This window comes from Rattus norvegicus, chromosome 8, assembly GCF_036323735.1.
Source record: "Rattus norvegicus strain BN/NHsdMcwi chromosome 8, GRCr8, whole genome shotgun sequence".
NCBI lineage: Eukaryota > Metazoa > Chordata > Mammalia > Rodentia > Muridae > Rattus > Rattus norvegicus.
In genome coordinates, this window is record NC_086026.1 from 28,141,646 (window position 1) to 28,211,762 (window position 70,117).

The window sequence follows — 70,117 nt, forward strand, 5'->3', positions numbered from 1 at the left end:
GCTGGACCTAGCTTTACACATACTAGCTCAAACGCTGTACCACAGAGCCTCGCCCTCTTCCCTTCCTCTATTTTAAGAATTTTCAATTTTAACTGTTTCCTTTACTTTTGTGGGGGAAGGGAGACAGGATCTCTCTGTGTACCATGGCTGTCCCGGAACTCACTCTGTAGATCAGACTGGGCTCCAACTCAGAGATCCACTTGTCCTGCCTCCTGAGTGCTGGGGTAAAGGCACCACAACTGCCCAGCTCCTTTCCATTTTTTAAAGAAATTTGTGTGTGCCAGCACCTGTGTGTGTGTGTGTGTGTGTGTGTGTGTATTGGTCAGATGACAGCTGGCAGGAGTTTGAGCTTTTCTTTCACCCTGTGGGTCCTGGAGATGGAATTCAAGTTGTCATACTTAATGTGGTAAGTGCCTTTGCCTGCTGAGAAATCTTGCTAGTGCCCACTCTGCACTCTTAAATGACATGTGCATTAAGAAGAAGCAGAACCCCGACCCACACAATGAAACACAGTTTGGTTTCCTGCCACCTGGGTGCCCCATGAAAAGGCAGCTGGTGATCTCGCTTCCGTTGAACATTAACCATTCTTTATTTTCTCGAGATTTATTACATAAATATCTCATTATAGGTGGTTGTGGTTGCTGGGAATTGAACTCAAGACCTCTGGAAGAGAGCACCTGGAAGGCAGCACCCAGTGCTCTTATCCTCTGAGCCATCTCTCCAGCACTAACTACTTCTCATTCTAGAACTTATTTTAGATCATGTCTGTCAATATTTCAAACCTTCCACTGACTAAAGAAAACTTTTGTTTATTGAGACAGGGTCTCAAGTACCACAGGCTGGCCTCAAACTCCTGTGTAGCTGAGGCTAGCCTTGAACTGCTTCTCCTCCTCCATCTCCCAAGTGCTCGGATGATAGTGTGTGTTACTACACCTGTGTGGTGGTTTGAGCGTGTTCGGCCCATGGGAAGTGGCACTATTAGGGCTCCTGGCCTTGTCTGAATAGATGTGGCCTTGTTGGAGGAAGTTGTCACTGTGTAAGAGGGCTTTAAGACCTCCTATGGTCAGGCTTTGCCCAGTGCGGTAGATAGTCCTCTCCTGGCTGCCTTTGGTCAGGATGTAGAACTCTAGGCTCCTTCAACACCGCATGCCATCTTACCACCATGATGATAATGGACTGAACATCTGAACTGTAAGCCAGCCTTAATTAAATGTCGTCCTTTATAAAAGTTGCCTTGTCATGGTGTCTTTTCATGGCAATGGAAACCCTAAGGCAACCTGGCTACACTTTTTTTTTAATTGGGCCTCACAGCTGGACAGTGGTGGCACATGCCTTTAATTCCAGCACTCTTGATCACAGCCTTCTCAAGTCAGAGATAGGCAGATCTCCGAGTCCAAGGCTAGCCTGGTTCAGGATAGCTAGAGCCACAGGGAGAAACCCTATCTCAAAAAGCAAAACAACAAAACAAAACAAAAAGCCTCACTAGCTCATGCTTCCTGGAAATTACTCTTCTTGTCTCAGATCACAGTCTATTTAGTTTGAATATGTGAATTGTTTCGTATCTCCCAAGGGACTTCTCTGTCACTAATTGTTCCCATGAGTGTGTGTGTGTGTGTGTGTGTGTGTGTGTAGAGAAGCTGGAGGGCAGCCTAAAGAAGCTTCTTGTATTGCTTTCCAGCCCCTCCCCCACCCCACCCCCCACCCCCGGGGCCAAGTACTCTACCACTGAGCTAAATCCCCAACCCTGCTTTCTAGCTTTTTTTTTTTTTTTTTTTTTTTTTTTTCTATTCTTTTTTCCGGAGCTGGGGATCGAACCCAGGGTGCTTTCCAGCTTTTTAAGGTTTGGTTTTAGTTTTTTTTTCAAGATTTATTTATTATGTATATGTACACTATAGCTGTCTTCAGACACCAGAAGAGGGCATCGGATCCCATTATAGATGGTTGTGAGCCACCATGTGGTTGCTGGAAATTGAACTCAGGACCTCTGGAAGAGCAGTCAGTGATCTTAACCACTGAGCCGTCTCTCCAGCCCCTGGTTTTAGATTTTTAAGTTTATTTTTACATATGTGAGTGGTTTTTTGTTTACCTTTGTGATTGTATGTCTGGTGCTCAGGAAGGTAAAGAGAGCACGTCAGAATCCCCTGGAACTGGAGATATGGGTGGTTGTGAGCAGCCGTGTAGCTGCCATGAACCGAATTTGGGTCCTCTGCAAGAGCAGCCAGTGTTCTTGACAGCTGAGCAACTTCCAGCCCCTCCACTTCAGCTTCTGAGACAAGGTTTCCCAGTGAACCTGGAGCTCTTCAGTCAGATAGACTGGCCGGTGAGCTCCAGGGACCCAGACCTGTATTTACAGGTGGATGGTGGGACAGTGGACCTGACCACCCCCCCATGTCCTTTTTGTCTTCTTTTTCCTTCTTTTCTTTTCTTTTCTTTTTCTTCTTTCTTTCTTTCTTTCTTTCTTTCTTTCTTTCTTTCTTTCTTTCTTTCTTTCTTTCTTTGATATTTTAAGGCAGAGTCTCTCTACATAGCTATGGCTGTCCTGGAACTCACTATACAAAATAGGCTAGCTTTGAACTCAGACAGAGCATCCTGCCTTTGCCTCCCAAGCGTACAACCACAACTAGCTTTTAAGGCTGAGGCAGCCTGTTGCCCATGCTGGCTTCAGACCCACACTCTTCAATCACCCACCCCCCTCACCCACCCCCCTTACCCACCCCCCTCATCTACCCCTCTCACCCACCCCTCTCAGGATAGGTGTTTTCTGCACTTGCAGCTTTTCTCTTTCTTTCTTTCCCCAAAGATTTATTTATTTGTTTTATGTATACGAGTACACTGTGGCTATGTTCAGACACATAAGAAGGGGGCATCGAATCGCATTGCAGATGGTTGTGAGCCACCTCGTGGTTGCTGAGAATTGAACTCGGGACCCGTGGAAGAGCAGCCGTCTCTCCTGTGCCCTCACAGCTATTTTCAAAACTTCCTTTTCAGGGTGGACATGGTGGCATACACCTTTAAACCCAGCACTCGGTAGAGGAAGGGATATCTCTCCCAGTCCGGTCTACATAGCAACATTCAGGACAGCTAGGACCCCAGGGAGGCTCAGTCTCTAATATAATAATAATAATAATGGGGGTTGGGGATTTAGCTCAGTGGTAGAGCGCTTGCCTAGGAAGCGCAAGGCCCTGGGTTCGGTCCCCAGCTCTGAAAAAAAGAACCAAAAAAAAAAAAAATGGTGATGATGAAGATGATGATGATGATGATGATGATGATGGGTGGTGGTGGTGCAGTCCTTTAATCCCAGCTCTCAGAGGCACATGCAGGGATATCTCTTTGAGCTTCAGGACAGCCAAAGCTACATAGAGAAACTCTGCCTTGAAAAAACAAAACAAAACAAAAACATCTAACCCAATAACAACCACCACAATAAAAAAACTTTAAAAAATGATTTATTTTGTATTGGAGAGTGAGTGTACTGGCTGGTTTTATGACTGGACACAAGCTAGAGTTATCAGAGAGGAGAGAATCTCAACTTAGAAAATGTCTCCACGGGGCTGGGGATTTAGCTCAGTGGTAGAGCGCTTACCTAGGAAGCGCAAGGCCCTGGGTTCGGTCCCCAGCTCCGGAAAAAAAAAAAAAAAAAAAAAAAGAAAATGTCTCCACAAGATGGGCTGGAGGCAAGCCTGTAGGGTAGCTTTTTAGTGATTGATGTGGAAGGGCTGAGCAAGCCATGGCGCACAAGCCAGCACCTCTCCATGGCCTCTGCATCAGCTCCTGCCCCCAGGTTCCCACCCTCACTGCCGTTGGTGAACCGTTACATGGAACCTTGAGTGAACTAAACCCTTTCTTTCCTCCTCTGGTTGCCTTTGGTGTTTCCTTATAACAAGAGTAAACCTGTCTAAGACAGAGAGGTAGCTCACCAATTAAACACATTGGCTGTTTTTGTAGAGGCCCTGAGTTCAAGTCCCAGCATCCATACGATGGTCCACAATTGCTAGTAACTTTAATTCCAGGGGATCCATCGCTCTTCTGGCCTCTGAGGGCACTGTATGAACATGGAGTACAAACATACATGTAGCCAAACACACATACCCATAAAATAAAAGCAATACAATGAAAAGGCAACCTTCAAGGGTAACTCATTGGGGGCTGGAGAGATGGATCAGTGGTTAAGAGCTCCAACTGCTCTTCCAGAGGTCCTGAGTTCAATTCCCAGCAACCACATGGCAGCTCACAACCATCTGTAATGGGATCCAAAACCTTCTTCTGGTGTGTCTGAAGACAGCTACAGTGCACTCACATACATAAAATAAGTAAAAATCTTTAAAAAGAGAAGAGTAATTCATTTATTTTTTGTTTGTGTGTCTGTGCTTGCCTGTGGTTTTTTTTAATGATTATTATATAAGACTTTACTTCCCATGGCTTCTCCAGGATCAAGGCAGGTGAGAACATTCTGGGATGAGCATGGCTGGGTTTTTATCTTTATGCCACTTGACTGCTCGCTTTTTTTGTTTTTCTCTATCTGTGTGTATGTGGGTGCACCCAGGCACACGTTGAGTGGAGGTAAGAAGAGGGCATCAGATTCCCTGGAGCTGGAGTTACAGGTGGTATGTATGTTCCTGCTGTGGTTGCTGGGAACTGAACTCAAGTCCTGAGGAAAAACAGCCAGTGCTTTTAGCCAAGAAACCATTTCTCTCCAGCCCTGCCTTCCTTTTCTTTTCTTTTTTCTCTTTTTTCTTCTCTCTCTCTCTCTCTCTCTCTCTCTCTCTCTCTCTCTCTTTCTTCCTTTCTTTCTTTTCTTTTCTTCTTTCTTTCTTTCTTTCTTTCTTTCTTTCCTTTCTTTTTTTTGAGACAAGGTCTCACTATGTAGCCCTACCTGGTTGGCAGAGAACTAAAGGAGATCCTCCAGCTTCTGCCTCCCCAGTGCTGGCTGCCAAGGAACATTCCGCTCCTCCTATTTTATTCCCTCCCAATTTGTGTTCAAACTCTCAAATTCTTGCCAATCGAATGAATGAACAGAAGACAACTTTTTCTTCATCTACTAGTTCACGGTCAGTGCTCAGAACCCGGACAAAAATTGACTGGCCGGTGATGGTGGAGCTCACCTTTAATCCCAGCACTAGGGAGACAGAGGTAGACGGATCTCTGAGTTGGAGGCCCAGGGCTGCACAGAGAAACCCTGTCTCAAAAAAAACAAAAACACCAAAACAAAACAAAACAAAACAACAACAACAACAACAACAAAAATGACTGGCAAGCAGATGCAACACACTAATTGTTCACAGAGAGGAGTCCACAGAGACAGACAACTGGAAACAAGAAGGTGGCTGCCCCCAACGCCCCTCCCTGGCCACGCCCCTTGTGGCGCGGGACTGCCATAGGCGGCGCGCTGGGGGCGGGGTCAGGCGGGGCAGGGCGGGGCCTGAGGCGCGGTGTCTCCCCGCCCGCTTGGGTTGGGGTCGCTCTGGCTTCGGACTCAGCTCCCCTCGGTTGCGGCCATGGAGGACGATCGGAAGGACGCAGTGTATGGTAGGAGTAGCCTCCGGCCTGTAGGTCGCCTGTGCGGACTTGGAAAGGAGGGGGTTTTGAGGAAGGGCGACATCTGAGAGCCTTAAAACAAAACGCTCGTGGCTGCAGGCAGGACGAAGGCCCTTCTGTCCGCGTCCCCAGGCCTCTGCATCCCGCGCTGGCTCAGCCGGAGCGCTTGGCCCTAGCCCACGTTGTCCCCTTTTCCCCCTGTGTTTCTTTTCGGGATCTTCAAGCTTACCCCCTTCCTGAGCGATGGGCCGGGACTTATGGCGCATGCTCCTCCCCTGGAGGTCCCGTTATCTAGGAGGATTAGATGATGGGCGGGGGAGGGGATGCACGGAGATCTTAGCTTGGGGTGTGGGCTCGCTTCATGTCCCATCTCCTTAAGACTCCAACGTCCCCCACGTCTTCGCAATTTACATCCAGAAGTAGTGACGCCAAGCTTTAAGACTAGATGGGGAAACTGAGGCAAGGCTTGATAGTCCCGAATAACTGGAATTAGGTGCCCAACGCGAGGGTGCCTTTGATAAGGGAGCAGTGCCTTTGATAAAGGAGCAGGCGGGGAGCAATGTAGAAACTTTACCTGCCTATTCTGATTGTCGCAGGTGCCTGTAATTTTAAGGTCCAGGAGACCCGGACCTAAGTAAGGCCTGAGGGTGGCCTCTGTCACTTGGAGCTGGAGCTGGGGGTGGGGCCAAGATGCGGCTTTCTCACCCCACCCGACTCCGGGTTCCCACGGACGGGGTGTTGAACTCTGAGCCTCCTTCCTCTTATCTATTTTGGGTTCCCTGGGCCTAAATCTGCCACAAGCCTTAAGAGGCATGGCTGAGACTATGGCGGAGGGGCTCTATTCCTCCCCCGAAATACCACTTAGTGTGATGGGAACTTCCTGGAAACTGCTAGACTCTAGAGTCTTGGGGAGGGGGCCGGAAACGGTTCAAAAATAACTAGAAGAGCTAAGTAGGCTCTCTCTGAGCTTTCCTCCTCTTTCCTGGGACTGTGCCCTCAGGGGAGAAAAAAAAAAGAATAGACAGATCCCAGACACTCCCTTCCTGGCCTAAAGGAAGGTAGAAGGACCTAGCCTTTAAGGGATCTCCCAGCTTGAAGTTGACAGCCTCAGACCTCCAGAAGGTCTTCCGGTCTGAAGCCTCAGGCAGTGGGGGTTGCTGTGCAACTCTTGAGTGCCGCTGGCTGTCTCTGGTGTGGGAGGCTTAGTCTGGGAACCTGGGTATGCTTGGGTGGCAAACCTAAGAGAATCTTTGGTCTTCTTGAGGTCTGTTTGGAATAAGAGTGGGGCAGACTGAGCAAGGATATGATTTCCCAGGCTTCAATTTGGCCAAGGGGTGGAACTGTTTTTTGTGGGGAGAGGCAGAGGGGAGCTGTACGTTGTGCTGAGAAGGAAACTGGGGACTCTCTGGGCATGGTCAGTAAGCAGTGGAGTTGAAAAGCTAGGACCCTGGCTCGTGTTTAGCAAGAACTGGACTCAAAATGGTTTCACTCATGCTCAGAAAGCACTGGTGCTTATGTGTGGGTGGGGATGGAACCCAGGGCTTCTTGTGAGCTCTGCAAGCGCTGAGACTGAAACTTAAGGCAAAAAAACGCTTGCTCAGCAGGCGGCAGGGACTGGAAGCCAAGGCCTCAGCCATGTTCAGCAAGTGGTTGAACCTAGATCCCACTCTGCTGCTCAGCAAACCCCGCCTCCCTCCAATTTCAGGCCCCCTAGAATTTAATGAATCTTTTACAGGCAAAGGTCTGACTGGGAACGCAGCAGTCCACCCAGCAGAGGAAGGCTTAGACCGCAAGAGGAGGAGTGAACATGTAATTGTAGGTTGTTAAGGTTGTAGAGCGATGGACATGGTGCTATGTGTGGAAGAGCCACTAGGGTCTATTTTAAGAAGTAAAGGTTGGTGTGTGCTGGTCAGGTGAGATGACGTGAAACAAGTGTGTTTCAGGAAACACATCCAGGTGGACCACCCTGACTGCTTGCAAATGGATTTTTTTTTTTTTTTTGGTTCTTTTTTGGAGCTGGGGACCGAACCCAGGGCCTTGGGCTTGCTAGGCAAGCGCTCTACCACTGAGCTAAATCCCCAACCCTGCAAATGGAATTTTTTTGTTCTCTTTTTTTTCTTTTCTTTTCCTTCCTCTCTTCCTTTTTCTCTCCTTCTCTCCTTCCCTCCCCCTTCCCTTCCTCCCTTTCTTTATGGATACTGAGGCTTGAACCTAGGCCTTGAGCATGCAAATTTGTGAGGTAGGTTCTCTCTCGAAGGGAAACTCAGACAGCCTTGACCTTGGTCATCCCATCTTTGTACCTCAAGCCCTTACAAGACTGGGATTGTAGGCTACCAGGCCTTACTATGGGAAGGACCTTGTTTTGCCTGAAACTTAGTCCACCTCACCAAAATGAAAAAACCTGGACTGCACACGCATCCCCAGAACATTTCTGCAAAATAGTTTAAGCTTCCTCTCTAAATTCACTATGTAGCTGCATGACTGCTCCTCTTGCCCCGCCCTCTAAATTCTGGGGTGATAGTTGTACACCACCGGGCCTAGTTGATGCAGCAGTGGGGGAAAAATATCCAAGGTTTCCTATATGTGTAAGCACTCTATAGCCCAATGTCAGCTTTCTCATGGGCATAATGGCTAATCCTGTGGTAAGTGACTTCCCATTCTTCACTGTGACCAATGGGAATGGCTTCAGGAGATTGTTACAGGATAGCTTTAGACAGATCCAGCTTCAAATCAAGGTTCTGATCTTTTTGGTTTTTGAGACATGGTTTCAGGATTTTACTCTCTGTCTGTCCTAGAACTCGATTTGTAGACCAGACTGGCCCTGAACTCAGAGATTGCCTGTCTCTCTGTCCCTCTGCCCCTCTCTGCCCCTGCCCCTTCTGGGATGAAGGCACAACCATGCCTGGTTAAGGTTCTGATCTTTACATGCTGTGAGACTGGGTGAGCGGGTGGCCTCTCTGAGACTGCACAATTATGCATAGGACTAGCGGTTGCTAGGTTTTTGACACAGGATCACATGTAGTGCAGGCTGGACTTGAACTCACTACCTAGCCCAGGATGACCCTCAATTTATTATCCTGCTCCACCTCCTATGTGCAAGGGTGACAGGCATGTGCCTGCATGCTTGGCTGGACTCACATTGTCAGTGATATGTGGGAAGGCCTTGTGTGCTCAGATATCCCTGGGGCTGGTGGCATGGGGGGTGGAGTTTTTTTATGAACTAATGGATGGGCAAACCTATGTCGGTAAATAGTGAGGCATGACCCAGCAGGGCGGGGCAGGAAGCACCTTTCCTGGTAGATTACATGAATCTGGAAGAAGATGGCAGCTTCACAGGAAAGGGAAATGGCTCAGGGCCTAGCCGGCATCCTTAATGGCCTTCCTCCCAGCCCAGCCTTGGCATGAGCAGGCAAAGGTTCTAGGATCCAAAGCAGAGTAACACACAGTGAAGCCTGGCTAATAAGCAGACATCTTTGCTGGGGATTGTTACCACTGGCACAGTGCTTGCCAGGGATGTATGGATCCCCAGGCTCTGCCCCCAGCACCTCATGGACCGGGTGTGGTCGTGCGTACCAGTTCTCGGGGGGGGGGGGGTAGGAAGGTTAGAATTCATCGGTGGATAAAGTAAGGCTAGGAGGCTCAGTATTTGAGAGAGTTTCCTGTTCTAATAGGGGACTGGTTTCCAGTGCCCAAACTCAGAACACAACCGCTAGTAACTCCAACTCTGTAGGATCTCGCAAGGATCCTCTGTAGGATCCTCCAAGGGCATGGTGCACATAAACGCAGGCACACATACCTCACACATGCACATACACACTGGGTGTGGTGTGTGCATCTTTAGTTCCAGCACTGGTAGACAGAGGCAGGCAGATCTCTGAGAGTTTTAGGCCAGCGTGGTCTACCTAGTGATTTCTAGAGGGTCAGGGCCCAGAAACTGTTCTTAACTACTGAGCCTTCTGCTCAGCCCCGTTATGATTATTTTTATAGCACACTGGATGTACTTGAATCATAGTCACCCCTCACCCCCTATCACCGCTCCCGGGTCGATCTTTCTAACAGATCTTCCCCCACTACCCTCCCCATCCCCCTGTGATTTTGTAACAGTGGAACTTACTCTGTAAACCAGGCTGGCCTTGAACTCACAGAGATCTGCCTGCCTCTGCCTCCTGAGTACTGGGATTAAAGGTGTGTGGCACCACTGCCAGATGCACAAACCCCCTTTTCCTTTCCTATCTTTTAATGTGTGATCCAGCGAGTGGTGGGGTCACTTACACAGTGTGTGTGAGGGGCTCAGGGCTGTTAGCTTCTCACCAATGGTCACGGCACTGAGGAAATGTCTCTCCCTCCCCAGCAGCCATATCCTCCCATATGGATATATGGGTGTGTGTGTGCGTGTGTGTGTGTGTAGGGAGGGTCCGAGTTCTGCCTCACCACTGAGGTGTTTGAATGCTGCTCGGGCAGACAAAATGGAGAGGTACTAGGCTACATTCCATTCTTGGGGTGCCAGGCTCATGGAACGCAGCCTAAGATGGGGGCCCCAGTCCAGGTGAGAAACAGTGCAGGCCAAGGCTCAGGCTGGTTCCCAAACTCCTGGGCATCCAGATGCCGCTGCGAATTGAGAGGTCCTTAGAGGTGGGTGTTCGGTGCTTGGAAGGGCCGTCTGTGGAGCCTTAGGCAGCTTGGCTATGTAGTGAAGGTTTCCTCCCACCGAGGTTCTTGATGAGAAAGACAGTTCTTGGATACCCAAACCGTTTACTCATCGTGGAAACTCGGGGTTTACCAGATTAAATACCTGGAAGGAATGTCCAAGAAGGGAAGCGTGTTGGCTAAACCCTCAGGTCCCATCTACATACCTCATTAACGTGGAGGACCCTGGGCTCTATGCTACACAACCAGTCGCCGTGGTCCTCATGTACAGTGTCATGGTCACATGCCCCAAGGCAGGAACCGGGTTGGGAACAAATTCAAATACCTACCGTTCTCAAGATGCGAATTGCTGGGGTTTTTGTCTGGTGACACAGTTCCACATGCCCCACATGTGCGGTCATGTGTACATATGTGGAGACCACAAGCTGACACCTGGTGTAAAGTTTCCACTTCTTTAAAATTTATTATTTATGAGTACACTGTCGCTGTCTTCAGACACCAGAAGAGGGCATCACATCCCATTACAGATGGTTGTGAGCCACCATGTGGTTGCTGGGATTTGAACTCAGAACCTCTGGAAGAGCAGTCAGTGCTCCTAACCACTGAGCCATCTCTCCAGCCTAAGTTTCCACTTTTATAAGGTTTTCACTTTTATAAAGTTGGGGTTTTGTTTGTTTGTTTGTTTTGTTTTTTGTTTTATTTTTGTTTTTTTCCTGAGACAGGGTTTCTCTCTCTGTGTAGCCCTGGCTGTCTTAGTACTTGCTCTGTAGACCAGGCTGGCCTTGATCTCACAAAGATTTACCTGTCTCTGCTTTCCTAGTGCTGGGCATGGCCATGGCTACCACTGCCCTGCCACTTTCGTTAAGTTTTTAAGAATATATTTACTGTGTTTGTGTGAGACGATGTGTGTGTGTGTGTGTGTGAGAGAGAGAGAGAGAGAGAGAGAGAGAGAGAGAGAGAGAGAGAGAGAGAGAGCGGTTCCCTTCAACAGTGTGAATCGAGGATGGTGCAGAGGGCATCTGGCTTGGCATTGAGTTTGCTTGTTGTCTCTAACTTATGTTCTGAGACAGTGTCTGTGCCTAAGCATGTTACAGTTTTTACCCCAACTTTTATGTGGATGCTGGGGTCTGGAAAACCAAGGTTTTTGCCCACTAAGCCTATTTCCCCAGGACTCCTCCTTATCTGTATCTTTTTAGACTTATGATTTTAGTCTTATATGTATGGGTGTTTTGCCTGCATGTCTGCGTAGGTGCAGAGGTCAGAAGGTGTTGGGTCCCCTAGAACTGGAGTTACTCGTGGTTGTGAGCCACCATGTGGTGCTGGGAAAGGGTCCTCTGTAAAAGATGTGCTCAGTGAAATACTGGAGTGAGGGATGGCTCAGTGGTTAGGAACACTAGCTGTTCGTTCCCAGAACCCAGGTGGTGGCTCACAACCATCATTAACTTTAGTCCCAGGGGACCTGGTTCTCTCTTCTAACCTCTGCAGGCATCAGGCGTGCCCATTGTGCACAGAGATAACATGCAGGCAAGACACTCCGGTAAAATAAAAAGAATAGGTCTAATTTAAACAAGCTTTAAATAGGTTACTTTGTAGCCTTATCCAAGAAGGAGGTTAGACTTGCTGGAGAGAAATAATATGTAGTTCTGTTACCCTGTGAATTAGCCAGGAGGGAATAGTGTGGGCAGTGAGATTCCAGGTGTGGGTGAGACTCAAAGACAGTAAACGTTCCTGTGGTTCATCCTAGCACCAAACACATGGAGCTTAGGAGACAGTGGGTTACAGATGTGTTCGGTTTGTGGCCTGCAGACAGCATCTGGAGAGAAAGGGGGAAATACTCAGAACTTGCCTGGGGGAGGAAGTGAGGGTAAAAGTGGCTCCTTCCTCTCTGTCTTTTGACTGTTGTTTTTTTAAGATCTATATTGAAGTGTCTGTATGTGCTATGTGTCTGTGTCTGTATGTGACAGGGTCTTTAGTAGCCCAGGCTGCCCTCACACTCAGATTCAGACTCAGTTGAAAGCACAGGACTTGCTTTGAACTCCTGACTTGCCTCCCTTCACCATCTGAAGGCTGGGGTGACAGACATGCACCATGCCGCTCAGTCGATGCGATGGTGGGAAAGAGCCCAGCTTTCTCAGGATTCACCAAAGCCAGTGCTCTAATTTATGAACACAAAGCCAGGGCTCCACCAGTGATACCTGTGAGCCTTTATTATATTTATTTATTCATTCATTCATTTTCTGAGCCAGGGTCTCTCTACTTAACTCTGGGTGTCCCGGTACTCAATATAGAACAAGGCTGGCCTCAAATTCATAGAGATCTTCCTGCCTTTGCTGGGACTAAAGATGTGTGCCTCGGGGTTGGGGATTTAGCTCAGCGGTAGAGCGCTTGCCTAGCTAGCGCAAGGCCCTGGGTTCGGTCCCCAGCTCCAAAAAAAAAAAAAGATGTGTGCCTCTATGCCCAGTTTTTTTGTTTTTGTTTTTTTTTTGGGGGGGGTTCTTTTTTTCGGAGCTGGGGACCGAACCCAGGGCCTTGCGCTTCCTAGGTAAGCGCTCTACCACTGAGCTAAATCCCCAGCCCCGCCCAGTTTTTAACTAATTAATTTATAAATTGTTTAGTTTACTTCATTATTTTATTTTTAGAGGTAAACTCAGGCTGCTCTAGAATTCACTCAGCAGCCTCAACTGGTCTCAATTTTACCATCCTCCTGACTTAGTTACCCGAGTGCTGGAATTTCAGGCATCAGCTACCAGACCCAACTCTGTCCCTTCACTGCATGGGCACTGCCCCCAAAGCCTTGTCAGAAGAACTTGTCTGAGGAGCCAAAATCTCTCTGGGCCAGGCCCAGACTTCTGGGAAGGCAGTATCTGTGTAGGCGAAGCCTTGGACACTGGAGCCCTTGACTTAGACAGTGTTTGGAAGTTGTGGGGGCAGGGTGCCACTTGATGTCCCGGCAAAAGCATCATGGCAAACTGCCTATGTCAGTTCCCTTATCTCCCACCCTGACTGTGCTTGGGTAGATGAGCCCTCATGCCCAGCTTGGCTGGACCTCCCTCCACTGACTTCACAGTCTAGCTGCTGCTGCCCTCTCCCCAGCCCCCACTGCCTCTTCCTGGATCTGGGTCTGGTTGGTTTTGCTCTTAACTCCATGCTGTAGACCATAGACCATGTAAGTTATACAAAACGAGAGTTAGCTCCGAGTTTGATCCAAGGTCACAGGATTTTATGTGGTGGTGATTTTCTTGCTGGAAGAAATCTGAGGCAGGTGACCCCCCCCCCCCCGTGTGTGTGTGTGTGTGTGTGTGTGTGTGTGTGTGTGTGTGTATGAGAGAGAGAGAGAGAGAGAGAGAGAGAGAGAGAGAGAGAGAGAGTTTCTCCATGATGCTAGGGATAGAACTGAGGGCCACTGACATGGGGGGCAAATGCTCTTCCCTAGAGCCATGCCTTCGGCCCCTCACTGGCGGATTCTAGGGAGTTCTACCACTGATCCACACCCCTATGCCTCACTGGGGATTGTCTTAGTTAGGGTTACCATTGCCTTAATGAAACACCATGACCCAAAGCAACTTGGGGAGTAAAGAGTTTTATTTGGCTTATATATCCAGAATCACAGCCCACCAAAGAAAGGCAAGTCAGGAACTTAAACTAGGGAGGAACCTAGAGAAAGGAGCTGAAGCAGAGGCCATGGAGGGGTGCTGCTCACTGGTTTGCTCTCCTGTGGCTTGCTCAGCCTGTTTTCTTATAGAACCCAGGTCCACTAGCTCAGAGGTGGCATCACCCACAATGGACTGGGCCCTTCCCCATCACTCACTAATTAAGAAAATACCCTTCTAGTACTAAGAAGTAGTGAATTTCTGTGAGTTCGAGACAAGCCAGGGCTACATAGACACCCTGTCTTGGGGCAGGGGACAGGCTACAGCCAGATTTTATGGAGGCTGTATTAATCAGGATTTTCTAGAGTCTAGAGTAACAGACCTTACAGAAAGAATCTGTCTGTCTGTCTGTCTGTCTGTCTATCTATCTATCTATCTATCTATCTATCTATCTATCTATCTAAGTATTGCCTTAATTAGGGTTCCCATTGCTGTGAGGAGACACCATGACCAAGGCAACTCTTATAAAGGACAACATTTAATTGGGGCTGGCTTACAGGTCAGAGGGTCAGTCCACCATCATCAAGGTGGAAGCATGGCAGCATCCAGGCAGGCATGGTGCAGGAGGAAATGAAAGTTCAACATTTTGATCCCAAAGCAGGCGGAAGGAAGAGGGTCTCAAGGCCCATGCCCACAGTGACACACTTCCTCCAACAAGGCCACACCTCCTAATAGTGCCGCTCCCTGAGCCCAGCACAGTCAAGCCTCCACAGGTTTATTAGAATGATCTACAGGCTGCAGTCCAGCTAATCCAACAATGGCTGGCTGTGAATGGAAATCCGGGAATCTAGTAGTTGCTCAGTCCTCCAGGCGGGACGTCTTAGCTGGTCTTCTGTATATGCTGGAATCCTGAAATCCAGAAATAGGCTTTAATGCTGGTGAAGAAATGAACTTGCCAGCAAGGGCAGGGTCAGCAGGCCAAGTACAGATGGCTCAGTGGTTAAGAGCACTGACTGGGGGTTGGGGATTTAGCTCAGTGTAGACAGCTTGCCTAGCAAGCGCAAGGCCCTGGGTTCGGTCCCCAGCTCCGAAAAAAAAAAAAAAAAAAAAAAAAAAAAAGCACTGACTGCTCTTCCAGAGGTCCTGAGTTCAAATCCCAGCAACCACATGGTGGTTCACAACCATCTGTAATGGGATCTGGTGCCCTCTTCTGGTGTGTCTGAAGACAGCTACAGTATATTTAATAAATAAATCTTTTATTTTAAAGCTTCCTTCTTCCATGTCCTTTATAGCCTTCCTGCAGAAGGCATGGCCCAGCTTAGCTCTGAATAAAAGATCTGGATTAAAGGTGTCTTCCTACATCAAAGATCTGGAGTAGAAGTGGATCTTCCTACTTCAAATTATGCAGAAATTCTTCACAGGTGTGCCCTCCAGTTTTGGAGTTTTAGTTCCATATGTAGTCAAGTTGACAACCAAGAAGAGCCAACCTGGAGGCATTTTCTCAATTATGGTTTACTCTTAGATGACCCCAGCTTGTGCCAAGTTGGCATAAAGTCAGCTATGACAGGGATGCCAGGCAAGTGCTGTACCACTGAGCCACGCCCCTAGCCCCTCAATAGTGGATTCTCTCCACAAGGATTCTACGGCTAGTCACGTTCAAAAGCTGACCTTTTGGGGGGCGGGAGTATAAAGAGAAATGGTTTATTTGTCACACTTGGAGGTACAGTCATGTGGGGAGGGTAAGACGACAGGAGCTTAAGGCAGTGGGAAGAGAATGACCGCGTTAGGGTGGTTTTGCGCCCCTTCTGTGTTTGAATTTGTTATACTCTGGCCTCAGCCTCCTCAGTGGGGAGGATGACAGGCTGGTGCCACAGACCCAGCTCTATTAGAAAGCCACCAGGGCTCAACCACGAGGCAAAAAAAAAAAAAAAAAAAAATCCCTAATCATCTCCCAAAGGCCCCACTGTGTACAGCTAGTCTTTGTCTTATACCTCCCAGTGAGGATTGTAGCTGGGGAGGGCACAGACTGCATTCCAATCCTACACGCAGGAGCTCCCAGAGAAACAGCCAGATTAGACGCTGGAGGGCTTGGTTGTCATCTAAACTGTGGTGCTATGTTGGTCACCAGCTATGTGGATTAGCCAGAGGCCTCAGTTTAACTGTCAAGCAAGATCCCACTTAAGTTAGCTTTTGCTTTTCTATTTTCATCTTTCCTCTCCACCTCTGTGTGTGTGTGTGTGTGTGTGTGTCTGTCTGTCTGTCTGTCTGTGTGTATGTCTGTGTCTCTGTGTGTGTCTCTGTCTCTGTGTGTGTATGTCTGTGTGTGTCTCTGTCTCTGTGTCTGTGTGTGTGTCTCTGTGTGTCTCTGTGTCTCTGTGTATGTGTCTCTGTGTGTGTGTATGTCTGTGTCTCTGTGTGTCTCTGGGTGTGTGCCTGTGTGTGTCTCTGTGTGTATGTCTGTGTGTGTGTGTGTGTGTGTGTGTGTGGGTGTATTGTGACAAGGTCTCATGTAGCTCAAGCAGATTTTGAAAAAAAATGTTTGTGCCAGGCATGGTGGGGCAGGCCTTTAATCCCAGCACTCACAAGGCAGAGACAGGAGGATCTCTGTGAGTTGAGTTCGAGGTTAGCCTGATCTACAGAGTGAGTTTCAGGACAGCCAGGGCTATGGAGAGATATTTTTTTCAAAACAAACAAAACAGCAGCACAAAAAGATTTATTTATTGTATGTGCATGTTTGTGCCTTGAGTTTCAAATGTAAGGCAGAGTACAGCCTGCTGAGACTGCTTCTCTGGCATCTCACTAGACCAAAGCGACACTCGCCATCTTCTTTGTGTGTGGTATGAGCACTTGAGAGTAGAGAACTGAGGTAACCTTGTCTTCTTCGGCTACTCTCTGCCTTTTGTTTGAGGTTTTTTGTTTGTTTTGTTTTGAGACAGGGTTTCTCTGTGTAACTTTGGCTGTCCTGGAACTCACTTTGTAGACCAGGCTGGCCTCAGACTCAGAGATGTGCCTGCCTCTGTCAATTGGTGAGATTAGGGCGTGAGGCGCCGCCGGCTTTTTTTATTTTTCTTTCTTCAGGGTCTTTCTATGCAGTACTGACTGACCTGGAACTGACTGAGATTAAATGTGTGTGCCACCATGTCTGGTTTATGCCATTGTTTGACAACATTTCCTGAGGAAAGGAAACACACTTGTCTACTCACCCCAGATAGGGAACTCACAGCAGACCAAAGTGGGGCAGATACCAGCTTGGTGAACAATGAGTTTTACCAGGGGTTACTTACAGGAATAATGGATGTGGAGTTACAGGAGAAGTAAATCAAAAACTGCTACATCACCAAAGCCCACCCCAGCATGGGTGACAACTCCCAAAGCAGGGAATCTGGAGCACATTTGCACAGCTCGCAGGCAGCTCAATAGGTTGGAGGGTGACCTTTCTGGGAGCCTCAGTTGGTCTAAACCTCTTCCAGGCAGTTCTTTTTGTGTGGGTGTCTTTGCAGTTTTTTCCTCCTCTCCTTTGCCTCTTAGCTTCATCTCCTCTGAGAGGGACTCTCAGCTTTTATTCTTTACTCTGACAAAGAGGGTCTAGTGAATCTACTCAATTTTAGGGAGTTCTTGAAGCCACTTTGTTGTTCTTTGCCCCCCTGCAGGATAGAATGTTTTTAGTCTTGGAGGCTGCTACACACATAGTAAGACCTCTGTTGTTGTTTTTCTTCATCCCCCACCCCAGGGTTTCTCTGTGTAGCCCTGGCTGTCCTGGAATGCTGTAAGACCAGGGTAGCTTTGAATTTACACAGATCTGCCTGCCCCTACCTCTCAAGTGCTGGGACTAAAGGCATGGCCACTATGCCCAGCTGAGTGACTCCTTTAATGGATTCTTGGAATTCACACTTGGGCCCTCATGCTTATAGATCAAATGCTCTTACCCATTTAGCTGTAGTCCCAGTCAGTGACCTCAAACTTCCCATTCTCCTACCTCTTTTTCCCAAGGGTTGACATGAAGCGCAGAGCACGTGTGTATTCAGCACTAGGAGTGGAGAAGGACTTCATACCTCCTAAACAGGGGCCTTAGCCACTTCCCCTCCCCACTCTCACACTCAGCTTTCTGTTCACATTGTCTGGTTTTGTGGTTGCAAAGACCCAGGCCTCTCCCATCCTGCAGTGGGTGAACCAGCCTCCATGATCAGAAACTCTTGCAAGCTTCCCCTCCTCTCTCATCCAGCTTCCCTTCCCCAAGCAGCTGAGCTTAATGAGGGTTACTGGAACCCATTAGACTGTGCCAGGAATGTTCTCAATTTTTCCTGAGAGGCCTCGGTACCAGGCTGGAGCCAAGTCCGTCCCGGTGCCTTCTCTACAGTTACGTGAAATTACATCTATCTATTCTGTGTGTGTGGGCCTGCAGGCAGGCATGCTCGTTTATTTCATGGCATCACACGGAGGTCAGAGGTCAGAGGTCAGAGGCTAACTTGCAGGAGTCAGTTCTTTGTCTTCAGCATTCGAGGCCTGGAGATGGAACTCAGGTCATCGGTCTCTGCAGCAAGTACCTGTAACCTCTGAGCCATCCCACCGCTCCCAGTCCCCGCAATCCCAATTCTATCTGAAGGTTAATCTGAGTTCTATCTTTCTGTAACAGAGAGAGCTGTCAGCTGCTAGACTACACAGACGTTTCCTTCCCTCACAGGTTTATGCTACTGCTCAGTCACTCTCAGTGGCTTCCCCCTGCCCATCAAACCTAACTGGGGGTGGACAGTGTAGGAGGCCTGGCAGGGATGGGTTCCCCAGGTAAAGAGGGTGACACAGTACCTGTCTTCATGTGGCTGTCCCTTGGGTCAGGGACCCCAGTTGACAGCAGAATCATCGAATACTCCCTTATCTTGCTCCCCACTCCGTCTGCCGGCCTCCCTGTCAAAGACACAGTTTCTTGCAGTTTCTTCATGCTTCTAATAGTTTGGGTTTTTGTTTTTTTTTTTTTAATATTAGCATGATTAATTCTTGTGGAATTTATTGCCTCTGAGTCAGGGCAAGGTTAAATTTATTGACTTCCACCTACATCCCAGGCCTGCTGACTTAAAGACTTGTTTTATCTGTGGACTGAAAATCTGTAGCTGGGGCTTACCTTCTATGTAGTAGGCCCTCAGTTTACTGTATAGCTGAGGCCAGCTATGCATCTTCCCCAGGGCACCTTCATAATGCTGGGTCACAGGTGTGGGACACGGGGCCAGCTTTAAACTCTTGGTTTAGTTTCTGTTTTGCTTTGGTGTTTTTTTTTTTTTTTTTTTTTTTGTTTTTTGTTTTAAAAACAAAACAAAAAAAAACCCCAAAAAACCAAAAAACCATTGTCTTACTGTGTAGCACTGAGTTAGAACTCCCTATGTAGACTAGGTTGGCCCAGAACTCAGGAGGTCCACTTGCCTCTACCTCCAGAGTGCTGGGATTACAGCTATGGGCTACAGTGACCTGCTCAGGGGTTATAAAATGTTTAAAACACAGCCAGGCAGTGGTGGTGCATGCCTTTAATTCCAGCATCTGGAGGCAGAGCCAAGCAGATCTGAGTTCCAAGATAGCCAGGGCTACGCAAAGAAACTGTGCCTTGAACACCCCACCCCATCCCAATAAATAAATACACACATAGAGTTTTTAAAGCACTTATTTACTTTTTTGTGGTTTATGTGCATGTGTGAGTGCCTGCATGCTTATTCATCATGTTCCTGCATGGTCCCCTTAGAGGTAGGAAGAGGATGGCTTGTCTCCTGGACTCGAGCTACAGGTGAAGCTGCCATGTGGGAGCTGGGAACTAAATTCCCATCCTCTGCAAGGACAGCAAGTGCTCTTAACCACTGAGCCACCTCTCCAGCCCCAAGGGTTTAAATTTTTTTTAAATTCAGGGTTTAGCTATGTAACTCAGGGTGGCCTCAACTCAAGGCATTCCTCCTGTCTCAGCTTCTCAGATGATGGGTGCAGTTGTAGGCCACCAAGCCCAGCATTTAGGGGAAAGAGTTTGCTGAGGACTGGATTGAACCTAAGGCTTTACAGAAATCAAGCTACTAAGCTCTCTATTTCAAAGGAACTGGGTAGGAGACAGACTCACTGGGCTCTGACCTGAGCCCGGCGTGGAAGGAGCAGTCATCACCTTGCTGGTCCTAGCTGAGAGATGGAGGTTTGCATGTGACCTTGACAAGGATAAGGTGAACCTGAGGCCTCTGTGAAGAGTTGTGGGCTCAGGATGAATCCGTGGGAGGGAGCAACTAGAGGGCTGTCATTGAGGATGTGGTGGTGGGGCGACCGCTCACACTGTCTAGCTGGGAACAGAAGCTGCTTGTAGCCTGGGACCGAATCTACTCTGTCCACTGCTAAACCTAGTCGAGGCGTACCTAGCTGTGTGAAGGCTGCTTGGGGCTTTGGGAAACAGCTTCTTTGGGAGTTCTGGTCAACCTCAGTCTGGAAGCTTTTGGCCCTGCCTGTTTGTTGAAGCCTGTGGCTTAGGGGTCACCTAAGGCTTCCTTACAGTGAGCCAGAGGAGGGGAGGTGGCCTTTTTCTAAGGACAACTGAGGAGAGTGCAGGGCCTGGCTGGGTGTGCTGGGCTGGGAGGCGGCTGCTGTAGGTATTCATGGTTTTTGTGTGAGAATGCTCAGTGCTTTCAAATCTTAGGCAGTCGTAAGTCTGGCCACTGAGCCATGCCCCCATCATTGGGGGATTCTACCACTGAACCACCCCCACCCCGTCCTTCACTAGGGAATTCTAGGTAGGGATGTACACCTCTAAGCCATGCGCCAGTGTGGCTTGGTGGTTGGTTTGAGTGTGTGTAGTAGAGTTGAAGGTACAGTGACTCTCACCATGCACACATTACATGTCCTATGGTAATGTACACATCACAATCACACCAATGGCATACCTGTTTCTTCAGTGCACTTCCTGGTGGATTAAATACCCTTATGGAAATGTACAGTATACTTAAATTTGTGTGGATACCTTTATGCCAATTGTATAGCATTACTCCAGCTGTATGCCCCACACTGGCACCTGCTGCTGGCCCCTACGTTGACTGAAGACTGAAGAGAAAAGTTACTAGGATGTGGAAGAAGTGGACCTGTTTAGCAACAGTTCTTTGGGGCAAGCATGATCTTCTTTGGCAGCAGTTCAGTCCTGTAGCAAACATCAAATACGACTCAGCAGTAGCAGACCAGTCCTCTAGGCAGGCAGATACCAGGCACGAACAAGCAGCTACAGTCCAGTCCTTTTAGCAACCAGAAGCAGAAAGCTGTTGCAGGAACCACCCTTTTTGGTGAGTTTCTCTCATTGGGGGCATTAACACAAGTTGAGCTTAACAATGTTATGTAAGGAGAACCAATACTCGAGAGTCGTTAGCAAAGAGTATCAAGGCAGAGTAACCAAACCAAGCTCGTCTCCCGCTGTTGGTGGGGTCATATTTATGCTCCATCAAGCATCCTTTCTTGTGTCTGCTATATCAAAACATCCTTTCACCTGTGTCTGCCTCAGGAAAACATTCTTTCACGTGTTTGCTTTAGCAAGACCTCCTTTCACCTGTGTGCCCCAGCAAACCATCATTTGAGATAACTGACTTTCCAAAGAACTAGACGTTTCCATTTTTGCAGCCCTAGTGCTAGCTGCTTCCCCCCTGGCCTCCTGTGCCCAATCTCTGAGGCCAGGATTGGTGTTTCCTACAGCAGTAGTTGTGGGACTCTGTATCCCAGACTCTTGAACTTGATTTTACATTTGATCTAGCCAGATATTTCTTGTTTTGAGAGATTGGAGAGGCTGACCTCTTAGATTTATGCAAATTAACTAACCAACCCATATACATACATCATACACATAAATAGCAAATTAAAAATTATATATGTATGACAAGTTGGCCTGTGCCTTTTATCCCAGCACTCTGGAGGCCAAAGTGGGTGGCTCCTTGAGAGTTAGAGGCTAGCCAAGGCTACATAGTGAGATTCTGTATCAAAATAAACCAGTTAATAAATAAGGGGGCTGGAGAGGTGGCTCAGTGGTTAAGAGCACTTGCTGCTCTTGTGAAAGACCTGGGTTGGGTTTCCAGTACCCACATGGTGGTGTGGCTCTCAAGAGTCTGTAACTCCAGTTCCAGAGAATCAGATGCCCTCTTCTAACGTCAGCGGGCACCACACATGCACATAGAGAACATGTGTGCACACAGGCAAACACCCATACACATAAAATAAGCTAAATAAATCTAAAAATAAATTAGGAAATCCAAACTTTCAAGGGGTTGGACTTGAGCAGCTAAGTGCTACAATTGTCAGGAGGATAGTGAGTTCCAGGCCAGCCTGGACTACACAGTGAGCTTTTGTTACAAACATCCAATCCAGAGTAAGGGTTAGAGTTGTAACTTGATTCATTAAGTGTTTGCCTGGTAGGTGAGAAGCTCTAGGTTCCATTCCCATCGCCTAATAAACAGCCTAATTTAATCCCAGCACTGGGAAGGTGGAGACACAAGATGAGTAGGTTAAGGTTATGCTTGGTGGAACAGTGAGTTGTACACAAGCCTAAGCTATGACACTCAATAAATAGATAAATAAAGGGCCAATCGACCCCCCCCCCCATTCATCCATTTATTTGAGTTTTAGACCAAATGCCTTCTCTTTGGTGTCTGCTGTTTTCCTTCCTCCCTGTGCCTCAGTTTCCGTCCTGCAGGGTGGAATAGTCTAGGTGATGTTTTAGGGTTTAGAGGTGTCCCTGGATACATTGCCTCTTGGGTAGGTGGAAAGTGGGTGGGTGGAGGACAAAACCAGAGGCACCTCAGGCTCCAGGGTAGGGGCTGGGTAAAGGTGGGGGCAGGGAGGGCTAAATCTGGCCTGCCAATGAGTGGCAGTAGCAGCTGCGGCCCCACCCGGCTCTGCCCCCTGGCACGGTCCCTCCCCTTGGTTCTTTGGCTGAGGCCTGTCCGACCGGTTTGGGCTGTCCTGGAGCAGCTGCAGCGGGTGGCGGCTGTGTCCCGGAGAGCTCCGACAGCCCGGGCGCCGTCAGGGCTGCACCGCAGGAATGGGGAAGGATTCGCAGCATTACTACGGGAAGCACGGTACGCGAGCTTTCCTTAGGCACCCCAGGGGCAGCAGCGGGGACCGCGAACTGGCAAGGAAGGTTGCAAAAGGGAGGTGAAAGGGATTGCACTTGAGTCGCGGTCCCCATGCTAGATTCCATCACCCCAGTGGTCCCCACAGCTGCCACAGACACCCTTCCACTCTTCTCTACGGAGGACCTGGCCGGCACGCTTCCCTAGAACACCAGTGCCTCTCCACAGAGAGCTTTGTGTTGTTTACTCTGGTCATTGTAAGCCCTTTCAGGCACTTTTCTTGGGTGACAGCCGGCTGACGAATCAGACCACGGACAATGGTCTGATGACCTCGGACCTTGGGTGTAGTCCCCTGTTGGAAGGATGCAGATACAATTAAGAGCTCCTGATGGCTTAGGAGCCAGCATCTTCTGATGTCTGTATCATTTTCTCACCCTACTTCATCCTGTTGACTTTCAGGGACGCCTCAGAAATATGACCCCACCTTTAAAGGACCCATTTACAACAGGTAAAAACACTTCCCGGGGTTGGGGATTTAGCTCAGCGGTAGAGCGCTTGCCCAGCGAGGGCAAGGCCCTGGGTTCGGTCCCCAGCTCCGGAAAAAAAAAAAAAAAAAAAAAAAAAAAAAACAAAACACTTCCCTCCTGGGCACGAGGGAAGGAAGGGGAGATGTGTCCCATTGTGTGTACTCTAGCAAAGCAGGATAACCATTGCAATGTTCAGTGATTCAAAACCTAGTTCCCGTAAGGTCCTAGACGACTCCTAGTGGAGCCTGGAATAGAACTGAGCCTCGCACACACTAGGCATGCATTGTGCACATATACACAGATCGTTTTCTTTTTTACATTTATTTATGTGCGCTCCTGCCTGCATGTACGGGTGTGGTGGTCAGAGGACATCTTGTATGAGTTGGTTTTCTTCATTATGTGTCCCAAAGATCCAAAATAGTCCACTCCCATCTCCTGAGCCATCACCATGGCCACCTCCCTCACCCCCACTCCCCTGCCTCAGTACTAAGCCAGGGCTCCACCACTGGGTGCTATTCCCACCCCATCTTTTTGTTTGTTTGTTTAGTTTGGGGTGATTGTTAATTTGTGTTCGAAACAGGGTCTCTCTGTGTAGCCCTAGCCGTCCTGGAACTCTCTATGTAGTCCAGGTTGGCCTTGAACTCGCAGACCCACCTGCCTCTGCGTGAGCCTTGTACACATAGACAAAACTATTTTGAGCTGAATAAGTGCCTTTCAAGTTCTGTGAGTCCAGCTACTTAAGAGGCAAGAGGATCAAAAGTTCAAGGCCTGGGGGAGGGAAGAGGTATTGATACACTCATGATCTATTGTATGGAATTCTCAAATTATTAATAAAAGTATTAATTTAAAAAGAGCACTGGGTTAAAGGTATGTACTGCTACACCCAGCTTCTGCTTAGTATTCCTTCTTAGATTTAATTTTATGTGCATGAACATTTTGTCTGCATCGCACCATATGGAGGATGAGAGAGGGTCTCAGAGCCCCTGGAACTGTAGAGATGTTTTCCTACCTTTATGTCTGTGGTCTGCGCTGTGGCTGGCTGCTATTCAAGGAGGAGAAGAGGGAGTCAGATCCTCTTGGACTGAAGTTACCGAAGGTTGTGGGTCTCCAGGTGAACGGTTGGAATCAAACTTAGTGCTTTTAAACTGAGAACTATCTCTTTTAGTGTGTGTGTGTGTGTGTGTGTATTATAAATATTATATATATATTTGTTTTTTGAGACAGGGCTTCTCTGTGTAGCCTTGGCCATTCTGGAACTTCTTCTTTAACCAGGCTGGCCACCACTCCCTGGCTAGTTATTTAAAAAAAAAAAAAAATAGTTCAAGGCCTTCTTCCTGGGAGATTTGTTTTGTTTTTTTTTACATGTGTGTTTGTGTGCATGTATGTATGTATGTGCATCACATGCATGTGTGCTGCCCACTGAGGTCAGAAGAAGGCATCAGACCCTTTGCTGTCGTTACTGACGGTTAAGAGCCACCATGTAGGGGCTGAGAACTGAGCCCATGCCCTCCAGAAGAGGAGAGCAGCAGGTCCTGGGTTGGTTTGGTCTGCTTTGGTTTTTCAAGACAGGGTTTCCCTGTGTAACAACGCCCTGGCTGTCCTGGATGTGATTTGCTGGCCTCAAACTCACAAAGGTCCAGCTGCTTCTGCTTCAGAGTTGGTGGGGTTGAAGGTGTGAGCCTCCTGTGTGCTTGGGTTGCCTCCTCATCCCGGTTGAGCTTACTCAGTGCGGGAGGGGAACGCAGGGCTTCCTGCATACTGGGTAAACACTGTCAGCTAACCATATCTCCAGTCCTGCGTGAGGTTTGTGGTGGTGGTTTTTGGGGGAGGGGCGGTGGGGTTGTTTGTTTGTTTTTTGTTTTGTTTTGTTTTTGAGACAAAGTTACAAGGTTTCTCTACATGGCCCTGTAACTCCTTATGTAGACTAGGCTGGCTTCCAACTCAGAGATCCACCTGTCTTTGCTGGGATTGAAGAGGTGCATACCACACTCAACCTGCAACAAGTGGTTCTTCACTGAGAGAATTTTGCAGCACCTCGGACTTTGTAAAAATTTTTATTTATTTATTTATTTATTTATTTATTTATTTATTTATTTATTTATTTTTAACGTATGAGTGCTCTGTCTGCCAGCACACCTGCATGCCAGATGAAGGCATCAGAGGAGTCGCCATGTGGGTGCTGGGAATTGAATTTAGGACCTCTGGAGAGCAGGGGTGCTCTTAACCACTGAGTCATCTCTCCAGCCCCAGGTTTTTTGCTTTCTTAAAGCCAGGACTGGAGATATGGTTAGCTGATAGAGTGTTTACCCAGTATGCAGGAAGCCCTGCCTTCTACTCCCGCACTGAGTAAGCTCAACAGGGATGAGGAGGCAACCCAAGCACACAGTGGAGGCAGAACCCTCAGGGCTTCAGGGTGAACTTGGCTACATAGCAACTTTGAGTAGAGCCCTGAGTATGTGGGACCCTGTGTTAAATGAGTAAATAAACAGAAAAGGGTCATAAGGTGGCTCGGCAAGTAAAGGCCTTTGCCAGGAAGCCTGACAACTGCCATTCAGTCCTTGGGACCTGCATAATGGTGAGAGGAAATGAACCCCTCAAAGTTATGAGCATACATTTGCACACACACCCCTGACCCCCATACCACCCCCCCACACACATCCCCACACCACACACACCCCCACACCATACACACACACACCCGACCCCCACACCACCCACATCCCCACACCAAACACCCCCCCCACTAGACCCCCCCATCCCACCACACACACCACACAAGAGAGAGGAGAGAGACAGAGATGGATTTGTTTTTAAGTGTTGTGGATTGAGAAGTATGGCGACATGGAGAGATGGCTCAGTGGTTAAGAGCGCTTGTCCACTCCTATGGCCTGGAGTTTGGATCTTAGCTCCTCCATAGCAAGCCAGGTACCTTCAAAATGCCTGTAACTCCAGGCAGCTCACTCTTCTGGCTTCCGGCTGTGCACAGGCACATAGAAAAGTGTAGGACCAGAGAGATGGCTCAGCCATTAAACATATTTGCTGCAAATCTAGAGGACCAGGATTTGTTCCCAGCACCCATACAGTGCCTTACAACCACCTGCAACTTGAGTTTGTGGCCTTGCTCGAGGCACACATGTGATGCGATTAAACACTCCCACACATAAAAAATAAGCCTTAAGAAAAAAGATTTGGGGGCTGGGGATTTAGCTCAGTGGTAGAGCGCTTACCTAGGAAGCGCAAGGCCCTGGGTTCAGTCCCCAGCTCCGAAAAAAAGAACCAAAAAAAAAAAAAAAGAAAAAAGATTTGAAAAAAAAAAAAACCCAAACAATAAAACTTAAGGCCGGAAGAAATGTTTAGTGGGTAAAAAAAGGAGTCTGTCTCTCTCTCTCTCTCTCTCTCTCTCTCTCTCTCTCTCTCTCTCTCTTTCTCTCTCTCTCTCTCTCTCTCTCTCTCTCTCTCACACACACACACAATTAGGACATTTAGAAGCAGCACAATTCATATGACTTGGGGCTGGTGAGATGGCTGAGGGTTCAGGGGACCTCATGCCCTCCTCTGGAGTCCATGGGCACTAGGCACACACACTGTGAGGTTATGACACCCATACACGTAAGTATAAAAATTAAAAGTTTTTAAAATGAACATAGGCCAGGTGTGGTGGCACACTTCTTCAATCGAAATATTCAGGAGGCAGAGGTAGATGGGTCTCTGAGTTTGAGGCCAGCCTGGTCTACATAGCAGGTCTTGGGCCAGCCAAGGCTACATGGTGAGTCCCGTTTTCAAATAATGGGAAAAAAAAAAAGTGCAGGCATGGCAGCACACACCTTTAATGCCAGCATTCGGAAGGCAGACACAGACAAGATTGCTTCGAGTTCGAGGCCAGCCTGGTCTACAGAGTGAGTGTAAGGCTAGCCAAGGCTATATACAGAGAAACCCTGTCTCAAACAACCAGGGAGGAAAGCACAGGATTCTTGGTCCACATTTCAGATTATTCATAAAAAGGGGGTGTTTAATGTGACATGTACTAATGCTGCTCTGCTCCCCAGGGGATGCACGGATATCATTTGCTGTGTGTTGCTCTTCCTGGCCATCGTAGGCTACGTGGCTGTGGGCATCATAGGTGAGTGCTGGCAGGGCAGGCACAGCCACTGCCATTCAGGGTGGTGCTGTGGCTGAGAAGTGAAGAGCCTATCTATCTCTGGGTCTCTCCACAGCCTGGACCCATGGAGACCCTCGGAAGGTGATCTACCCCACTGATAGCCGGGGCGAGTTCTGTGGGCAAAAGGGAACAAAAAATGCGTGAGTTTATTTATTTGCCTATGCGCATTTAAGAGCAACACCCACATGGAGGTCTTGGCAGACCACAGCAGGCTTAGTGTTAAGCGCCTTAACCCCCTGAATCATCTCTGGGCCCAGTAGTTAAGAACTCTTGACCAACTCTATTCACCCTCCAACCCCAGGGACAAACCATTCTTGTTTTACTTCAACATCGTGAAGTGTGCCAGCCCCCTGGTCCTGCTGGAATTTCACTGTCCCACCCCTCAGGTAACGCGTTCCACCTCTTCCGCCTGATGTTTCCCGTAGCTCCCCTCATAAGCATCACGTGGGGCCTCCGTGTCGGGTCCTGGATGGGGTCTCGTTCCTGATTCCATATCCCTTCCTTGCGCTTCCCCAGATCTGCGTGAAGCAGTGTCCAGACCGCTATCTCACCTTTCTGAGTGCGCGCAACTCTCGCGACTTTGACTACTACAAGCAGTTCTGTGTGCCCGGCTTCAAGAACAATAAAGTGAGCAGAAAGACCCCTTTGGTGCTCGGGTGGTGGACACAGGAAGGGGCCCACCTCAGGGATTCCCTTCTTCCCATTCTCCTTGCAGGGGGTAGCTGAGGTGCTCAGAGATGGGGAGTGCCCAGCGGTTATCATCCCCAGCAAACCCTGTGAGTATTGGGGGTCCCACAAAGATCAGGTGCAGACGGGGGAATGTGCACGGACTCCCTCTGACGGCGCCTTCTGTCCCCCAGTGGCCCAGCGGTGCTTCCCGGCCATCCATGCCAGCAAAGGGGTCCTCATGGTGGGCAATGAGACGACCTATGAGGACGGACACGGCACCAGGAAGAATGTTACAGATCTAGTGGAGGGTGCCAAGTGAGAGGACAGCCCTCTAGTGTGTGGCATCTGGCATCCTGGGGTGGGACTGGAGCTGACCTGCTCTGGGTATGACTTGAGTCTCTTCCAACCCTAGAAAGGCCAACAAGGTTCTAGAGGCCCGGCAGCTCGCCATGCAGATTTTTGAAGATTACACTGTATCCTGGTACTGGATTGTCATGTGAGTTGGAAGGAAGGTGGCTGTCCCTCGGCTACCACATCCCTGAGCCTAAGGACAGTGTCACTCATGCCCCCGTCTCATCCCCAGAGGTCTGGTCATCGCCATGCTGCTGAGCCTCATGTTCATTGTCCTGCTGCGATTCCTGGCAGGCGTCATGGTCTGGGTGATGATCGTCATGGTGATTCTGGTACTTGGCTATGGTGCGTCTCCCCCTCCTCCTCCTCTCCCTGCCTAAGGTCCGCAGAGTACCCAGTGTCTGCTGCCCTGGCGACAGCTTTCAAACGAGTCATCCTAAGCCTTCAGATGCTCTTCACTGTTTACCTGACGTGTTTATGGAGAGGTTCGTGCCACTGCTGTGGATACCTGGGGGCAGCAGAGCCCGTCAAGAGGGGATGGATGAAACCCAGCTTCAGGCATGAAACACAGGCATGTGCCTGTAGCCCTCCAGAGAGGTGCTACGGCTCTGGCTCAGGGGTAGATCCCCTTCTTAGAATCCCCCAGCGGGGGGCTGGGCTTGTGACTCGGTGGCACAATGCAAGCACATGCAAGGCCTTCAGTTCCTTCCCCCTCTACCACAGAAAGAGAAAAGAATAAAAACTTACCTCTCAACTTTGAGACCCAGGGCCCAGTTTGGTATTTCCATCAACAACAAAAGGCATTCTGAAGACCTCTCTTTAGCCCAGCGACTAGGCTTCTCACTGTGGTGCCCAAGGTGCCAGTTCAAATCCCAGCTTTGCTGCTTCCTAGCTCTGTCCTGGGGCACATGGCTAAGCCTCCTGTGTTTAATTACTTCCACCACTCAATGGGAATAGTTGGTATTCTGGGTCGGAAACTCAATGAGAAGGTAGTAACGTAGTATTGTGACGATCACATCAAGAGGACAGCCTGCACAGGGTAGAGGCCTGGCTCACAAACCTGTGTCTCACGTTCTGATTAAGTTTTCTTCTTCTGTGGGTTTTTTTTTTTTTAGCGGGGTGTAGGGGTGAGGGAGTGGTTGAAAGACTTTCTCGATGTAGCCCTGGCTGCCCTGGAACTGACCCTGTAGACCAGGCTGACCTTGAACTCAGTTCCACCCGCTGCTGCCTTCCGAGTGCTGGGACTGAGTGCATTCGGTACCATTGCCTGGCTCTTCTGTATTTTCATATTATGTTCACTTATTATGTGTGTTTGTGTGCATGCACATGTGCATGACTGCATGCATGCATATATAGAGGTCAGAGGACAAATTCCAAAAGCGGTTTCTCTCCTTTTTCTATGTGGGTGCCAGGGATTGGATTCAGGGTTGGCAGCACACGTCTTTCCCCACGGATCCGTTCCTGGCCCTTGTGCTGGTTGTCTTCCTTTTAAACTTCCTGAAAGGAACCTTCATCTTAGGCTCCACATACCAAGACAGACATACTAGCATGGTGGTGCATGTGTGTCGTCTTCTGCCAAGGAGGCAGAGTCGGGGGATCATAATTTGACTATGGATCCTGCTACATAGTAAGACATAGTCTCAAAAACCAATGAGAAAGTTGTTCATGTTAATCATGGCTGGAGCTGTTGTTGGCATTTTAGGTGACGTGATATTATTGGTTTTTTTGAGACAGGGTCTCAGGTATAGCCCTGGCTGGCCTGGAAGTGGCTACATAGAGGTCTGCCTTTTTCTGCCTCCCAAGTGCTGGCATTAAAGGGGTGCGCCTCCGTCCCTGGCTGGCGTCGGCTGTCATTAGACTGGAGGCATCCTAACACCCAATCATTCCTCATCCACTCTTCAAGCACAAGCCTGGGCTATTTATTAAGTTCTAGGCCAGTCAGGGCTCCATAGTACCTGTCTCTACATACTGCCCTGTCTCAAAACACAGTCAAGAAAGTTACCGTTTGCACTTGTGGCTCCATGCAGGCATATTCCACTGCTACGCGGAGTACTCGAGACTCCGTGGAGAGGCAGGCTCCGACGTCTCCCTGGTGGACCTTGGCTTCCAGACGGACCTCCGAGTGTACCTGCACTTGAGGCAGACTTGGATGGCTTTCAGTGAGTTGGGGCACCCCTCCCCCCATGCTTATGGAGGGATGGAAGAGGGACTCCAAAACAGGTTACTCACAGCTCTTAAGAAATCAAAGATTTATTTATTTTATTTATATGTTAGTACACTGTAGTTCTCTTCAGACACTTCAGAAGAGACCATCCCATTACAGATGGCTGTGAGCCACCATGTGGTTACTGGGAATTGAACTCAGGACCTCTGGAAGAGCAGTCAATGCCCTTAACCACTGAGCCATCTCTCCAGCCCTAATTGTGTTTTTTTAAATCAATCTCATTTCTTATTACTTTTAACTTTTAAAAGTTAAATTGTATATTATTCCCTTGTTGAGAGGGGTGGTCTATAACAAGACCCTGCTGTGTGGAGATCAGACAGAGGAAGCTCTCACTAATTCTCTGCTTCTCCCATGGGTTCTTGGGAGTGTAGTGTCTTTACCTGATGAGCCATCCTGATGGCTACCCACCTTCTCCACAGTGATCATTTTAAGCATCCTGGAAGTGGTCATCATCCTGTTACTCATCTTTCTGCGCAAAAGGATCTTGATCGCCATAGCCCTCATCAAAGAAGCCAGCAGGTGGAACCTGGATAGCCAGGGGTGTGCCTGGGGGGCCCAGCCCAGGGCATTTGAGCTTGACATCTTTCTCTTTCTCCCCAGGGCTGTGGGACATGTCATGTGCTCCATGCTCTACCCACTGGTGACTTTCTTCCTCTTGTGTCTCTGCATTGCCTACTGGGCCAGCACTTCTGTGTATCTACCACTTGTTAGTCTGGGGTCCCCAGGGACTGATGTCCCTAAAATGCCCTGCAGTGACGGTGGGGCTGTACCTTCGTGATGGGTGTGTGATCCTTTTCTAAGAGCACCTCCTGCCTGCCTCCGGTGGCTCTTGTTTTACAAACTTTACATTTATGTTGGTTAAGGGGGAAGCAGTACTAAAGGTCTAAAGACACGATGTGGGGGCTGTGCACTCCCCTGCGGGGGGGGGGATTTCTGGGGATCCAACTCAGGTCGTTAGGCCTGGTGGCAAGCACCTTTGTCACTGAGCAGGCCTCCCCACCTCGGCCTCCACAGTCTCAGGATTCCAAGGGTGAGCCAGCACTCCTGAGTTCCCCCCACACCTTGGGTTCTCAGTTCCAGCTTTCGGTTTCCTCAATGAACCTTTCAGCTTCCTGTCTACCTCTAATGTAGCCGTGTACAAGATTGTTGATGACACGCCCTGCCCACTTTTGGGGAAAACCTGCAACCCAGAGGTAGGCGTCCTATCCCTGTGGGGAGGACAGGACTGCCCTGGCAACCTCCCCTTGATGTTTTGCTCTGTGTTTTTGGCGGAGTGGGGTAGGGCTTTCAAGCCCTTACTGGATCTGGTAGTTTTTCAGGCAAAGTCAGGAGCTCATCCAGTGGGCTGTCCCCAGCCCTGCATGTTTTACTTTTTCATCTGATGTCATTTTGTCCCTCTAACTTTTTCTTGATTCTGGAGTGTGTGTGTGTGTGTGTGTGTGTGTGTGTGTGTGTGTGTGTACATATGTGTCTGTGGAGGTGTCCTACTTTACCTTTCTCAGACTTATTCCTTTCAGACAGTACCTCTCACTAAATACGGAGCTAAGCTGGTATCTTAGCTCCCTATGGTACTGGGGCTACAGGCTAGGACATGGCCACACCCACCTATTCATGAGTGGAATGGAGACTTGAACTCAAGTCCTTTTTTTTTTCTTTTCTTTTCTTTTTTTCAGAGCTGGGGACGGAACCCAGGGCCTTGCGCTTGCTAGGCAAGCGCTCTACCACTGAGCTAAATCCCCAACCCCTCAAGTCCTTATTTTTAAGTCCCCTTATCTATTGAGCCATCTCTCCAGGCCTCCAACACCTTTTTCTGAACTTCTTTAATGGGTAGTTTTACGTCTAGGACCAGCCCTTGATCTAACCTCAGTGTACTCTGAACTGACACTGGCTCCTTACCCCTCCCCCAGACCTTCCCATTGAATGAGAGCCGCCAGTGTCCTAATGGCCGCTGTCAGTTTGCCTTCTATGGCGGCGAGTCGACCTACCACCGTGCCCTGCTGGGCCTGCAGATCTTCAATGCATTCATGTTCTTCTGGCTAGCCAACTTCGTGCTAGCCCTGGGCCAGGTGACACTGGCTGGAGCCTTTGCCTCCTATTACTGGGCTATGCGAAAGCCCGATGACATGCCTGCCTTCCCCCTCTTCTCTGCTTTTGGCCGCGCACTCAGGTAAAGAGGAGCGTTGGGGTGGGAAGGGAAGGGATGCAGGAACCTCATCTGTTTGGGCCACTGATCCGCGATTCTGATTCTAGGTACCACACGGGCTCCTTGGCTTTTGGCTCTCTTATCCTAGCCATCGTGCAGATCATCCGAGTGATGCTGGAGTACCTGGATCAGCGCCTGAAAGGTTCTGCCATTCCTGTAGCTTCAATGAGGGACTGGACTTAGCCCCTGATTGGGTCATGCTTGAGGGGTGGGGCCGCTTGTGGAAGGGGTGGGGCTAAGTGGCAGAGGAGCAGGTAGAAGAGCCAATTGAAGGCAGGTATGGTGGCACGGGTCGTTAATCCCAGTACTCCAGAGTCAGGCAGAGCTGTTGTGAGAGTTCGAGGCCAGCCCTGGTCTACAGAGCCAATTCTAGGACTGCCAGAGCAACAAAGTGAACCCCTGAAAAGTCAAGTGAACTGCTTGGAGTCCTGGGTATCTGGAGGCGGGGTGGGTCCAGGGAGAGCAGCTCTGGCTAGCAAGGCTGTTTTGTTTTGTATTATTTTGAGGCAGCTTTTTTCTGGAGAGTCCTAGCAGGCCTCAAACTCTGATATTGAGAGCCACCTGCCTCTGTTTCTGAGGGCTTGGATTAAAGTTATACATCGCCACCCCTGCTTTGTTTTTTTTTTTTTTTTTTTTTTGGTTCTTTTTTTCGGAGCTGGGGACCGAACCCAGGGCCTTGCGCTTCCTAGGAAAGCGCTCTACCACTGAGCTAAATCCCCAGCCCCTCCTGCTTTGTTTTAAAAGCATTAAATAGCCAAGGATGATCTTACTTCCTGATCCTTGGAGATGGCAGTGTGATTAATTTTCTTACGCTGAGGCAGTGTCACTAAGTTGTTGGCCTTGTAGTTCAGGCACACCTCAGACTTTGAAGTCCTTAGCTGTCTTGCTGGAGTCTGGGGGGGGGGGGGGTCTCATCTTACCTTCATACCTTCCCTTCTCTTTCAGCTGCACAGAACAAGTTTGCCAAGTTCCTCATGGTCTGTCTCAAGTGCTGCTTCTGGTGCCTAGAGAAGTTTATCAAATTCCTGAATAGGAATGCCTACATCATGGTGAACGACAGGACCGAGTTGCTGCCCTGGGTGGGAGGATTCCCCATCTCCGTCCCCTGGGCCTCAAATCTCCTTCTGTTCACTCCAGATTGCTATCTATGGCACCAACTTCTGCACCTCAGCCAGGAACGCCTTCTTCCTGCTTATGAGAAATATCATCAGGTTAGGGGGACACCCCTTCATCTCCCAGCCTGCCTTTCCCATCTCACCTTTCCCAGCCCTCCTCCTGCTCTAGCCCCCTTTCTCAACCAGTCTTCCACTTATTGCGCCTCCCCTCCCACCTCTCCCCTCTCCCCATCTGAACCTACCGTCCCACTGCCCCTTCACTCTCCCCTACAGGGTGGCCGTCCTGGACAAAGTTACAGACTTCCTCTTCCTGTTGGGCAAACTTCTGATTGTGGGTAGCGTGGGTGAGTGGAGCCAAAGGGCCTGTCTATACTGGCATGTGGGAGTCAGTTGGGAGTGACTGTAAAGTGGTGTCAGGCTCGGGTAATCTCGGAGCCCTTCCTTGGGGACTCAGCATGTCTCTTCATCCACCACAGGCATCCTGGCCTTCTTCTTCTTCACCCATCGGATCAGAATTGTGCAAGACACGGCCCCACCTCTCAATTATTATTGGGTCCCCATACTGGTGAGCACCTTTGGGGGACAGACGAGGGTCAGGGGTGGTAGGTAGGGGTAGGGATTTGCTTAGATTCCTTTGGTGAAGGTTAGGGGTGGAACAGTCATTGGTTATTTGGTCCCTAAATCTTTACTGAATGCCGGCTGCATACAAGGCAGGGGATGGAGGGACTTTTCCTTGAGAGGCACTAGAGTTACTGTCATTAACATTTGTTTGCTTTGTGCGGGGTGGATGCACTTGTGGAAGGAAAACAAAGACTCTCAGACACTTGTAGGAAATTTGGTTCTCCAACCATGTTTTAGGGATTGGACACAGGTCATCTGGCTTGGTGATAAGCATTTCAGTCACCAAGCCATCTTGCCAGCCCTAATAATAATTAATAATAGGTCTTATTATTACTATTATTGTAGGAAAATATTATTTTGTTATTTATTTAGGGTATCCGCCCCCCCATTTTGTTCGGTTTTTTGAGACAGGGTTTCCCTGTGTAGCCCTGCCTGATCTGGAACTTGCTCTGTAGACCAGGCTGGCCTGCAGTTCACAGAGATCCACCTCCTTTTGCTTCCCATGTGCTGGGACTATATACCACCACTGCCCTGCTCTCTTCTTGTGTTTTGAGGCAGGATCTGTCTACATATTCTGGCTGACCTGAAGCTCTCTATGTAGACCAGACTGGCCTCAAACTCTGTGTTTTTGTTTTTTATTTTGAGACAAAAGTCTAAAGCCAAAAGCTTTGGCTGATTTGAAACTCCATATTTAGACCAGGCTAGCCTCAGACTCATAGACACCTGCCTGCTCCGGCCTCTTAAGTGCTATAGTTTTTTTTTTTTTTTTAAACATTTATTATGTATATGTGTACATTGTAGCTGTCTTCAGATACACCAGAAGAGGGCATCAGATCTCATTACAAATGGTTGTGAGCCACCATGTGGTTGCTGGGATTTGAACTCAGGACCTTTGGAAGAGCAGTCAGTGTTCTTAACCACTGAGCCATCTCTCCAGCCCTTAAGTGCTATAGTTAAAGGTGTGTGTCTTTAGTATTTTGGTTTTTTTTTTAATTTTTTTTCATCTTTATTTACTTTAGTATTTCTTATTTACATTTTGATTGTTATTCCCTTTCCCGGTTTCCGGGCCAACATCCCCCTAACCCCTCCCCCTCCCCTTCTACATTGGTGTTACCCTCCCCATCCTCCCCCCATTACCGCCCTCTCCCCAACAATCACAGTCACTGGGGGTTCAGTCTTGGCAGGACCAAGGGCTTCCCCTTCCACTGGTGCTCTTCCTAGGCTATTCATTGCTACATATGAGGTTGGAGCCCAGGGTCAGTCCGCCTTTAGTGTTTTTTTGTTTTATTGTTTTTTTTTTTTTTTTTTTTTTGAGCTGGGGACCGAACCCAGGGCCTTGCGCTTGCTAGGCAAGCGCTCTACCACTGAGCTAAATCCCCAACCCAGCCTTTAGTGTTTTTTATGATTTTTTTTTATTGTTTAGTTTTTTAAAAGATTTATTTACTTTATATATGTGAGTACACTGTTGCTTCAGACACACCAGAAGAGACCATCAGAACCCATGACAGATGGTTGTGAGCCACCATGTGGTTGCTGGGAATTGAATTCAGGTCCTCTGAAAGAGCAGCCAGTGCTCTTAACCACTAAGCCATCTCTCCAGCCCTTTTTCCGATTTCCTGACTTTTATGTGTTTTGGTGTTTTGCCTGCATGTGTGTCTGTTTATCACATGCATGCACGATGCCCATGGTGGCCAAAAGAAGGCATCATGTTCTCTGGACCTGGGATGTGAGGTTACGGATGACTGTGAACTGCCATGCGGGTCTGAGAATTGACCCCAGGGCCTTTGCAGGAGCAGCAGCCGTGCAGCAGGAGGGCAGTGTTGCTCTCGCTAAGGACTCATGTTCAATTCCCAGCGACTGCACTAGACTATGTAACTCCAGCTCCAGGTGATCTGATGTCCTCTTCTGGCCTCCCTGAGCAATTGCTCTTAGGTGCCTGTGCCCGTACCTAGAATCAAAACTAAAATGAGGGAAAACAGGAAGTGATTTACTCATCATAGCCACATTGGCATGACGAATAAATAAATGATTTATTTTGAGACCGGGTCTCACTATGTAATCCTGGCCAGATTGCAACTCTGTGTACACCACGCTGGTCCTGAGCTCATAGAGATCCCCCTGCCTCTGTCTTCCAAGTGCTGGGATGAAAGGCATGAACCACACATGAAGCTGAGAGGGAAATGTTTTTAGGGCTGGAAAGACAGCTCAGCAGTTAAGAGGACAGTTACTCTTGCAGAGGGCCTGGGTTCAGTCCTCACCTCCAGCCCCAGAGGATCTGGCAACTTCTGATGCTCTGGGTTATCAGGCTACACATATAAACATGCCAGCAAGATACTTGCACAAATGTTTTGTAAAAGGTAAACAGATGTTTCAAAGATGAGGCAGGGGGATTGCCATGAATTCTGTAAATACAGTCTGCCTCTTGGCTCATGAGAGTAAGAGGTTTCTCAGCCTAGGGAGGACAGTGATGGGGCCAGCTGGAAAAACGATGTTTTCTCTTGAATAGACAGTGATCATTGGCTCCTACTTGATCGCGCACGGCTTCTTCAGCGTCTATGGCATGTGCGTGGACACACTGTTCCTCTGTTTCTGTGAGTGACCCCTTTATCTCAGCACACCAGGGGCCCTGACTTCCTTCTCCCCAGAGGACAGGAAATGCCTCCCTCTAATGAAAGCACAAAGCCACCCTCACCCCAGAGTCCCCCAGGGCCAGAGGTGTTCCTTCTAGGCCCACGCATGCCTTCCTGGCCTCCTCACCACACTTCAAGCTAACTGTTCCTCACCCGCCTGTCCAGACATAGCTGGAATATTCTATCCCCTGGGTCTGTGGCTTTGAAATTTCTGGCTTTGTTGGGGACTAGTGCAGGGTTCATGGGTGCCACTAACTCTGGTCTCCACGTGTCTTTTTCTTCCTCCTCCCCTTCCTCCCCCCCATGCCTGCTGGCTTCTTTTCCGTTTTTTCCTCTGCCTCCCTTTTCCAACCCCCTTCTTTCCTGACCACCCTATTTTCCACCCCTGCTGGTTCCTGGGGGGCCCAGGTGAGGACCTTGAGAGGAATGACGGCTCTCAGGAGCGACCCTACTTCATGTCGCCCGAGCTGAAAGACATCCTATTGAAGGGGAGTTCGCAGGCGGGCAAGCAGGAGGAAGTTGAGGAGGAGTAGAGAGTGAGGGAGACTGGCAAGCTGGCCAGTGGGCCTCTGGAGACCGGGTTTGTGCATGTGATGGTGCTTCTTTGACTGGGAACGTGGGGCTCCTGTAGTCCTTCCTCATCCCTTTCTTTTGCAAAACTAGGCAGTCATCCTATCCCGGAGCCGAAAGCCCATCCATCCTCTCACTGGGGCGTTTAGTCGGAGACTCAGCCGCTGAGCCACGCCCCCAGTCTCTTGGAGGGTGGGGGGACTAGGCAGGGGCTCAGCCCCTGAGCCACGCTCTCAGCCCCTCTCTGGGTAATGTTAGGCCGTAGCTGTCCCCAGCCCCTCGCTGGGGGATGCTAGGCAAGTGTTCTGCCACTAAACTAAGCCCTGGCCTTGTTAACTTTGTAGTTTGAGACAATGTCTCACTCGGTTGCCCAGGCTGGCCTTGACCTTAAGGTAGTGAAAGCAGGCCTTGAGGCTGGCGTTGTTCTGTTTCGGCTTCTTAAATACCTTGGGTAACAGACCTTTGCTGCTACGCCCTGTGCTCCTGTGTGTTGCGTTCTAACCCTGAGGCTTCTCTACGGCCCTCTGTTCCCCTGTTCCCCGTCCCCAACCCCCACGCCTTCCTGTCAACTCCCTCTCACATCACGTGCTTTGGGGCTCTGTCCACAGTGGAGGATCTGGAGAGAAACGACGGCTCAGCCGAGAGGCCTTACTTCATGTCTTCCACTCTCAAGAAACTCCTGAATAAAACCAACAAGAAAGTAGCAGAATCCTAAAGATGCCTGCCGCCCAGCCCTCTCAGGACGCTGTGATCCGGTGCTTGCTGTGCAGCTGGGTCCCAGTTCCCAGCTCATCAGACTTGTGTAACGTCACATCACTGCCTCTCTGCCACCCTCCCCGAGTCCCCATTTCCAGGGACCCAGAGGAATTGGGGCATCTCTGTCCTATGCCAAAGGGCACTTGGGAGTTTTCGGTGCAGCCCTGGGAAATGGGACAGAATGGGTCTCTCCAATCCTTGCTGGCTCAGACGGTGCCAATATGGCGAAGCGACTTGAAGTTGAGGATGGGAGATGGCCCGAGGATGTGTGCAGCCAACTTCTTTGTATTTCGGTAACCCTTCTGGCCAAGAGGGGAAGACTGGATGAGACGAGCTCAATGAACACTAGCTCCAAGCTTCCTAGCCAGAATAAAACTGGATCTCCACGACTGGCTGATGTCGCCTAAGGGCCAACAAATAACATGTCTCACTCTTAGTCCTTTGCAGCCTAGACAGACGGTAAGAGGCCCACCTGCTTCTCTTCCACCAGGCTCCATAGCTGAGTGGAGTCACCAAGAGTGCCTTCACATGTAACCCCACCTCCAGCCTGGGGTGGCTGGGGTCACAGGAAGGAGTGTGTACCCAGAACTGGAGGAGTTTTCCAGATAAACATCCATCCGGGAGGAGGGCCCTGTGCAAGGAACGAGAGCGGTGGTGGGGGTTGGGAGTGGCTCTGGAAAACAGGCTTCTGTACTTAGATCCTACAGAGTACCTTTGACTGATGGCTTCCAAACGGAAAACTTGAGGTTGGAAAATGAGTGAAAATAGGGTCTGCCTCCCCACCCCTCTCTCTTCCAGTAATACACACTGCCCTCTTTGTGAGAGGAAAGAAACTGAAGTTCACCCAAGGGATGGTTTCAGGGGATGAGGTGTGGGTGTGTTGTGTATTCCAAGTTAACTAGGCCTATCTGGTTTCTTTCACTTGAAACTAGAGACTCTGTTTGCCAAACTTCTTAATCTTGGGGGCCAGTAGACTGGTTCCTCACTTTACCTATCATATGCTAAGACCCTCCCCTCACCCCACTATGGCTATCCGTGAGATACCAGGATGTTGGAAACCAGAGGCTCCCAGCCTGGAGGCCCAGGCTTTCCTATGCCTGCCTGTGTGCCATCGCGCCCCACCCTTCTCTTGTATGCCCTGCCCTGTGCTTACGTAATTGCATTCCAGCCAGTTAATAAAGTGCCTCTTGTACAGATACTGACCTGGTGTGGTTAATAGGGATGTGGGATGCTGTGGGAGGGAGGGTATCTCAGAGGGAAGGAGAGATAGAAAACAGCCTGGAGTTTACTGCCAAAGCGTGCCCTGCAGCTTCTGTTGGCTCCTGTAGGACCCTAGTGAAAAAAAGCTTCCACTCATTCCTAGGGTCCAGGAACAGCCGCTTGCTTCTCCTCTCCTCCCCTCAGTAACTGCCCTGGACACAGGCGGACCCTGCACCTGCACCAAGCGTCACAGTGGAGGGAAGTGCATATTCCTTTAGTCTATTTTGTAGCTTCTGTGTTTCTGGGTGAGTGTATGCCATGTGGATGCAGTTTTCCATAGAGACCAGCAGCAGGCATTGGAGCCCCTGGGGTTGGACTAGAGGTCATGAGGCCCCTTGTCAAGGCTGGAAATCGACTGGTTCCTTCGAAAGATCAGGATACATTTACTGTTTAAATTGTTTTTATGTTTTTGGGCATTTTGTCTGCATGTATATCTGTGCCCTATGCCTATGCCTCCTTGGTCTCAGAGACCAGAAGTGGGGCTTAGGGTCCTCTGGAATTATAGACAGTTGTGAGCTCCACACGCCCTAGCACACACAAAAAGTTGTTTCTTTTTCTGTTGTTTTTGCTTGTTTTTATTTTTTTTCTTTTTTTCGGAGTTGAGAACTGAACCCAGGGCCTTGCCCTTACTAGGCAAGCGCTCTACCACTGAGCTAAATCCCCAACCCCTTTGCTTATTTTTAAAGCTGCAAACTGAAGTGAGATGGTTCAGCTATTAAGAGGACTGGCTGCTGCTTCCAGAGGACCTGGTTCTATGCCCAGCACCTGAATGGCACCTACACATTCAAAATAGCAGATGATGATGATGATGATGATGATGATGATGATGATGATGATGAAGATGAAGGAGAAGGAGAAGGAGAAGGAGAAGGAGGAGGAGGAGGAAGAAGAAGAGGAGGAGGAAGAGGAGGAAGAAGAAGAAGAGGAGGAAGAAATAGTACAGGGGCTGGGGCTGGAGAAAAGGCTCAAGGGTTTTGTGTGTATTCTGCTCTTATAGAGGACAAGATTGGTTCCCAGCTTCTTCGTCAGCCAAATACAACCTCCTATAACTTCAGCTCCAGGGGCCCTGACATACTGGTCTTCTTGGACACCCACATGCAAACACAGACACAAACACAAATACTTTTATTTTAGTTTTTTTTTTCAAGACAGGTTTCTGTGTGTAGCCCTGAGTGTCCTGGAAATATCACTGTAGATCAGGCTGACCTTGAACTCAGAGATTAGCCTGCCTCTACCTCCTGAATTCTAGGATTAATGGAGTGCACCACCACTGCTTGGCTCAATAATAAGTATTTTTAAAATATTTTTTTCTTTTTTTTTTTTTCGGAGCTGGGGACTGAACCCAGGGCCTTGCGCTTGCTAGGCAAACTACCACTGAGCCAAATCCCCAACCCCTAAAATATTTTTAATTAAAAAAAAATCTAGGATGGATATGGTGGCAAAGGCCTTTTATCCCAGCACTCCAGAGGCAGAGGCAGGCAGACCTCTGTGAGTTCAAGGCCAGCCTAGTCTATAGAGTGATAATGTTTGTGTACCAAGGTACATACTTGTTGCTTGCAGAGGCAGAAGACTCCTGGCACTGGACTTATAGATGATTGTGAGTCACCATATAGGTTCTGGGAATTAAACCAAGGTCCTTTGGAAGAACAGCCAGTCAGCCAGTGCTCTTAACCAATAAACTCTCTTTCTAGCCACTTAAATTTTGTGTGTGTGTGTGTGTGTGTGTGTGTGTGTCTGTCTGTCTGTCTGTCTGTCTGTCTGTCTGTCCCAGGAATGGAACTCGGGTTTTCAGGTTTGTGACAAATGCCTTCAGTGGCTAAGCTCTCTTTGCTTCTGAGTGGCTCTTTGGGTCAGTCTGGTTGTCAGACTGAAGGCTTACTGCTGCCACCTGTTGCCTACTTTTGTTACTGCAGCTTGCCAACTATTGTTCCTGGAAAAAAATCTCAAATCTATCAAACTTCCCATAACCCCATCTGTCTTTGTCCCTCTCCTTTTTAGTAAGAAGTATTGTATTGAACAGGATTTTCACATACCAGCAAGTGTCATATACATAACATAAATCTTAAAAAACAACCAAAAAATCCCAGGTATTTGTGTATGCTGGCAAGCCAATCGAGCCAGCCCTCATTTTTGAATATTTCTTTAATTTTAACTTTATTTTTATTATTTTTAAAGGTTTTATATTTAATATTATGTATGTGTCTGTGTATACATGTGGATGCAGAGGCCATAAGAGGGTGGTGTCTGATCCCCAGGAGCTGTAGTTAGAGGCGATTGGGAGCCACCATAAACACATAAACACAAGTCCTCTGCAGAAGAGGACTGTATACCCATAAGCACTGAGGCCTCCCTCCAGTCCACCCTCTCCACTTTTAAAAACAAATCTGAGACAGGGTCTCACTGTATAAACCAAGCTAGCCTCAGACACACAGAGACCCGCCTGCCTCTGTCTCCTGAATCCTGAAACTAAAAATGTACTTCCAGCCCTGTAATTATTTTTTGAGATAGGGTCCACTTGTGTAGCCCAAGGTGGCCTGCAATTTCCTAAGTAGCCCAAGATGGCCTCAAACCTACAATCTTGGTCCAGGCTCCCTAATAGATGGCATCTCAGGCACGCTCCATCACTCTTGGCTTTAGTCTTGGGAGGGAAGTTCCAGGAGTCATCTTGTTGCCTGAGGAGCATGGATGGCTTTGAAGAAGGGACGCTAGACGTATGTTTTTATGTCGGTATGTCTGTCTGTTTCTCCAGTTCCATTAGCAAGCAGTAGGCCCAGGAGCAGAGGCAGAGGAGGGTAGGCTGTGTGTGATGCTGGGGGGTAGGGCAGGGACAGAAGTGAGAAACAGAAGGCCATTCATTGAGATTCAGAAATTCTAAGACCTCTTCTGCCTCTCCTTCCCTCCCTTCCCCTCCTCTCTCCTCAGTGACAGAGATGAATGCTAAGGGCTCAGTTATGTGTCTTTGCTGTGAAAGAAACTAAAGGACTGTTGGGGTCTGGGAATTGTCACACAAACCATTTGTACACCAATCTCCGTTAAGTAAGAATGGTTTATTATACCACACCACACTACTGGATGTCCAGGTCCACAAGAAGGAAAAACCTAATTGTGGCACCAGTTTGTCCTCAGGGCAGGTTTTTTTTTTTAATATTAAAAACCAGGTTCAAAAGTTCAAAGGCAAACAGGGGAGTGGTACAGCATTTTTGACTAACTAGACAGTATCATCAGCTGACCTTTAAGCTAATTGGTCCTGAGCGAGGTAAGGGGTGGTGGACAGGTGATGAACAGGGAAGTTTCAGAACACTGAGATAACAGGGTACAAGTGATCCAACAATAACTTTTTGGCTTATTAGTAACATTCTTCAGGGTCAGTTAAAGTAGCAACCATGAACTCAGTCTCAATACAAAATGGAAACATTTATGTTAAAAGGAGCAGGCCTCCGGGTTGGGGATTTAGCTCAGTGGTAGAGCGCTTGCCTAGCAAGCGCAAGGCCCTGGGTTCGGTCCCCAGCTCCGAAAAAAAGAAAAAAAAAAAGGAGCAGGCCTCAACAAAGACTAATTCCTTTAGGGTGAAAATGAATTGGAAAGTTTTATCAAAATGTTTAAATATTTATTTGGTTTTTTATGTATTTTTAGACAGTGTTTCTCTGTGTAGCCCTGGCTGTCCTGGAACTCACTTTATAGACTAGGCTGGGCTTGAACTCAGAGATCTGTCTGCCTTTGCCTCCTGAGTGTAAGATCAAAACAAGAAAATATACCCTTCAGGTTAAGAGTTCTGTTTGTAAAACAGAATTAAAGAATAAATTCCAGGTTGGGGATTTAGCTCTGTGGTAGAGCGCTTGCCTAGCAAGCGCAAGGCCCTGGGTTCGGTCCCCAGCTCCGGAAAAAAGAAAAAAAAAAAAAGACTACATTCTTCCTAGTTTTCCGTGTTAAATCCTTACCAGTTCAGGATGCTATTTGTAACTAAGAATAGATTGTTCCTACTGCTTCCATCTGATGTTAACTGCAAAAGACGTTTTTCTTTCTTTTTTTAAAAAATATTTTATTTATCTTATGTATATGATGAGTACACTGTAGCTGTCTTCAGACACACCAGAAGAGGGCATCAGTTCACACTGTAGATGGTTGTGAGCCACCATGTGGTTGCTGGGAATTGAACTCAGGACCTCTGGAAGAACAGCCATTGCTCTTTTTTTTTTTTATTTATTTTTTTTTTATTAACTTGAGTATTTCTTATATACATTTCGAGTGTTATTCCCTTTCCCAGTTTCCGGGCAAACATCCCCCTCCCCCCTCCTCTTCCTTATGGGTGTTCCCCTCCCAACCCTCCCCCCATTGCCGCCCTCCCCGCATAGTCTAGTTCACTGGGGGTTCAGTCTTAGCAGGACCCAGGGCTTCCCCTTCCACTGGTGCTCTTACTAGGATATTCATTGCTACCTATGAGGTCAGAGTCCAGGGTCAGTCCATGTATAGTCTTTAGGTAGTGGCTTAGTCCCTGGAAGCTCTGGTTGCTTGGCATTGTTGTACTTTTGGGGTCTCGAGCCCCTTCAAGCTCTTCCAGTTCTTTCTCTGATTCCTTCAATAGGGGACCTATTCTCAGTTCAGTGGTTTGCTGCTGGCATTCGCCTCTGTATTTGCTGTATTCTGAATGTGTCTCTCAGGAGCGATCTACATCCGGCTCCTGTCGGTCTGCACTTCTTTGCTTCATCCATCTTGTCTAATTGGGTGGCTGTATATGTATGGGCCACATGTGGGGCAGGCTCTGAATGGGTGTTCCTTCAGTCTCTGTTTTAATCTTTGCCTCTCCCTTCCCTGCCAAGGGTATTCTTTTTCCTCATTTAAAGAAGGAGTGAAGCATTCACATTTTGATCATCCGTCTTGAGTTTCGTTTGTTCTAGGGATCTAGGGTAATTCAAGCATTTGGGCTAATAGCCACTTATCAATGAGTGCATACCATGTATGTCTTTCTGTGATTGGGTTAGCTCACTCAGGATGATATTTTCCAGTTCCAACCATTTGCCTACGAATTTCATAAACTCGTTGTTTTTGATAGCTGAGTAATATTCCATTGTGTAGATGTACCACATTTTCTGTATCCATTCCTCTGTTGAAGGGCATCTGGGTTCTTTCCAGTTTCTGGCTATTATAAATAAGGCTGCGATGAACATAGTGGAGCACGTGTCTCTTTTATATGTTGAAGCATCTTTTGGGTATATGCCCAAGAGAGGTATAGCTGGATCCTCAGGCAGTTCAATGTCCAATTTTCTGAGGAATCTCCAGACTGATTTCCAGAATGGTTTTACCAGTCTGCAATCCCACCAACAATGGAGGAGTGTTCCTCGTTCTCCACATCCTCGCCAGCATCTGCTGTCACCTGAGTTTTTGATCTTAGCCATTCTCACTGGTGTGAGGTGAAATCTCAGGGTTGTTTTGATTTGCATTTCCCTTATGACTAAAGATGTTGAACATTTCTTTAGGTGTTTCTCAGCCATTCGGCATTCCTCAGCTGTGAATTCTTTGTTTAGCTCTGAACCCCATTTTTTAATAGGGTTATTTGTTTCCCTGCGGTCTAACTTCTTGAGTTCTTTGTATATTTTGGATATAAGGCCTCTATCTGTTGTAGGATTGGTAAAGATCTTTTCCCAATCTGTTGGTTGCCGTTTTGTCCTAACCACAGTGTCCTTTGCCTTACAGAAGCTTTGCAGTTTTATGAGATCCCATTTGTCAATTCTTGATCTTAGAGCGTAAGCCATTGGTGTTTTGTTCAGGAAATTTTTTTCCAGTGCCCATGTGTTCCAGATGCTTTCCTAGTTTTTCTTCTATTAGTTTGAGTGTGTCTGGTTTGATGTGGAGGTCCTTGATCCACTTGGACTTAAGCTTTGTACAGGGTGATAAGGATGGATCGATCTGCATTCTTCTACATGTTGCCCTCCAGTTGAACCAGCACCATTTGCTGAAAATGCTATCTTTTTTCCATTGGATGGTTTTGGCTCCTTTGTCAAAAATCAAGTGACCATAGGTGTGTGGGTTCATTTCTGGGTCTTCAATTCTATTCCATTGGTCTATCTGTCTGTCTCTGTACCAATACCATGCAGTTTTTATCACTATTGCTCTGTAATACTGCTTGAGTTCAGGGATAGTGATTCCCCCTGAAGTCCTTTTATTGTTGAGGATAGCTTTAGCTATCCTGGGTTTTTTGTTATTCCAGATGAATTTGCAAATTGTTCTGTCTAACTCTTTGAAGAATTGGATTGGTATTTTGATGGGGATTGCATTGAATCTGTAGATTGCTTTTGGTAAAATGGCCATTTTTACTATATTAATCCTGCCAATCCATGAGCATGGGAGATCTTTCCATCTTCTGAGGTCTTCTTCAATTTCCTTCTTCAGTGTCTTGAAGTTCTTTTTTTTTTTTTTTTTTTTTTGGTTCTTTTTTTCGGAGCTGGGGACCGAACCCAGGGTCTTGAGCTTCCTAGGTAAGCGCTCTACCACTGAGCTAAATCCCCAGCCCCTTGAAGTTCTTATTGTACAGATCTTTTACTTGCTTGGTTAAAGTCACACCGAGGTACTTTATATTATTTGGGTCTATTATGAAGGGTGTCGTTTCCCTAATTTCTTTCTCGGCTTGTTTCTCTTTTGTGTAGAGGAAGGCTACTGATTTATTTGAGTTAATTTTATACCCAGCCACTTTGCTGAAGTTGTTTATCAGCTTTAGTAGTTCTCTGGTGGAACTTTTGGGATCACTTAAATATACTATCATATCATCTGCAAACAGTGATATTTTGACTTCTTCTTTTCCGATCTGTATCCCCTTGACCTCCTTTTGTTGTCTGATTGCTCTGGCTAGAACTTCAAGAACTATATTGAATAAGTAGGGAGAGAGTTGGCAGCCTTGTCTAGTCCCTGATTTTAGTGGGATTGCTTCGAGTTTCTCTCCATTTAGTTTAATGTTAGCAACTGGTTTACAGCCATTGCTCTTAACCACTGAGCCATCTCTCCAGCCCAAAAGATGTTTTTCAGTCTACACTAAACTTGTAACTCCATTCAGATGTTGTAGACCCTTACCCTTATTCTTTCTCTTTCATTGTATCTTCTCTTTGTTTGTTTGTTTGTTTGTTTGTTTGTTTTTGTTTGAGACAGGGTTTCTCTGCATAGCTCTAGCTGTCCTGGAACTTGCTCTGTAGACCAGGCTGGCCTTGAACTCGGAGGTTTATCTACCTGCCTCTGCTTCCTGAGTTCTGGGATTAAAGGCATGTGCCATCCTTATCTGGTGTACTGTATCTTTCTAACAGTGTATAACAGGCAACTCCTCTCCTCTGCATACCTGATCTCTCCTATAAAAGGACCTCGAGCTGGGCATTGGTGCACACCTTTAGCCCCAGCACTCCAGAGGGAGAGGTAGGAGGACCTCTGAGTTCGAGGCCAGCCTGGTCTACAGAGTGAAACCCTGTCTTGAAACCCCACCCCACCCCCACCTTCCCAAAGGACCTCAAAAGGCCACAAGGCCTGCTGTCTCAAATCCCAACTTAGGGTGAGACAGTCAGCTTGCCACTCATGGTTACATCCCCAAATCCAATTGTTTTACCAGACAATTGTAGATTTGGTCTTTCTCTCATGATTCTCAGGTTTAATGCAAGTCCTAAGATTAAAGGTGTGTAGCCACCACTGTTGCTAATTCGTAATTTCGTTTTCTGTTTTTGCTTTTGTTTTTGCTTCGCCTGTGTTGTGGGACTCTTCCAGTGTCAGTGAGAGCTCACATGCCAGTGAGAAGACGTCTTCAGTGGACTGAAGCCAGGACGCTCAGGTCTCATCTGTCTCATTTCATACTCTAAAGCCACGAGGTGGGGTAGTCATCAGGTTGCTAGGGGTAAGGACCTGTTTCAGGTTATTTCCTGGTCATTCTGCTCCGGGTAGCAAGTGATGTCATGCAGTGCTTTAAGCAAATCACTAAATAAACCAATAAATCAGTATTTAATAAATCATCTTTTCTACTTTATCCTACTTTATTCCCTCCACCTCACCTTGATAACACCTCATAAATCTATCCTGAAGGAATGGTTGGCGCTCCCCGGGCATCACCTGCGTGGCACCCGATTGGATTTCCTTTGTACCTCTAGCCATAATCCTTTTAATGACTTTTGGGCATTTTTTTATACTGTCCTTGATTGATTGGTATAACACAGCATTTCTCATTCAAAACCATGTGCTTGGGGGTTGGGGATTTAGCTCAGTGGTAGAGCGCTTGCCTAGGAAGCGCAAGGTCCTGGGTTCGGTCCCCAGCCCTGAAAAACAAAACAAAACAAAACAAAACAAAACAAAACAAAACAAAACAAAACAAAACCATGTGCTTCCCTTCCCAGTGGCAATCAAATCTAATCCTCCGTGGTTGCAGAGGACCATTGCTGCTGACTGACAACGGTATCTGATTCTGAAGAGTGCTTTTCTGAACAGTGGTTGAGTTTGTCTTGCTCCGAATAGAGAATAGAGCTGGCTATGTTGAACCTGTTCTTTGCTGACTACAAAAGCATCAGTGGCCATGTACTCTGTCAGGGCCATTCCTAGCAGAACTGGTAAAAGTATAGGGGTTTTCATATATATATATATATATATGTATATATATATTTGTATATATATATGTATATATATTTGTATATATATTTGTGTATGTATATATATATATATATATATATATATATATATATATATATATATATATATCACATCTCAGTCTGAGGCCAGTCTGCAACTGTCTCCCAGGGATCATTAATCCCCAGGTTTTCCCTGTAAGATGGGCTCATTTTTTTTTTTTTTTTTTTGGTTCTTTTTTTCGGAGCTGGGGACCGAACCCAGGGCCTTGCGCTTCCTAGGCAAGCGCTCTACCACTGAGCTAAATCCACAACCCCAAGATGGGCCCATTTTTGCCTTAACTCCGTGTCCCTCTGTGGAAGCTCTCTTCCAGGTCCCATTCATGGCGAAGGTCACATGTGACCAGTATTTATGATGAGACTAATAGTTCCTCCCACGATCCCTTTTTTGTCTTCTGGCCACTGTCCAGAGGCTGTCACTAGCTAGAGCCATCTCCAGAAGGAATCCGTGTGCTGTGCTGGTGTGGGCAGTCAGATATCGGCTTGGTGAGGTCCTGGGGTGAGTGCGCTATGTATGAATGGTTCATTCCCAGGAAGCATTGCGTGAAAGAGATAAGGCAGAAGCCCTGTGGAGGACAGTGGGTTCTATTGATGAGTTTCTAGGAATTGGAGCTGCCCTGGCACAAGGTTGCATTCCAGAATACTTTATGTGACAGGTTGAGGCGTTGTTGAAAATTTGAGTCCAGACCCAGGGTTTCTATCCCATCTTTGACCACTCAGTTCTCAGATAAAAAAGCACACACAATCTTTATATTTACAAAAACCCTTAAAAATCACAAGAGCTAGGCAGCCATCTACTCTTCATGCTATTAGACTCTGCTTTCCTACCAATAACCCTAAGTTATTACATACTATGTTTCATCTGGGCTGTCCTTAACTGGAATTGGCCAGCCCTTGGGGCCATGTTCTCTTGAACTCACCTCAGCCATGGCAGCTTCTCCTCCACTCACCTTCTCTGTCTCTTGGTTCTCCTTGGACCCCAAGCACAGGAATCCTAAACCCCACCTATGTCTCTTCTGCCCAGCTATTGGCTGTTGGTGTCTTTATTTACCATTCAGAAATAACTTAGGGGCAGGGTCACATAGTGTCGCTTGTATCTTTGGGGCCCACATTTAGCACTGCAATAGACAGCAAGAACAAGCCTCAATGCTGAGGTACTGCATGGACGCACACTTGCAGGCTCAAGAAGGGCATCAAGAGTCAGAGTAGGGGGCTGGAGAGATGGCTCAGAGGTTAAGAGCACTGTCTGCTCTTCCAGAGGTCCTGAGTTCAAGTCCCAGCAACCACATGGTGGCTCACAACCATCTGTAATGGGATCTGATGCCCTCTTCTGGTGTGTCTGAAGACAGTGACAGTGTACTCGCATACATAAAATAAATAAATAAATCTTAAAAAAAAAAGAGTCAGAGTAGGGGTCAACGTCCCCATTCTGAGGTCATTTTGAAATGGTCAGTTTCTGGGGCTAATCCAGGCTGACTCTCCTGGGTCACTGCTGCCCTGAGTCTACAGCAGCTTTGGCATGGGCATGGTGTATCCATGGCTCGACACCTGCAACATTAACAGCTGAGAAAGTGGGCAATGTTTGGGCAGTATCATCCAAATCTTTCAAGAACTACTAGAGGTGGTTGTGTCTACACTCTCAAAGGTCCCCCGATCTCTAAATGCGCCAAAACAGCACAAGTGGCAGGCAGGATTCTGGCCAAGGGAGGCTCTTTCTTGGCAGTGTTTGGACAGTGCTGTTTTGAGAGTCCTATTTGTTCTCTCAACTTGGCCTGAAGAAGGAAGGTGGGTACCCCATTATTTCTCTAGGTGGTAAAAGAAGTGCTCATGTCCACTTCTTGAAGCTCACAACTGTTTTTGTGTTGGTGTGGGTCCTGGGTCCCTGCTTGGGACTAGGCTGAGCACACTGCAGACAGACAGGCTGTGCTGGCTTGTTGGGTCGGTGTTAGCAACCTTGGGACCAGCAAGTATCCTTGCAACAATTTGTGTAGGCAAGCTTTTACAGTCGGGTTGCTTCATGAGCTTGTCATAGGAGTCTGGGAACTATCACCTCTGGAATTACCTGTGCTCATCGGCCAGCTCTTCTGGGTTGCTCTTTTTCTTTCTTCTGGCTTCTATGAGGGAGCTCTGCAAGCAGGAAGAGTATAAACATATCTTCTGGGAGGTAATGGGGGACTGCAGAGTTGTGTTTTCATGGACTAGATCTTGGCGCTTTGTGTGAGCTTGGCAGAGCGCCACTGCCACAGCCCAGTGTGTGTGTGTGTGTGTGTGTGTGTGTGTGTGTGTGTGTGTGTGTGTGTGACAGGCAGGCAGCTTCTAGGATTTGAGATTTGGTCTCTGTTTTAATTTCTTTGCCCCTGAGGTTCCCTTTCTCCATATATGGCTGTTTTGAGTGTCTTGATGTTAGGGGCTATTCCTCCTGTTGCAGGCTTCAGCTCCCTTCCGTAAAAAGTTTCCTATCTGAATTGGGGAGAGTTCATCCTTTAAGTCTTGCATTGAGAAGAAAATCTCTTCTAAAATCCTTGTAGTCGTGGAGAAGCTCACCTTTCTTTTCAGGCATCTTGTTCCTGGACTTAGATCCTAGTGACATTGCTGTGACTTCTTGGATGAGTGGAGGGCCTGGCATTTTTTTCAGAGACAGTGTGGATGCTGCTGGATGAGCAGGATGAGCAGGATGAGGAGGTCTTGTGAATGCCTTCATACCTACCTTGTGTCACTGACAACAGAATCGCTTAGTGAGGCAGCATCGTGAGCCATCACATGCATACAGGAATGTGTGGCTCTCACTTTGTGGCTGTGCAGACCAGGTTTATGCGTGCCTCACTATATCCCCATGCCTGTCAGCTCCTATTGCTGAAGGCGATTGCTGGTTCACATGAGTCTCCAGTGGTCTCACTTAGATCCCACAGCTACAGGGACATAAGCCTAGGACACTCATGCACATTTATTTAGAAGTTATACATTCCGGGGCTGGGGATTTAGCTCAGTGGTAGAGCGCTTACCTAGGAAGCGCAAGGCCCTGGGTTCGGTCCCCAGCTCCGAAAAAAAGAACCAAAAAAAAAAAAAAAAGAAGTTATACATTCCAATTTTTTTTTCGGGAGCTGAGGAGTGAACCCAGGGTCTTGCACTCTACCACTGAGCTAAATCTCCAACCCCTATACATTCCAATTTTAAATTCATAGTCCATTTCTCCAGAGACCAATACCATGATTATTAATATTCTGTATATATTATTACTCTAGTGACGGTTATTTCTTAACCCACCATTTTCCAAATAAAAGACATAAAGACCGTTTAGATTTATAAGAAGCTCTAATACTAGAGCTGGGCACATATCGACTCTCTAAGCTTACCTGTCTGCTTCCCTGCCAAAATTCCCATGAACACTTGCATCTGCTCAGTTTGGGCTGTTTCTGTTCCGTCAGTCCTGTCCCCAGAACAAGCTTCTCTTCACCACATGCTCATCGAGCACACTACTCCATGGTGACTCGCTTCCTCCTCCTCCTCTCTCTACCCTGTGGTTCCAACCTGAGACCCCAAGCCTAGGAATGCAAACTTTGCCTACCTGTCTTCTACCCAGCTACAGTCTGCCAGCAACTTTATTATCCAATCAGAGATAACTTGGGGGAGGCAAGGTTTATACAACAAAAGCTGGTTGTATAAACCAGCTGGTTGTATGAGGGAATTCACTAGTCTTGGGGGCAACCAGATCTTGGAATATGGTCTTTAGCATCTGAGTTCACAGCAGCATCGGGCCAACCCCAGTGTTTCTCCCTTTTGGTCTATCTAATATAAAAGATCTTTCTCAATAAAAAACACACAGTAGGAAAAATATGAAACAACTATGAAAATAAATAGGTAAGAGCTACATTCCTAAAATCCTGGCCATTTGTGTTTGGCAACTTTGAATGAAGTATTTCATTATCTATCCTATCTTGGTGAGTTCAGAGCTTTATATTTAAATTGTTTTTTCATTACTATCTTTAAATATTTAAATCCTTTAACTTTCATAACCTGTAATTACCAACCTTAAAACACCACAATATCAATGTCTTAGAATCCCTCTGAGGCCTTTCTTTGGAGACCAGTGCCACCTCCCACCAGGGCTTCTGATGCAATATTCCTCTGGTGCTTGTGATGGTTTGCATATGCTTGGCCCAGGGGGTGACACTATTAGAAGGTGTGGCCTTATTGGAGGAAGTGTGTCACTGTGGGGGTGGACTTACCTCCTCCATGCTGCCTGAGGATGCTCAGTCTGTTCCTGGCTTCCTTTGGTTGAAGATGTAGAACTCAGCTCCTCCTGCACCATGCCTGCCTGGACACTGCCATGCTCCCACCTTGATAACGGACTGAACCTGTGACCTGTAAGCCAGCCCCAATCAAATGTCCTTGATAAAACTTACATTGGTCATAGGGTCTGTTCACAGCAATAAGACCCTAACTAAGACAGTGCTTGACCCCCCTTGGCTCTTCCTAGGTCTCTGGGGCAGGGGGTTTATCCTTACCCGGTCTGGACGTCCAGCCTAGTCTTGTCTTCTAGTCAGAGACTCTGGTGCTGGGTCTCACAGTCCCCTTAACCTCTGGCAGGGGATACACTTCCGAGTTGCAAAGACTTTCAGTGTGCTGAGAGATGCAGGGGCGGCAGTCTCTTTTGACCAATTTTGTCTGTTGAAGATTTCACGGTGGTCTCCAGGGATGATGGGAAACTTCTTCTGGAGTGTTCTGAAACCAGTGGAGGAGAGGAGATGTCATTGGTAGCCCAACGCTAGGATGCTCCTGAAGGCTTCAATGCTGGGACCAGTTGGCATTCTCTCTCTCTGCTTCCCAAGTGCTGGGATTAAAGGTGTGGACCACCACTGCTTGGCTGCATTCTCGTACTCTAAAATCACAGTCAAGCAAGGGAGATTTTACAGAAGCCCACAGGACAGCAGATTGCTTAGGGCAACACCCCATTGTTTTAGCCATTTCTCCAGGCCATTATGTTCCATGAAGCAAGTGATGTCATGTTTTGCAGATAAGCAGTGCCAGCAGTGCTTTAATAGCTGAACATGTCACTAAATCAGTGTCTGCCTTTTCCACCTCAGTCCATGTCACCTGCAAGTATATATGTGTACTGGGTGTCTGAGAAGGTCAGAAGACGGTGTTGGATCCCCCGGAACTGACAATAAGAGCACTGTAAGCTGCCATGTAGCTGCTGTAATTGAAACCCAAGTCGTCTTCAAGAGCAACAAGTGCTCCAAACTGCTGAAACCTTTCTCCAGCCACAAAGCACTGTTGCTCTTGCCTTTAGACTAGGTCTCCCTATATAGCCCTGATTGGCCTTGGGTTTAGAGCTTTGCCTGCCTCTGCCTCCTAAGTGCTGGGATTAAAGGCTTGAAGGTCCACAACCAGCTACAGATATATTTAAGTTTTACTTTATTTTTTTTATTAATGTATGTATGTTTGTGGGTACCCATAGAGGTCAGGAGAGAAGGTCAGAAGAGGGCTGAATTACAGGAAATTGTGAGCATACTGATATAATTGCTAGGAACCAAATTTTGGTCCAGTCCCTATTGAAGATATATTTTTTTTTCCGGAGCTGAGGACCGAACCCAGGGCCTTGCGCTTGCTAGGCAAGTGCTCTACCACTGAGCTAAATCCCCAACCCGAAGATATTTTAATATAGGCTTAAGCAAAAGAACTGTCCCGTAAAGCCCCCTGTGAGACTTTACTACACGCACTTAGCTACTAAGGAACTGACCCAGGTTCTCTGCTAGAGTGGCATACACTCTTAACCACTGACCTTTTTCCAGCCCCCGTTTTCAACTGGTACCAGCTGGAGAGATGGCTCAGTGGTTAAGAACACTGACTGTTCTCCTACAGGTCTGAGTTCAATTCCCAGCAACCACATGGTGGCTCCTGACCATCTGTAATGAGATCTGGTGTCTTCTTCTGACCTGCATACAGCAGGCAGAACACTGTATACATAATAAATAAATAGTTTTTTTTAAGTTGCGGTACAAGTTGGATGTGGCAAATGTTTATCATTTCAGTATTCCAGAGGCAGAGGGAGATGGCTCTCTGCTCTTTGCTGAGATCAAGGTCAGCTTGGGTGAGACCCTGTCCTAAAAAAGAAAGGTTGTGTTACAGAGGCTTGTGAGATAGCTCACTGGTGCTTGCTACCAGGCCTGGGGACTCAAGTTTGAGGACTGAGAAGCTGATGTGGACAAGGAGGTTGGAGGACACCTGTCACAGTGGCCTTGCCCCCTGTGTCCAGCAGCTCACAAGGTAGACCCTGACAGTGGTGCACTTTTAAAGCCTGGTCGTTTTTGTAAGGTATACATGGGTTTTCCACATGGAGGACAGAGGTCCATGTCATTCTGGTTGTCTTTATCACTTCAGTCTGCCTCGCTAATCACAGAGCTAACTAATTCTACTAGGCCAGCTGGCCAATGAGACTCAAGGGATCCTATGTTTCTACTTTCCCAGCCCTGGGGTTGCACTTGTAGACTATCCTGGGCTTTTTACATGGGTGCAGATAATCAATCGGCCTGAGCTCAATCCTGAGATTTCACATAAAGACAAAAGCAGAAATGTCTCTGACCTTCATACAGCATGTAGCTACACAAGCACACATACTCAGAGAGAGAGAGGGAGAGACAGAGACAGAGACAGGTAGACAAGACAGACAGAGGCAGACACTGAGAAAGGTTGAAAGAAAAATTAATTTAATAATGTCTGTCTACAGGGGCTGCTGGGGAGGTGCCTCAGAAGTAACTCCAGTTCCAGAAGATTCAACATTCTTTTCTGACTTCCTTGGGATCCAGGCACATATGTGATGCACAGAAATAATGTGTTGCAGATACACATCCAAAACACTAAACACATTAAAAAAAGAAATAAAAAATCCGTCCAAAAACCAACCTCAGGAAAACCGTATTAACCATGGCTACCACTTGGTGGCGCTGTTAGAACAGGCGTGTCATTTAGAACAAGCTGTTCTGAATCAGAAGCATCTTAGGTCTTCGACAAATTGATCCATTTGTAATTTTTTCCTCAATTTCAGACTTTGGGTGAAGCAAATCTCTAAAACCTATTAGCCAGGTTAAGAAAAAAAAAGCCAGATACCAACTCTATTATTTGTTGATAGCTACAATAAATCCCTATAGATAGACAACAGAAATCAAGAGGGAGCGGACCTGGGTGTTTGAGAGCTTTGTTCTGTTCATTTTATTTATTTATTTATTTATTTATTTATTTATTTATTTATTTATTTATTTATTTATTTATTTATTTATTTATTTATTTATTTATTATGTAATTCTGTAGCTGTCTTCAGACACACCAGAAGAGGGCAACAGATCTCATTACAGATGTTCTGTGAGCCACCATGTGGTCGCTGGGATTTGAACTCTGTTCTGTTCATTTTTTAAAAAAAGATTTATGATGTATACAGCATTCTGCCTGCATGTATACCTGCAGGCTAGAAGAGGGCACCAGATCTCATTATAGATGCTGGTGAGCCATCATGTCGTTGTTGGGAATTGAACTCAGGACCTCCAGAAGATAACCTCAGAGCCATCTCTCCAGCCCTGTACTGTTCATTCTTGTCTGAAATTTGCCTTTTTTCGTGTGTGTGTGTGTGTGTGTGTGTGTGTGTTGTGGTACGTGGGTCTGACCCAGGGCCTCTTAATGCTAAGCACTCTTAAACAGGCAATCTATTAAACCCTCAGTTGCCTAGTGACACGGCCTGATTTGTAATCTAGCTACACCAAAGTGGAGGCAGAACCTTCACGTTCAAAGTCAGTGTGGGCAAAATAGTAAAACAGCATCTCAAAAATGAGGAAAGTGAGATGGCTCAGCAGACTGACAACATGAGTCTGAGCCCCTTGGCCTACTGCTGATGAGCCAAGGACCCATGTTGACACCCGCATGTGCAAGTCTTTCAACCCGGTGTCTTGTCAACCTGTGGAGGCTGACTCCCGAAACATGGCGCATGCGCACGCAAGGAACTGGAGTCCTCATAAGGGCCCATCCCTGCTCCATTGCGTCACGTGATAACGGTCGCTCGAGAAAAACCGCCTTTGGAAAAAAACAAACGAAATAGATGGTCTCTCATCAGGTGATACGGGTCTACCAATAGTGAAAACGAGTCAAGAAACAACAACGAAAGCCTTGTCACATGATGAGAGCGAAGCCAGCCACTGTCATGTGACCGACCAAACCCGTGAGAGAACCGGCCTGACGTTGACGTCACGCAATCAGACCCAGTCGCTAAGTCAACGTCACGTGATATGGTCCCCCGCGCCCCTCCCATCCCATTTCGTCTCACCCGCCCACTGGGGGTTGGGCCTAGGTTGATCGCCCACGTGACGCGGGGGCGGAGCGCGGTCAGTCACGTGGCCCTGCACCTCCCCGGCGCGCGCCCGCCCGCTCGCTCGCCCCCGGCTCCTCCTCCTCTTCTCGCCATTGCAGTTGGGACTGAAGCAGCCCCGGCGAAAACCGCGTGGCTCTTTTTTTGAAGGGGGTTGTGAAGACTCCGGAAGGCTGGTGGCAGGAGGGTGGCGGCGGCGCCTGAGGACGAAGGACGGGAACGCCAAGGTAAGCGGCAATGTGGCGTCTCCCGCCTCTGCCCCTCCCCCCCGCCCGTTCTCCCACTTGTCAGCGAAGTCTGGGCTAAGGGGACGCTAGTGACAAGGCTGTTGCTATCCCGCCGACCCTCTCCTTCGCTTGGATCTTCCATCTTTCAGCGTCTCGCACCTTCCTCCTCTGGCCTCGCTCCCGCGCTTGGCCGTTACTCTCCCCCATTGTGCCGAAGAAACAAAATGGCGGCGGCAGTGCCCCCGTGCGCGCGCATCCACTCTCCCCCCTTCGTGGCCCCCTCGGCCCAGGCCCAGGCGCTGCTCCCGGGGGGGTGCGCACGCACTGTGGTACCCTCCCTTCTCCCTGGGCTGCTTACTTTCCCCCCCAGCCAGAGCTTTTGTCTGTTGCTTTGGCCCCGCGCACGCGTGCACGTGTTGGAGCACACACCCCCTCACCTCCAGAGCATCCCAGCGGGCTCAGAAGGGAAAATCTCCTTCTTTTACTCGTTTTACCTCTTTGTTCAGGTACATCCCTGGCTCTAGGAGGATGCCAGGTTCATACCAGTTCCCAAGGCGGGAAACATTTCTTCTTTGTCCTGAACCCTAGGCGAGTTGAGCGGAATAGATTCACCGAATTCTCAAAGCCCGGATCTATAGGTTTCCTCCAAATTAAGACCCAAACTTAGGATCGTTTGAGTTTCCCGACCTTTTAGACCAGGTGGTTTTCATTTATGGTAGTCCCCAGCTTGTTGAATGAGGCTCTGCCTCTAACCCCCAAAACGGTGATGTGGTGTGATGGTTGGGGCCTTTGTGGTCTGTAGACTGGCATGATTGAAGTCTTTTGAACATGCGTGCTTTAAATTTCGTTTATTTTTTTCAAGTAGTTGAGTGGTAGGAATTCACCTTAGGTTATTCCACAATTGGAGTAAGGTACTTGGGGTGTATAACGGTTTGTTTGATATCCCCACCCCACCCCCGCCCCCTTGAAGGGTCCAAACTGGGAAAGAGCCATCTCTTACTGAAATTGCTGGGAATTTGGTGTTTAGGACTTGTGCTGGATCATTAAAGAGGCCTCAGTTTCTGTGGTACCTCTCGCTGTTGGGATTCGAGTATTCTGAATATATTTTTCTGGTTTAGAACTGTTCTATTTAAAATGTACAGTATGATGATGTGGCCACAGGAAAAGGAGAAGTTTAGGACTTCTCTAGTGTTTTTCCCTCAGGTTTTTGTGGGTGGGATCCTCTGCTGATTGATTATAGAGTTCTACCACTATTCTCTGAGTGGGACCCCTTGGGGTAGCTACTGTAGTCACCCGACCTGTGAATGAAGTGTGAAGAACAGCGGTAAAGGAGAAGGCCCCTCCCTGTAGGTGTTACTGCTGTCTTTGCCCCTTAGCTGCCCTTTGGGTAGCTCCTGGCTGCTGAGGTTTGTGAATGGAATCTGCAGGCCCTGGGTATTTTGACTGGAAGTCTGCAGTCTAGATTGGAGGCTTGTGATTACTGTTGGGCTGGCCTTGGCAAAGCCGATGCTGTTTCAGTCTCTATCTGCTGATTTTGGACCTGCCTGGAATTCCCCTCCTACTGGAGATGAAAAAGGCATGATTGTTTTCAGTTTTTCTGATATAACTTAGTGGAAACCTGGGTAGAAGTTCCTTTGGCTTTTTCTAATATCACTTTCTAGGCTCATATTACTGTGAGTAATCCATGTGTGATTTTTTTTTTTTTATTTCTCTCAACTTCTGGTTTTTGACTAACTTGCTAAAGTTTTTTTTTTTTTTTTTTTTGAAGTTGTATCTCACTATGTAGGCCTTGAACTTGGAATCCTTCTGCCTCAACATTCTCAGGGCTGGGATATGTTTGTATGTCACTATTCTTTTTTTTTTTTTTTTTTCGGAGTTGGGGACCGAACCCAGGGCCTTGCACTTGCTAGGCAAGCGCTCTACCACTGAGCCAAATCCCCAACCCCGTTTGTATGTCACTAAACCAGGCCTTTCTCCCCACAAACCCCCAACCTTTTGCTCTATGGGCAAGGTATCCTTCCTAGTATGGTCAGGAGCTGGCACAAGAGGAAGGTATAGATGTGAGTTAGAATTTTTTTTTTTAAAGATTTACTTATTTATTATATATGAGTGCACTGTAGCTGTCTTTAGACACACCAGACGAGGGCTTCAGCTCTCATTACAGATAGTTGTGAGCCACCATGTGGTTGCTGGGATTTGAACTCAGGACCTCTGGAAGAGCAGTCAGTGCTCTTAACCACTGAGCCATACCTCCAACCTCTAGAAGAATCTTTTTTGCACAGGATCTCACTATGTAGCTCTTTGAGATCCTCCTATCTCTGTTTCCTGAGTGCTGGGATCAAAGGTGTGTGTTACCACATCTGGGTAGAAGTTATTTCTGGGCTGGGACAACTTCTCCTTGCTCTCTCCTTTCTCAGAAAGAGTCTCAGTTTGAAGCCCTTACTGGCCCCAAAATGCCTTAATCCTGGATTCCAGACTACGTTGGTATGCCTTTTTTGGTATCCCTTTTTTTTCCTTTTCTTTTTGAATTCCTACTTTTCTTGGTCTAGGGGAGTGATTCTTTTTTTTTTTTTTTTTTTTTAGAGATTTAGTTATAAGTACACTGTAGTTGTCTTCAGACATACCAGAAGAGGGCATTAGATCCCATTACAGATGGTTGTGAGCCACCATGTGGTTGCTGGGAATTGAACTCAGGACCTCTGGAAGAGCAGTCAGTGCTCTTAACCACTGAGCCATCTCTCCAGCCACCTAGGGGAGTGATTCTTATTTTCCAGAAGTGTAGATAGTTAGTTCTCTTGGCTGTGCAGATACATTTTATTCTAAGTGATACATTTAAGTCAGGATCAGCTACCTATTGTCAGTTCTTTGATTATTTGATCCATTCTGAAAGATAGGTAACCTCACCATCAAGTGTATCAATGTGTGTGGCCCATGAACTTTTGCAACTTTTTTTTTCTCTTGAGACTGTGTAGACCAGGTTTGTCTTACACTCTGAGATCTACCTCCCTCTGCCTCCAGATTGCTGGGATTAAAGGTATGCCTAACTACTGGCCACCAGTTTTTTTCTTTTGAAAGAGGGGTAAGTGTAGTCCAGGCTACCCTAGCTTCAGACTCCTAGTTTAGACTTTCCTATGTTCTACATATTTGGTGCTTTTTCTTTGATTATAGTAAAGTCCTGGGAGAGAACTTTGCAGGGGTTTAGAATTAGAGCAAAACAGTCTTGACTGAAGTCTACACAGTGAGTGAAGAGGGCTGTGGCTTTTGGAGAGATGACCTGGCCTTAAGAGTATTGATGCAGCCTTGTGCAGCTCTGTCTGACTGCAGTGGTTGCCTCCTCCCTGCTTCATTAGTAGGTGCTGAAACAGTAGGGAAGGCAAGAGTACGAGAGAGAGAGCCTCATCTATCCTGAACTTTCTAATAAGCATTTACTAGTTTGGGTATGTTAGGTCATTGAGATTTTTGTTTTCTTTTTTTTTTTTCCCGGAGCTGGGGACTGAACCCAGGGCCTTGCGCTTGCTAGGCAAGCGCTCTACCACTGAGCTAAATCCCCAACCCCCATTGAGATTTTTATAAGACAACGTGTCTTAGGTGATCTTATAACAGTGGTCAGTTGGACAATCTGAAGTCACTTCTTTTTCTTTATGGGAGTTTTGCCTGCATGTATGTCTGCACACCACATGTCTGTGCCTGGTACCTGAGGAGATCGAAAGAGGGCATTGGGTCCCATGAAGAAGCTGGAATTATGGATGGCTGTTAACCAATATGTGGTTGCTGGGAATTGAATTTTTCTCTGGTGCAAACACAAGTGCTCTAAAACCAGGAGCCAGCTCTTTAGCCCCTAGCTTCTCTTTCACTTTTTAAAATGTCTTGTTGAAGGATGTCCAGTCAAAACTTTGTTTCTGATGAAGTTACTGAAACTATAAGTGAGGGCAGGCAAGATGGCTTAGTAAAAGTACTTACTGCCAAGCTTGACAACTCAGTTCTGTTTCCAGAATCCACGTGAAATGAATGACAGGACCTGTACATGTTTGCCCTAATGGTATGGGTATACCCACACCACATACACCATAAACAAATGGAATACAAAATTAAAAGAAAAAAAAACACAACTAGTTTAGTAGTTTGTCTTCTGTCTTGCCACTTGTGTATGTTACGGTTTTTGGGAGATGATACCCAAGGCCTTGTGCATCAGGTTCTAAACAGTTAGCTATGGTTGCAGCTTGAAAAGAAATGTTTTGTTTGTTTTGGTTCTTTGAGATATGGTTTCTCTGTAATACTGGCTTTACTGGAACTCACTTTGTAGACCAGGCTGGCCTCAAACTCAGAGAGATCTGCCTGTCTCTGCCTCCCAAGTGCTGGCAGTCATTAAAGGCATGAGCCACAATCTGTTGAAAAATATATTTATTATTTAAGGGCTTTTCTTTCTTTATACTAAAGAATGTTTTAATTATGTGTCTGTCTGTGCAAGTGAGCACAAGTGGCTGTGGAGGACTGTGGTATTTGTTGGATTTTCCTGCAGGTAAAGTCACAGGCAGTTGTGAGCCACCATCCTTTTTGGAGGCTGGGATCAAATGAATACTCTGCAAGAACAGTGTGAGTTCATGACCACTGAACCATGTTCATCCAGGACTCCCAGCTCTCAGTCCTCGGGGTCTCACTCTGTAGACCTGACTGGCTTGTATCTTTTGTGCCTCAACCTCAGAAGAGATATATATGCTCCTGCCCTACTTGCTGAGCTTTGGGTTTGTGCTACCTTTTCTTCCTTTGTTTGTTTTGGTTTTTGGTTTTTGATGTAGCTGTGGCTCTTCTGGTACTTGTGTAAATCAGGCTGACCTGGAACTCACATAGATCCACCTCCACCTGGAATTAAATGTGTGGGTCATTACACCCACGTTTACTTTCTTAGATTTGTTGCATTTTTGTGTGTGTTCATGCACAAGTGTGAGTGCAGGTACTGTCAATGACCAGAAGATGTTGGATTTCCTGGAGCTGGAGTTACATGGGTGCTGGAAATGAACCTTAGGTCCTCTGAAAGGGCAGCATGTGCTTTTAACCATCCTGTCCCCTTCTCCCCCCCCCCTTTTTTTTAAAGATTTATTTATTTATTTCTTGTATGTGGGTACACTATCGCTGACTTCTGACACAGCAGAAGAGGGCATCAGATCCCATTACAGACGGTTGTGAACCACCATGTGGTTCCTGGGATTTGAACTCTGGACCTCTGGAAGAGCAGTCAGTGCTCTTAACTACTGAGCCATGTTTCCAGGTCTCCCTCCCCATCGCCCTTCCCCTCCCTCCCTCTCCCTTTCCCTTTCTTTTTTTTCTTTTTTCTTTTTTTTTTTTTTCGGAGCTGGGAACCGAACCCAGGGCCTTGTGCTTGGTAGGCAAGCACTCCACCACTGAGCTAAATCCCCAATCTCCCCCTTTCCCTTTCTTGAGGCATGGTTTCACTGTATATTAGTTCTGGCTAGCCAGGAACTCACCTGTAGACCAAACTGACCTCAAACTCATGAGCCCAGAGATCCACATACCTCATCTTTCCAAGTACTGTTGGGATTAACGGCATGCTCCATCCCAACCAGATACTATCTTATTTTTTTGGCCTCCAACTCACAGCAGTCCTGTCTTATTCTCTCAAGTATGAACACAGGCATCAGCCGTTATACTTGGCTTTTAAGAGTCATTGTCTTCTGGACCACATCTAAGCATCAAGGATAATTTAATTTTGTATTCTGTCATTAGGAGGTGCTATTATGACTCTGGGTGGTTAGTATGAAGTGACTTCACTGGCATTTTTGGAGTGCATGACTGGGTTCTCAGGCATGCTGCACACTGTTTCATCTTTGTGAAGTCTGGTTGGTTCAGAACTTAGGTGTGGATGGGGTCATCAGTCTTCCTTAGTTGCTGCTCTGATGTTGCATACCCTGTGACTGCTAACACTTGGTTTCATCTGAGGATGTTGGATTCCCTGGAGCTGGAGTTACATTGGGTGCTGGAAACGGACCTTAGGTCCTCTTCAAGGGCAGCACATGCTCTTAACCATCCTGCCCCCCTCCCTTTCTTTCTTTCTTTCTCTTTTTTTTTTTTAATTTTTTTTCTTTTTTCTATTTTTTGGAGCTAGGGACCGAACCCAGGGCCTTGCGTTTGCTAGGCAAGCGCTCCGCCCTCCCTTTCTTGAGACAGCGTTTCACTGTGTAGTATGAACTTGTAGCCAGTGTCTGTGCTGTCTGTGTGTTTATCCCTTCAAGATAGGGTTTCTCTGTGTAATAGCCCTGGCTGACCTGGGACCACTCTGTAGACCAGGCTGGTCTCGAAATCACAGAGATCTGCCTGCTTCTTTTACTGAGGGCAGGGATTAAAAGTGTGTGTCACCACTGCCTGGCCCTTGTGTGTGGTTTTAAAGAACAAAGTGTTGCCTTAGATTTGTTTCTGGGTGTGCTGTTTGGAGGATTTTGTAGGTTAATTATTGCTCTTCATAATTTAAAAAGCCTAAGCCAAAGGACCAAGGCTGTCATCTCAGGAGGAGGCTGTGGCAAGGGGTGGTATGAGCCTGGGAGTCAGAGGGAAGCCGAGTTAGACCCACTTAAAACAACACCAGAGTGTAGTGTAGCCAGCACTGCAGAGAAAACTGCTCAGTCTCTGTATACGGGGCTGTGCAGCCATGCAGGAGGGGGTCTCTAGTCAGTGTTCTCAGAGGTACTGTGGGTGCCTAAGCACAGCTGTACCACTGAGGTGTGTGTCTGCCTTGGGGAAGGAAGGGAGCGGGAATTATTTTTGGTATGTTTGCTTGAGTATTAATTTATTCATTTAATTCAGCCATTAAAAATCCAGGGTCTCACACATGCAAAGCAAAGATGTCATGTAGCCCAAGCTAGCCTTGACCTGCTGACTACCTTTCAAGTGCTGGTGACAAAAGCCTATAAAGTTAGCAGGATGGAGGCCCTGGCAGGAAAGTGTCAAGTTTGAAGTTAACCTGAGTGACACACTGTCTCAAAACAAAAGTGACTTGACTGTGACCCCTTTAATCCTAGCATGGAGGAAGCAGAGGCAAGTGGATCTTGATGAGTTTAAGACCAGCCTGGCTCATAGTAAGTGCCAGGCCAGGTAGGCATACATAGTGAGACTCTCTCCATGCCCCCAGTCCCCACAAAAAAAGGAAAATAAAATGGAGGGTTAGTAGTGGTTAAGAGTGGTTAAGTAGAGGTTAAGTAGTGGTTAAGTCGTCTGGTTATTCCAGATGGCTCAGTTTTGGTTCCCAGCACCCAGGTCTGGAGACTCAGAGTTACTTGGAAGTCAAGCTACAGGAGATCCCACACCCTCTCCTGGCCTCTACTGGCACCTGCAAACATTTGGCATCCACACACATAAATAAATAAAAATAAATCTTTTTTTTTCTTTTTTTTGGAGCTGTGGGCTGAACCCAGGGCCTTGCGCTTGCTAGGCAAGTGCTCTACCACTGAGCTAAATCCCCAACCCCGTAATAAAAATAAATCTTAAAGCAGAAAAAAAAAGATGGACCTGTGAGATAGCTCAAGGCTAAAGCTCCCGCAAAAGGGGAGGAGAAAACTGACCCTTGGACCACTCCTCTGACCTCCCTGAACAAATGTAGAACATGTATATGCAAATACAAAATGCTACAATATTGAAAACTTTGTTTTTTGTTTTTTGGGGTTTTTTTTGTTTTGTTTTGTTTTTTGTTTTTTTTTTGTTTTTTTGTTTTTGGAGATGGCTTCTTTTTTTTTGTAGCCCTGGCTGTTCTTGAACTCTCTTTGAATACCACTCTGGCCTTGAACTCAGAGATCTGCCTGCCCCTGCCTCCTGCTGGATTAAATGCATGCATTTTACCAGGTTCTGAGGAGAAAAAAAAAAAAAACCTCAAAACTTATCTTAAGAAAAAACAGCCTACTTGGCAGATCTCTGAATTTGAGGCCAGCCTGGCAGGTATGTCAAATTCAGGACAACCAGACTATATACAGAGAGAGACAGAGAGACAGAGAGAGAGAGAGAGAGAGAGAGAGACAGAGACAGAGACAGAGACAGAGACAGAGAGACAGAGACAGAGAGAGAGACAGAGAGAGAGACAGAGAGACAGAGAGACAGAGACAGACAGACCCTGTCTCATCAGCTGTCTTCCCCCCAGACTGTTACAGCCAATTTTTCTAGTGTTGTTGGGGTCTGGCCCATGTGTGTTAAACTGTATGCCCCCATCCTAGGAATGCTGTGTGCAGCAGTGGAGCACAGAGTATATCTGAGCTTTGTTAGTTTTTGTTTTTTAAGACAGCAAGCATCACTGTCAGGACTTGGGCTGATCTTCACTTCTCAGTTATCCTGCTCAGCCTCAGGTGGTGTTGTGAACACAGATGCACAGCACCATGCCCAGCTTAATGAAGCTTGAGGCTGCAGCACTGCCTGGGGAGAGAAGATGGCAAGTTGCACATTCTACAGTAGCTTCACTTTCTTTGTGTGAGGTGTATGCTCATGTGTGCACCTGTGTGTGTTCACCTGTGTGAACTGTCCATAGAGGTCAGAGGAGGACATTGCATGTCCTGCTGTATCACTTTTTTTGTCTTATTCCCTTGAGCCAAGGTCTCACTAAACCCAGAACTGGCTGTTTCAACTAGACTGATTGGTCACTGAGCACAGGAGCACTACCTGTCTCCCCACGCCTGGCCATTGCTAGAGATTCAAACTCTGGGCCTTGTACTTGTTTAGAAAAGTGCTATTTATTGCCTGAGCCATCACCCCAGCCCTGCAATTCCCTGTCTGTGATATTCTTTCCCATTTCTGTGGCAGTTGGCTTTGAACCAGGGTCTCTTAATTCCTTTACCACTGAGCTGTGCTCTCACCCTCTGACATTCTTAACATGATGACTGGGTGAGTGGGTGCCAGTGGTTATGGGTGGGGTCCTTATACCCTGGGCAGGATTCTTTGTCTCCCTGTGCTAGTGTCAAAGTCTGGTCATGCTGTTGTGCTCTGGCTTTGCAAGTTGTTTTAGAGGAAGGACCTATAGTACAGTGTGTTTATCTGGCTTCTTAGAGCCGTGTGTGCAGCTGCAGTTAATTCAGAATGATATGTCACTTGCCACACTGGACAGGGCATCTGTCCTAGCTACAGGCATACGTAACACAGCAAGACCCCATCTTCTTCCCTTCTTTTTCTCTTGTGCATGTATGTGTGGTGTCTTCCTCTTGTGTGTGTTGCGTATGCTGTGCAGGTGTGTACAAGTGCGTGTGGAGGACAAAGCTGAACAAGGTGTCTTCCTTGCTTGCTCCTCTTTCGATGGAGGCGGGGTCTCTCAGATGAACACAGAGCAGATTAGCTAATCTGGCTGGCCCGTTTGCTCAAGGAAACACCCCCACCTCAAAAAACAAAACAAAACAGCAACAACAACCAAAAAAACTGATTCTCAGGCTTGCACTTTGTCACTGAGTCCTCTCCCCAACTCAGGATTCCGTTCTGATGTTAACAATGCTGACACAGCACTGGCAGTGCGTTTCACTTGTAGGATTCTCACCAGTTTGCTGAAGACTACTTTCAGCACCTCCAGAAATGTGAAAAGGTAACCTTTGTTTTAAGAAATCACACCTGTGTGCTCCTACTAACAGGGTTTGAGAGGTGGTCCTGTTTCCTCCTAACTAGATAAAACATAATTGAGAAGAAGTAAACTTAGTAAATTGAGCACTGTGGTGTTTTGTTTGTTTAAAGATCTTATCTGGGTGTGGTGGCACACACCTTTAATCATAGCGTTTGTGAGAGGCCAGCCAGGGCTATGCAGTGAGAGAGACCCTGCTTAACAAACATTCTCTAAGCTTGAGAGTTCTTGTCTTTCTGCAGGCTGTCTCTTTCTGCCTTGAGTTTAGGGAGGGAAGGTTGCCTGCTGCCCCAACCTCATAGTCCCTTGGAGCTTTGTTAAATATCTTCTACAATATTGCAGTCTCTCACAGTTCAGAAGCAGTTAATAATTTTGCTACCTCCTATTTTAGTATTGTAGTTCTGACAGCAGAGTTGTAGGTACACTGGTTACTTTTGCAGTTATGAAAGCAAATGAACCTACTCTGTACATAAAGGGCTTGTGTACTGTTGCACCACAGCCCTGCCCCATGCTGTCCTGTTGATCCTTACAGTCTACTACTCTCACCTAGGATTCTTTCCTTTCTTTAAAAGAAATTTCTTTGTGTGTGTTTTGCCTTCGTGTATGCATTTGTACATCATGTGTGTGCAGGAGAACAGAAGAGGGTGTCGGCCTTCTTGGGACAGATGATTGTAAGCTGCATGTGGGTGCCAGGAACTGAACCCTGGTTCCTCTGCAAGAGCAGTAAGTAAGTGTTCTTTTTTTTCCTTCTCTTTTTTTCGGAACTGGGGACCGAAACCAGGGCCTTGCGCTTGCTAAGCAAGTGCTCTACCACTGAGCTAAATCCCCAACCCCCTCTCCAACCTCTTTTGAATTTTTGTTTAGTTTTGTGTTTTTGTTTGTTTGCTTGCTTGCTTGTTTATTTTGGTGGTGTTAGGGATTAAGTACAAGGTTTTAATGTATGGTAGACCAGGCTCTCTACCATCAAGCTGTGTTCCCAGTCCACTATCTTTTTTCTGGTCTCACTGTGTAACTCTAGTTAGCCTGGAAGTCCTTATGTAGACCTGGTTAATCTCAGAAATTCACCTACCTTTGCCTCCTTGAATGCCAGGATTAAAGGCCTATGCCACCACACCTGACAGAGCCTCCTGTAGGTAGCATTCTAGGGGCTTGAGAGTTGATCATTGTGGGTGCTGGGGACTGAGCTCAGCTGTGTATCTTTTTGAGACAAGGTCTCTTGCGTCTTAGATTTGCCTTCAACTGCTGGTCCTCATGCCTTCGCCTAAATGCTGGGATTACAGGACTGCATCACACCTGTTCATTAAGGTTGTCTTAGTAACAAAAAGAGGGAAGACCTTGGAAAGGGCAGTCCATAACATTAATAATATTTGAATTGAAGGTCATTCTTGTTAATTTTTTTTCTTCTTTCTTTCTTTCTTTCTTTCTTTCTTTCTTTCTTTCTTTTTTTTTTTGTAGCTGGGAACCAAACCCAGGGCCTTGATCTTGCTAGGCAAGTGCTCTACCACTGAGCTAAATCCCCAACCATTCTTGTTAATTTTTGCATGGCTGTAGAAACTGGTACCAGTGGAACAAAGAATTAGGATTGAGATTTTTATTAGATAGGAAATACTATTCCTTTTTCTTTTCTAATGTGTGAGGGTTTGCTTGCACGTATGTATATGCACCCAATGCATGCAGTGTCCTCAGAGGCCAGAGGAGGCTATCAGATCTCTTGGAACTGGAGTTAAAGATGCAGATGATTGTGACCTATGTGGATGCTGGACTAGCTGAGCTAGTCTTGAGAATTGAGATTTGTTTAAGAGCTTTTGATCTCTTGTCAAAGTTTGGATTGTTGGCACCTGGTTGGACTGCTTTTAGATTGTAAGAATCTGTGGCAGAATCAAAGGTGAAGGAACTTCTGGGTGCTACACAGTGCTGTCACCATAAAGCCACATTTACTGTAAGATGAGCATGACCCTTACTTCAGGATTATTCCCCAGTGTTGGGAAGGCTTGATGATTTTCTGATTTGTTCTTGGGCAGGACAGTGTTGCAAACTTAGCTTGTATGTAATTAGAGGTGGAAAGATGTCCAGCACACCATAGCCTTAAGGCTTTATGATGTAGACTTGCAATTCTGCTTCAGTAATAAAGGGAGAGAACCGGTCCTTGTTCCTGACCACTTAGAAGTTCTTAATCTCCATACTTCCCTCAGCCCTCAGCTTGTCAGAGAGGCTGGTTGGTGTCTGTTGGGGGTTGTCCTAGTTCTGTTTGTATTCTGATCTTGATTCTGCTTCCTCAAGAGGGGTTGCCCCTGACAAGCAGCCCATCAGTACTCAGGTGATCTCATATGAACCTTCTCCCCATTATAACTGGTCAATAAAGGCGAGAGCCTGTGATTGGGCAGTGGGGTTTTGAGTGGGACTGGAGGTTAGAGAGTGGGGCAGGTAGAGGCAGAAGAGTAGGAGAGGGAAAGGAGAAAGGACAGAGGAGGGGAGGAGGAGGAAGCCATGACGGAGCAGAACCACGTGGCCAGGAGAAACTGCGCACAAGTAGCAAATGGTCTTTAGCTGGGGAACAAATTAATACAGTGTTAGATTTGCCCAGTCTAGGCTTATAGCTTATAATAACTGGATTGTGCATTTTTATATAGGCTTATTGGTGTTGGAAATGCCAGCTACGGGTGTCCTGGTGCCTGAACTTGAATCTCAACCCTGGAGACAGGTGTAGATTCTGCATGGAGTGATGTGGCAGGGGCTGGGGACCTCTCGCCAATTTTGTTTCTAACTAAGAATTTTTCATTTAGGAAGTCTCTCTGCTGTTGGTCAGTTCATGACGTGCACATCTGGGCTCACACAGAGACAGGAGACTTGCTTGGTAGATCTTTAGCGGCAGCTTAGCTGTCATTATTCACAGAAAATTAGTTCTTTTGTTTGTTTTGTCCACCTGCATCAAGAGCCATCACCATCCATTATAGTTTAAATATGAAGAGAGGGCCCAGGGAGGGCACACTGAGGGTAGGCCAGGTGTGGTCATTAGCAGCCTGATAGAGCCTCCTGAGTCAACTTGGTTGGTGACATCAGAGGATGAAATTAGGCAGCCTCTTGCTAAGGCAAGCCCATGTGTTTTCTGTCAGCACTGATTGTGGTAATCAGAAGGTTGATGCTGGTATGAAGTCAGAATACTGGGCTACTGCTCTCTTTGATGTTCTAACCCAATGAATTCCTCAATTCCTGTGGTTAGAGGAGGTTGACTTTTCCTCCCGCTCTCCTCTTTCTCCCTCTTTCCTTCTCACAGTGTCTAAACTACATAGCCAAGGCTGGCCTTGAACCCTACATCCTTGAACCTTTGTCTTCTAAGTGCTGGGTTATGGGTTGGTGGGTTGGTGCCACCACCCAGGGCTCCCTGCATTG

At 47.3% G+C, this 70,117-nt stretch overlaps 2 protein-coding genes across 29 annotated transcripts in view; both read left to right on the plus strand.

Annotated features, from left to right (window-relative positions):
* Positions 1–5,377: 5,377 nt before the first annotated feature.
* On the plus strand, positions 5,378–39,851 carry Slc44a2 (solute carrier family 44 member 2). 5 transcript variants are annotated; one of them, XM_039081711.2, is made up of 23 exons: positions 22,535–22,834; positions 23,288–23,336; positions 27,402–27,475; positions 27,570–27,654; positions 27,816–27,900; positions 28,031–28,141; positions 28,230–28,290; positions 28,375–28,498; positions 28,596–28,679; positions 28,767–28,879; positions 30,562–30,693; positions 31,178–31,277; positions 31,359–31,451; positions 31,867–31,951; positions 32,666–32,925; positions 33,009–33,103; positions 33,907–34,010; positions 34,099–34,172; positions 34,350–34,420; positions 34,553–34,641; positions 37,204–37,288; positions 37,736–37,863; positions 38,506–38,686. In XM_039081711.2, the coding sequence occupies exons 1-22, from the start codon at positions 22,798–22,800 to the stop codon at positions 37,858–37,860; spliced, it is 2,136 nt and encodes a 711-aa protein (XP_038937639.1). In that variant the 5' UTR covers positions 22,535–22,797; the 3' UTR covers positions 37,861–37,863; positions 38,506–38,686. The 5 variants fall into 5 exon arrangements, with proteins under 5 accessions (XP_063121799.1, XP_006242713.1, XP_038937639.1 ...); XM_063265729.1 differs by lacking the exon at positions 22,535–22,834 and adding an exon at positions 5,378–5,526 and having other exon boundaries at positions 37,736–39,851; XM_006242651.4 differs by lacking the exons at positions 22,535–22,834; positions 37,736–37,863 and adding an exon at positions 5,378–5,526 and having other exon boundaries at positions 38,506–39,851.
* A 16,957-nt stretch (positions 39,852–56,808) lies between these two features.
* Positions 56,809–70,117, plus strand: part of Ilf3 (interleukin enhancer binding factor 3) — a 38,181-nt gene continuing 24,872 nt past the window's right edge. For 5 of the 24 annotated variants that reach the window (XM_008765992.4, XM_063266239.1, XM_008765993.4 and 2 more), the window contains exon 1: positions 56,897–57,135. The gene's annotated coding sequence lies outside the window, so the exon portion shown is untranslated. Of the gene's footprint in view, positions 57,136–57,413; positions 57,642–66,582; positions 66,695–67,357; positions 67,455–70,117 lie in introns of those variants that run through there. The other 19 variants (XM_017595942.3, XM_063266238.1, XM_039082212.2 and 16 more) reach the window with 10 other exon arrangements.

What these genes read in the sequence shown, in the direction of transcription:
- Slc44a2 (XM_063265728.1), top strand. Translation starts at nt 22,798, where the DNA reads ATGGGGAAGGATTCGCAGCATTACTACGGGAAGCACG. An exon ending in GATCTAGTGGAGGGTGCCAA is followed by an intron (nt 28,499 to 28,595) that starts GTGAGAGGACAG and finishes TTCCAACCCTAG; the next exon opens with AAAGGCCAACAAGGTTCTAG. An exon ending in GGAAAACCTGCAACCCAGAG is followed by an intron (nt 31,952 to 32,665) that starts GTAGGCGTCCTA and finishes CCCCTCCCCCAG; the next exon opens with ACCTTCCCATTGAATGAGAG.